Genomic DNA, 53,245 nt, shown 5'->3' on the forward strand with positions numbered 1-53,245 from the left:
AATAGAGTTCATGATCTTAAGGAAAGGTAGAAGGGAGACCAGCACAATTGAGGTTATGGATTTCAGGAAGGCAGATTTTGATAAGCTCAGAGAACTTGTAGGTAAGGTCCCATGGGAAGCAAGACTGAAGGGAAAAACAACTGAGGAGAGTTGGAAGTATTTCAAAGGGACGTTGTTAAGGGCCCAAAAGCAAACAATTCTGCTGTGTAGGAAAGATAGAAAATATGGCAAAAGACCAGCTTGGCTTAACAAGGAGATCTTGCATGATCTCAAAATAAAAAAGGAGTCATATAAAAAATGGAAACTAGGACAACTAACAAAGGATGAATATAGGCAAGCAACACGGGAATGCAGGGGCAAGATTAGAAAGGCAAAGGCACAAAATGAGATCAAACTAGCTACAGGCATAAAGGGAAACAAGAAGACTTTTTATAAATACATTAAAAGCAAGAGGAAGACCAAGGACAGGGTAGGCCCACTGCTTAGTGAGGAGGGAGAAGCAGTAACAGGAAACTTGGAAATGGCGGAGATGCTCAATGACTTCTTTGTTTCGGTCTTCACCGAGAAGTCTGGAGGTGTGCCTAAGGTAGTGAATACAAGCAGAGAGAGGGTAAGTTTAGAAGATAGGATACACAAAGAACAAGTTAAAAGTCACTTAGGAAAGTTAGATGTCAGCAAGTCACCAGGTCCTGATGAAATGCATCCCAGGATACTCAAGGAGCTGATAGAGGATGTATCTGAGCCTTTACCTATGATTTTTGAAAAATCATGGCAGACAGGGGAGATTCCAGAAGACTGGAAAAGGGCAAATCTTGTGCCCATCTATAAAAAGGGGAATAAGAACAACCCAGGAAACTACAGACCGGTCAGTTTAACGTCTTTCCCAGAGAAGATAATAGAGCAGGTAATTAAGGAAATCATATGCAAACACTTGGAAGGTAATAAAGTGATAGGGAATAGCCAGCATGGGTTTGTGAAGAACAAGTCATGCCAAACTAATCTAATAGCTTTCTTTGATAAGATAACAAGCCTTGTGGATAAGGGAGAAGCGGTGGATGTCATATACCTAGACTTTAGTAAGGCATTTGATACGGTCTCGCATGATATTCTTCTTGATAAACTAGGCAAATATAACTTAGATAGGGCCACGATAAGGTGGGTGCATAATTGGCTGGATAACCGTAGTCAGAGAGTTGTTGTTAACGGTTCTAAATCCTGCTGGAAAGGGATAACAAGTGGAGTTCCTCAAGGGTCTGTTTTGGGACCCGTACTGTTCAATATCTTCATCAATGATGTAGATATTGGGATAGAGAGTACGCTTATTAAGTTTGCAGATAATACCAAACTGGGTGGGGTTGCGACTTCTTTGGAGGATAGGGACATAATTCAAAATGACCTTAGCAAGTTAGAGAAATGGTCAGAGGTAAACAGGATGAGGTTTAATAAAGAGAAATGCAAAGTGCTCCACTTAGGAAGGAACAATCAGTTCCATACATACAAGATGGGAAGCGACTGTCTAGGAAGGAGCATGGCGGAAAGGGATCTAGGGGTCATAGTGGACCACAAGTTGAATATGAGTCAACAGTGTGACGCTGTTGCAAAAAAAGCAAATATGATTCTAGGTTGTATCAACAGGTGTGTTGTAAGCAAAACTCGTGAAGTCATTCTGCCGCTCTACTCTGCACTAGTTAGGCCTCAGCTGGAGTACTGTGTCCAGTTCTGGGCGCCACATTTCAAGAAAGATGTGGAGAAATTGGAAAGGGTACAGAGAAGAGCGACAAGAATGATTAACGGTCTAGAGAACATGACCTATGAAGCCAGGCTTCATGAACTGGGTTTGTTTAGTTTGGAAAAAAGAAGATTAAGGGGGGACATGATAGCGGTTTTCAAATATCTAAAAGGGTGTCACAAGGAGGAAGGAGAAAATTTGTTCCTCTTGGTTTCTGAGGACAGGACAAGGAGTAATGGGCTTAAAGTGCAGCAGGGGAGGTTTAGATTGGACATTAGGAAAAAATTCCTAACTGTCAGGGTGGTCAAATATTGGAATAAATTGCCAAGGGAGGTGGTGGAATCTCCCTCTCTGGAGATATTTAAGAACAGGTTAGATAGACATCTGTCAGGGATGGTGTAGACGGAGCGTGGTCCTGCCTTGAGGGTGGGGGGCTGGACTCGATGACCTCTTGAGGTCCTTTCCAGTCCTATTATTCTATGATTCTATGAACAGTTTACCTAGGGCAGGGTCGGGAAGCTATGCCTAGAGAGAGGTAGCTGCGGGGAGGGGGCGGGAAGAGATAGATCTAAATGTAGAGAGAGAGACCTCACCACTTGTACTGAGCGGGGTTCCCAGATGGTGAGGGGAGCCGGGGGCCAGAGGGCAGGAGACCAGCAGAGCAGAGCCCCCAGCACGATCAGACAGGAGATGGTCTCAATGGAACTGATGCAGTTTAAATCCAGGTATCAGAACAGTTGTTCTTGGGGCAAGGGTAGGAGTTTGTATAGGGACAGGACAATGGTTCGAAGAGACACTGGATTTGTTTAAGGGTTAACGGAGGTGAGACAATAGACTGAGCACCCCTGGCTAGGGGGGATGTTCCTTGAAGGAATTCACAATGCAAAGAAGCAGTTTCAGGATTTGGATGTCAATAGGATCGTTACTAGAATTGGTCTGATAATGACTAATTGGGGTGTGAGCAGGCCTGGGTTCATTAGCATCTGGAGCCGAGATTTCCCATCAGGCCGTGCGTCTCTGCTTTCGGTATCCCATAGTTCAGTGCGGTTCCTGCTTTGGAAGAGCTGGTCCCCATGCTGTATGCCAATGGGGATGTCTCTCTGTTCTAGCGTCAATGCACATGAGGCCGGGGCGTCTCCTTAATTCTACTCCCCTTGTCTGGAGGGGTTAGCTGGGTCTCCCCCGGCCTTTTCATGGCTTTGCCTTTGATTCAAGCCGAGGCCTGGGGGAAGGGGGATGGTTTTCCATGAGTGTCACTCTCCGGCTCCCCAAGAGCACAGGGCTGACAGGTAACACTGGTCCGTTCTGACAGATCCCTCTCAGCCCCATCCTGCCCTCTGGGCCAGCCCCTTGCAAACCCCGATTCCCCCGGGTGAACACTGAGCCCCTGCGAGTCTCCTGCCTTTCTCCTTCCGTTCCCAGCTGCCCGCTAGTCTGGTGCGTGGGCACCACTCCCCCTCCCCATGTTTGTGTCCCTTCTGCCTTGGCCATCGTCCCCAGCCAGCTGGGCTCTTCTCCCCCCGTTAGCCTGACTGGCTTCCTCTTTCCTGCCCCCCTGGACGGCCCTTTCATAGCACTGACCACGGTGCCTTGCGGTGAAATCCACTTTCTGTGTCTGCTCCTGGCCTCTCTGGCTACAGCCGTGGGCATGAGCGGTGGGTGAAGTTAGAGGTGGGGGAGGCAAGCCCCCAGCCCCGCCCTTTCGCTCAGGACCCAGACCCATGTGAGCCCCCCACCCAGTACTTTAGGGCGGGTGGGTGGCGGGTGGTCGCAGCCTCCCCGGGCCAGGAGCATGGGGAGGGCAGGCGCTTTGGGGCAGTAACACTCTGCCCCCGGTACGGCTACAGTAGATGCTCTGGGGGTGGAGTCTGGGCGGGGCCAGGCTGGCAGTTTGGGAAGGGAAAGCCTCCTCCTGCCTCGCATACCCCCTGCCCCATGGCCAGGGGCCAGCCTTAGCCAGGTGCAGCTGCTAGCCATGGGGGGTGTCACATTACCGAATTGGAGGGAAGCAGCCAGATCGCTGCTGCACCCCTAGGTGGGGGTGTTGGCCCCATAAATTGGTATGGGGGGAGCCATGTGGGGTATTGAATGGGAGCTTATTGTTTGTTAATCTTATGTACACTATTTATGTGAGTATATAATGTCTATGTGTGTAGGTAGGAATCTGTAATCTGTGTGGAAGCTGAATATTTCTGTTAATGTGTTAAGCATGGCTATGGACAGGCTGAGTAGCAAAGCCCTGTGGAACAATGACTCTCAATAGGCTATGGACACACCCAAAGAATGGGATTTGTCACCTGAGGGCAGCCAGCAGGAAACATAGAGATTGGCCTCTGACCAGGTGACTTGCTGCATACAAGAAGAGGCCAGGAAGGAGGTATAAAGAGGCCATGTGGTCGAGGCCATTTTGTTCTCAGCTCAGCACTTCATCCCAGAGGCAGCATTGCAGGGATTGAAGAGCCCGGAAGACCTGTGAACCCATCCTGATCGTAGGATGTGCAACAAGAACTTTTAAACCAGCAGCTGCAACATCTCTGCTAGCGCCTGCATCGAGGACTGGGAGATTCGGTGCATGTAACGTACTGTACTTTAATAACCTCACTCTCAGGCTTTTCTTTCTTGTAATAATAAACCTTTAGATATAGATGCTAAAGGATTGGCCCAGCGTGATTTGTGGTAAGGTCCAGAGGGTAAATTGACCAGGGATCTGTGGCTGGTTTCTTGGAACCGGACAGAACTTGTTCGGGGTAGGTGGGATTGGGTGCTAGGACCCCCCACCTGTGTATAGGCCCGGGGCCATCTGGGGCACGGATATTGCTGGGGTGTCGGAGGGGTTTTGCTTGGGAGGCTTCAGGCAGGCTGCTGAAGCGCTCTGTGGGACTGGTTTGTGGCCTGTTTGGAGAGGTCGCCAGTCAGGGGGACTGTAAAGAGCCCCGGATTTGAGCAATTCGCCCTGAGCGGATGTCCTAAGCTGTGCCCAGACACGGCCCGGTCCGTCACAGGGGGGCAGGTCCCAGGCTGAACCGGATGGAGCCTTGAAGCTCTGCGGGCTCAGGCTCCCGGCGCTGGAGGTCCCTGATGCTTCCACAACAGCTCACTCCGTCCCCGCTGTGGGGATCCCGGGTCCGTGTGGAGATGGGAGCAGGAGGAGAGGGGTGGGCCGGACGAGAGAGGAAAGGCTGGTTGTCACAGATCGCTGGGGGACGGGAGGGAGGGGGATTGATTCCTGCCCCATAGCCCATAGGCCAGCCCCAGGCTGGCTGGTTTTAGGGACTGGGCGGGAGGCAGGAACGGGCCAGGCGCTGGAGTTCTCTCAGGCTGTCAGCAGAGGGTGCTGGCTTCTCCCCACCAGCCCCGCAGTCAGGTACAGTCTGAGCGAACCCCCCTTCGCCCATTCAATGAGGGGGCGCCCCGGTGGAAGGGGGAGCGACATGCAGGCTCCTCAGGCCCCGTAGCCCTCAGGGGGACAAATGGCTCGGTCCCAGCTCCTCCTCTGGGTCCCTGCAGCGCCCAAAGGGGACCCCACGTTATCCGAATGGAGGCTCCCCCGGTGTGGCTCGGGGAAACAGAGCAGGCTGGGTTTTTCCACATCCCGCCCCCTCAGTGAAGTGGGTGACCAGCCGGGAGGTGGCAGAGCTGAGGACTAGCCAGAGCCCCCAGGTAATGCCTCAGGCTGCCTTGGGGCCCCCCAACGCACGGGGTGACTGCCCTGACCCATCATAAGCACGGGTGGCTTTGCCCTGGAGTCTGGCCGGCATCCAGGGTAGGGGAGCTGGTATGAGGACCCGGATCCCTTCGCTGTGTGAATCTGCCGGGTTAGGGTTTTATTCATCTCTCCTCACGCTGTTCCAAACCCCTCGTCATTTTTGTTGCCCTCTTCTGAATCTTTTCCAGTTCCAGTGTATCATTGGTGAGATGCGGCAACCACATCTACACCCCGTATTCGAGACGTGGCAGCACCGTGGATTTACCCAGAGGCAATACGGTATTTTCCTATGGGTCCCTTCCTTAATGATTCCCAAGGTTGTTTGCTTTTTTGCCCGCTGCCGCACATGGAGGCGGGCTACGTCTACACTGGCATGATTTTCCGGAAATGCTTTTAATGGAAAAGTTTTTCGTTAAAAGCATTTTCGGAAAAGCACATCTAGATTGGCAGGATGCTTTTCCGCAAAATCACTTTTTGCGGAAAAGCGTCCGTGGCCAATCTAGACGTGGTTTTCTGCAAAAAAGCCCCGATCGCCATTTTCGCAATCGGGGCTTTTTTGCGGAAAACAAATCTCAGCTGTCTACACTGGCCCTTTTGCGCAAAAGTCTTTCGGAACAAGACTTTTGCCCGAACGGGAGCAGCATAGTATTTCCGCAAAAGCACTGATGATTTTACAGGAGATCGTCAGTGCTTTTCCGGAAATTCAAGCGGCCAGTGTAGACAGCTGGCAAGTTTTTCCGCAAAATCCTCTGATTTTGTGGAAAAACTTGCCAGTCTAGACACAGCCTGGATGTTTTCAGAGCACTCTCCACACGGACTGCAAGATCTCTCTCTTGAGTGGGAACAGCCAAATTAGACCCCCATCACGTTATAGGGATAGCTGGGATGATGGTTTCCAATGTGCACTACTTCACACTTGTCGGCTTTGAATTTCATCTGTCATTGTGCTGCCCAGTCACTGAGTTTCAGGAGATCCTTTGGACGCTCCTCACAGTCTGCTTTGTTCTTAACTAGTATCTTGAGCAGCTTTGTAGCATCTGCAAATTTGGCCACCTCATAATTTACCCCTTTCTCCAGATCGTTTATCAATAAGTTGAATAGGACTCGGGGAGCCCTGGGGGACACCACTGGATACCTCGCTCCACTCTGAAAACTGACCATTTATTTCTCCCCTTTGTTTCCTGTCTTTTAACCGGATACCAGTCCAGGAGAGGATCTGCCCTCCTATCCCATGACAGTTTCCTTTGCTTAAGAGCCTTTGGTGAGGGACCTTGTGTGACGTAGTGGGGGTACCTGGCTGGTTTCTATGCTGCTGGCTCTGGGGTAACCCCCACTGGCTGCCGTGGGTACCACGACCCAGCAAAACAGGATGAGTCACTATGCAACCAGTGGCCAGACACCCCCCATGGAGAGGAACAAAGGAAGGTGGAATGCTGCCCTGGCTGGGGGGCAGGGCTGGAAGAGGGTTAGTTAGTTGCGGTCTGAGAGCATGGAGGAGACAGCCTAGGGGAAGGGGCTGGAGTTTAGGGGCCCAGTCTCCCCCATCTCAAGGGGGCCTGAGGCATCCTAGCCCAGCTCTGTGACCAGATTACATCTGTGCTGTGCTGTATCCTGGAGAGGCAATAAACTTCCTCTATTCCACCAGCTGGTGCAGTCTGTTTGTGCCATTTCAGGGTGCAGGAGACAGGGGACCCCCAACGCACCGTCACACCTTGTCAAAGGCTTTCTGGAAATCTAAGTAGAAGTTGACTCTTCAGCAGCAAATGTTGCTTTCCTGTGTGAGAAATCTATTCTTTATTATAGCGTCAACCAGTTTGCTTGGCACTGGGGTGGGTTATCGCTAATCACTTCTGCAGCCCCTTTTCTACAACGGGCATCACATCTTCTGGGACAGAACCTGATGTAAATGGAACGTGACAGACCACAGTTAGTAGTAACGCAGTTTCATCTCTGAGCTCCTTCTGAATTCTTTGGTGCTACCATCTGCTCCTGTTCAGTTTCTCAATTTGTTCCAATCCCTTGCAAAAGCACCTCAATCTGGGACATTCCTGCCCTGCTAGCGACGGTCCCGATGTTTTTCTGGGGGTCCCGTGTGTGCCGCTCACCCCGATGCGACAGATTCCATTCTGGTGTCTCGGGTGTTGCTATTGTAAATGAAATAAAAACACAGCCGCTCCGTGGCACTGCAGGCTGTATTCTTCACTGTGATATGGTAATTATCGCCCAATTCGGACGCATTTCATGCAAGCCGGGTCATGTGACATGTCGTTGGAAAAGTTCAGACTTGCTGCTGCTGATTGTCCCGGTGGGAGGCGTGTGTCGTTGCTGTATCTAAAGGCAGGGCCGTGTCTCTGCATTTCACTCCTGCTGACGAGCCCCTGCTAGCCTTTCCAGGGCAACAGGGAAGAAGCCAGACCGAGGCAATGGCCCATCAGCAAAGACACTGCACGTGGAAGAACTTAACTTCCAGCGAACGTTGAGGGCAGCCTGTAAGCAGCAGCTGCCGAGACACCGCAGGACATGTGACCAAACCACTAATCTGGCCTCCATCTTGGCAGGTCAGTAGTTTTCCACACGCTGGTCTGGGACCCAAGTTTTGCATCCAAGGCTTCCCGCCATATGGGAAAACCGAGCGCAGTGGCCCAGGAGACGGTGCAGTGGAGCGGGGCTGCCTACGTGGGTCCTCCCGTTCATAGGATGCTGGAGATGCTGAAACCCCAGAGGGAGAGGGTGAAGTCTCAGCTATTGTTGAAGAAAAGGGGGAATGTCTCCTTACTTCTGCAGTAGCCGTGGGAAACTGAGGCCAGCTTTCGCCCTGTAGCTGAAGACAGTCTCTCATGTGTGTGCCTGTGAGTGTGTGTGTGTGTATTGCATCGGAGAGGAAACTGTCTGTGTTGCTGGCTGCCGGCAGGTTGCACGAAACCAGAGGAGGACCTCATCAGGGTGCACAGGGAAATGTGCAGAGGGAACACACTGGGGTGCAGGAGGGTACAACGGTCTGAGTCGGAGGACGTAGTGCCTGTGTCTACCTGTGAATGAAAGTTCAGTGCTGGCCAGGGGACAGACCCCGCTCTGAGAGAAGAGGGGTGGGCGGGGAACCCAGAGAGGAAGCAGGGGGAGCGTTACTGGGCCACAGGACCATCTCCTCTCCGTTACACGGGGCCAGGTGCTGCCTTTGGATCGCTGCTGCTGAAAGGGTGCCCGGGCGGAGGACCGCCCCCCCGCGCTCTGCCACCGAGGCCTGACTTTGGTGCCTTGTCTCCCCCCACGACCCCTCCTACACTGCCCCCTTTCCTGAGGGCCACCCTGAGGCCTCAGGGCGGGTCCTGAGCGGAGGAGGCAGAGAGGTCAGAATAGCGAGGTGGGGTGGGAGGGAGCAGAGCTTGGGGGGAAACAGGGGGCAGTGAGGGTGGGGCCCTGGGGAGGAGGCTGAGCAGGGGTGGAGCCTTGAGGTGGAGCAGGGGGCAGTGTGGGTGGGGCCCTGGGGAGGAGGATGAGTGGGGGTGGAGCAGGGGGCAGTGTGAGGGGGCCTCTCCAAATGCAGGAGTCCCGCGCTGCTGGTGGATTCCTCTATTTTCACTACATCGACAGTCTCCTGCTCCGGCCACGGGTGGATTTCTTCTTGTACCAGGGACTTCCGTACCGTTCCAGGACATGCTGTATGGCTGCAGCCTCAGTGGTCTGGGAGCGCTGCCGGAATACGTCTGCCACCTCTTGCAGCCTATTTCTCAGTGTTTCTTTCTCCCGGGTGGTGCCTGCGATGACGAAGCCGGCTTTGTAAATCTCAGCTGCCTCGGGCAGGGACTCCCGCGTGTAGAGGAGAAAGTCCCCCCAGTGAAGGTAGACGGCCTGCTGGCACTTCTTGCTGAGGGTGGACACCTCGCTCAGGAGGTTGAGGTAAATCTCCTCTTGGTACTCAGGTGTCTTTTCTCCGTACATTTCAGCAAGCGCCAGCTTTGCAAACACAAAGGCGGGATCTTTCTGCACAGCCATCTTGAAGGCCTCTGTAGCCGCTGCCAAGATTTCTTCTCTCCTGCCCGTGTCAGCCACTGCCAGCTGTTCCTTGTAGCAACGAGCCAGGTCATAGTGAGGGAGGTGATAAGTGGGGTCCAGAGAGATTGCTCGCTCTAGAATAGCAATTGCTTTTTCTGGGAACTCTCCTTGAAAGAACTTGGCTGCATTTCTCAGGACCTCGGGGTCCCGGCTATTCCGAACAACATCTTCGACCAGGGCTTCTGCCTGGGGTCTATCCCGCCTCTCAAGGATCTTGGCTAAATACATCTTAGCTTCATAGTTTTGCGGCTCTTCCTGGATAATGGCGCTCAACTTCTTTTTGGCATCTGACTTGTATTCAAAATCACGTGAGTGAGTGTACGAGGCGAAGGCTGCGATTGCCGACCCAGCAAGAAATTCCCCATTGGCTTCGTCTTCTGCCAATGCCCTTTGGAAACACTTTGAGGCCTCTTGGCCGTTGCGGAAGCCGGTTGCCAGGAGAGACCAGCCTTTGTGTGCGTGGACCTCAGGGATCAGAGCTGCGTATGGCGAGCGGCTGTTCAGGGAGCGGCAGATCTGGCTCACCTGGTCCAGGTAACGCTCCACCACGTCGTAATGGGCCAGGTGATAGTAGATCCAGGCGTAGTTCCCGTAAATGACCAGGGCCTGGCGGGGGACATTACCTGGGTGATCTCTGGCCAGGAACTCTTCAGCTTCCCGAAGGCTTTGCAGAGCGTCCTCATATCGCCCTTGCAGGTGGCAGAGATAAGCCTGCAGGGCCAGGTAGGCGGCCTGGTTCGGGTAGGGAGTGTGGCCAATCCTCAGAGCCACCGTATGGAGGATGTGAACGGCGTCCACCTTGTCCCTGATTTCAAAGTCCCAGGTGAAGTGGCACTGGAGGGCCTGCAGCTTCTCCTTCAGCGGCAGGGAGCTGCAGAGAGAGGGGGAACCAGACACCGTTGAATGAATGAATTTCCCCAGCACACTAAGGTCGTGGGGTGGGGACCAGGGAGGGACGAGGTCTCTGTCTGCTTAAGAGCCAATTGCAAAGTGCAGACCTGGCGCGGAGCTCGGAGGGCCGTGTCTGATGCCCCCCTCCGCCGGGCGTGGGGCCTTTGTGGATGGGCTTCCCCCAACCTTTGTGGAATCCACTTAGCACTTCCTGTGTCCCACAAAGCCCCCCTGCAAAGCGACCCGACTCCCTGCAGCCCAGGCAGTGTGTGGTGAGCTCCGCGCGGGTAGTCGGGAGAATTTCTCCTGGGGAAGGAACCGCTTACAAGGGTGACAGTGAATTGACTGGTTTCAATGCCCCTCCACCCCAGAGCTGGAGATGGGAACATTGCACGTTTTTTGGCTGTACCTCGGTTGGTTGTGCCATTCGCCGTTAGGGCTGAAGATATTTGACTTATTGCAATATCGGACGCACGTTCATCAAAGCCAAAATGTACATCAGGAAGAGGGGGGCAGGCAGAGGGGGGGCAGGCAGAGGGTGCCAGCTGGCGAGGGGGCAGGCAAAGGGGGGGCAGCCAGAAGATGCCGGCTGGCGGGGGTGAGTCAGAGGGTGCCAGCTGGTGGGGGGGGCAGGCAGAGGGTCCCAGCTGGCGGGGGGGGGCAGGCAGAGGGTCCCAGCTGGCGGGGGGGGGCAGGCAGAGGGTGCCAGCTGGCGGGGGGGGCAGGCAGAGGGTGCCAGCTGGCGGGGGGGGGCAGGCAGAGGGTCCCAGCTGGCGGGGGGCAGGCAGAGGGTCCCAGCTGGCGGGGGGGGGGCAGGCAGAGGGTCCCAGCTGGCGGGGGGGGGGGCAGGCAGAGGGTCCCAGCTGGCGGGGGGGGGGGGCAGGCAGAGGGTCCCAGCTGGCGGAGGGGGGGGGGCAGGCAGAGGGTCGCAGCTGGCGGGGGGGGGCAGGCAGAGGTTGCCAGCAGGCGGGGGGGGGGGCAGGCAGAGGGTCCCAGCTGGCGGGGGGGGCAGGCAGAGGGTCCCAGCAGGGCGAGCCCGCGGGCTGGGCCGGGGGAGGCGAAGGAGCCAGGGGGCCCGGATCCCCGGCCCAGGGCGCTGGGCGCTGGGGATGCTCCGCCCGGGGGTTCGGGGAAGCCTCCGCCGCCAGCGCCCGGCCCTACCTCGCTGTGCGCAGCCCGGGGCCAGGGCTCCTCTCCCAGCGCCGCATCCTGTCTGGGCTCCGGACTGCCCCTGCCCGGCCGCGGCGCCCTTTATACGCCCCCGCCCCTGCCCCTTCCCGGGGAGGGGGAGTCAGGAAAGGGAAAGTGAGCGGAAAGCGGGGAAAGGAAAGTGAAACTCCGCGTTCCGCTCGGCTGTCACCCTGCCTGGGCTGTCGGCTGCAGCCCCGGTGTGTGTGTGTGTGTGTGTGTGTGTGTGTGTGTGTGTGTGTGTGTGTGTGTGTATCTGTGCGCGCGCCTGTCTCTTCTATTTCCTAGTTGCAGCGATAGTCTCTTTAATGTTTTCTTAATAGGCTTCATGTTGTATACTCTGTCAAATTATTCTGAAGTAGAAATACATTTCGATTCTTGTGGTTTGAATATCGTGAAGATGGTTTAATTAGTATTGTAGAAATAGATTTAGACTTTCATGGTTATTATTTTGTTTTTCGTTCTAAAGTAAATATTGCCATATACTACAGTGAAAGAACATCATAACTTGTTTTTAAAAAGAATTCTGTTTGTAACCTTGGGTATGTCTACACTACAGCACTAATTCGAACTAACTTAGTTCGAATTAGTTAATTCGAACTAAGCTAATTCGAACTAACGCGTCTAGAACTAAAAACTAGTTCGAATTAGCTTTTTGCTAATTTGAACTAGCATGTCCACATTAAGTGGACTCTGAACAGGGCTTAAGGATGGCCAGAAGCAGTGCCGGCAGGGCATCAGAGGAGGACTTAGAGCATGGAGAAGCTGTCTCAGGCTAGCCGTGGGCTGCGATTAAAGGGTCCCAACCCCCACCCCAGACAGACAGTTCTCAGGGTGCCCCGCTTGCAAAGCAGTCCTGGCTTGGAGTGCCCGGAGTACCCACACTGGGCACATCACAGCACTCGGCCATCAGCCCGGCTGCACTTGCCGCAGGCTGCCATCTGGGGAGAGGGGGTAATCGGGGGGCTGCAGGAGAGCTTCCACCCCCAGAAGCCCGCAGAGCCAGCCCAGTCCTCCCCATCGGGGGCTCGTACCCCATTCCTCCCTCACCTCCTTCCACTTACCCTTCCCTAGCCCCCCTTCTTATTGATGTACAAAATAAAGATAACGTTTCTTCCAACATTGACTCTGTCTTTATTGAACAAAACTGGGGGAGACTGGGAAAAGGAGGTGGGAGAGGGGAAGAGAAAGGCTGGGAGAAGGGAGGGCAACTAACATGATCAGGGGTTGGGAACAGGTCCCAGATGAGGAGAGGCTACAGAGACTGGGACTGTTCAACTTAGAAAAGAGGAGACGGAGCGGGGACAGGATAGAGGTCTCTAAAAGCAGGGTTTGGGTGGAGAGGGTGCATTCAGAAAAGTTCTTCATGAGCTCCCATAAAGAAGGACTAGAGGACACCAAAGGAAAGGAATGGGTAGCAGGCTTGAAACTAGTAAGAGAAAGTTGTTGTTCTTCCCAAAGCAAATAGTTAACCTGCGGAACTCCTTGCTGCAAGAGGCTGTGAAGGCTAGAACTAGAACACAGTTTAAAGGGACGTGAGATCGAGTCATGGAGGTTGGGTCCGTGGTGTGGTATTAGCCAGGGGGTAGGAGTGGTGTCCCTGCCGTAAGTTTGTGGAAGGCTGGAGAGGGATGGCACGAGACAAATGGCTTGGTCACTGTCTTCCGTCCATCCCCTCCAGGGTCCCTAGGGTTGGCTGCTGTCAGCAGACAGGCTACTGGGCTAGATGGACCTTTGGTCTGACCCAGGACGGCCATTGTAAGCTCAGGGCTCAGGATCGGGGGTCTCAGTGGACCACCTTGATTTTCATGCACACCTGCTCCTGGGTGGCCAGGCTGGCAGCTCTCCTGCCCTAGACGGCCCCTTTCCTGTGCCTAGTGCGGAGGTCGTGGACGAGGTCCACGATGTCTGCACTAGCCCAGGAAGGTGCCCGCCTTGTGCGGTCCAGGGCAAGCACCTGGGAGCTGCCAGCCTGGTCCCGGGAAGAGGGGGAGGGCTGGGGGGCATCGGGTGGGTGGCTCTGTGCCGTGCCAGGTGCAGGGTCTGCCGGCTGGGTACTGGCAGGCTTGCACCTGGTACGGGCACCGTAGCCAGCCCGTGCCCCTTTAAGGGGTCCGGGGCCGGGAGGGGGGCAGAAGAGTTTCCCTGGTGTTGGCCAGAGTGACCACCAGGGAAAGCTGGGGAGGGCTAGCCTCCCACTAGTTCGAATTAAGGGGCTACACACCCCTTAATTCGAACTAGCTAGTTCGAACTAGGCTTAATCCTCGTAAAATGAGGTTTTCCTAGTTCCAACTAAGCACTCCGCTAATTCGATTCAAATTCGAACTAGTGGAGCGCTAGTGTAGCGCCTATGAATGTTAGTTCGAACTAACGTCCGTTAGTTCGAACTAACATTGTAGTGTAGACATACCCCCTGTTAGGTGTAAAAGTAAGGAATGTGGGAGAGAGAAGGGTGACGGCCACCATTACACCAAAGATGCTAAAAGGGAGACACCAAAAATGAGCAGCCCATCACAAGAGGGCAAATTGGCATCCCAGAAGACTGAGGCACTGAGGAAAAGGGGAAGCATTGCTCAACCGGAACAAGATTTTCATAATCAAAACCAGCGTAGCAAAGTGGAACAAAGGAAAGAAGAAGCCAAAACAAAACAAACAAACAACCCCCCCCAAAAAACCAACCCGACCCAACCCAGAAATAACAAACATCCATCAGAAAACCAGCCAAACCACTGACCCTAATACAAAAGCGCCATTACAGAAGCAGGCCTGTTTCCGCCGGGTTCGTCCTGTCACTGTCAGACCCGAATGTCAGTCCCGGCCAAACCCAGCCTGGCGCCTCCCTCGCGCTTCGCCGACTTGGCCACCTGGCTAATGTGAGTGACACACTCGTAACTCTCCAGCTCCCCGCGCCGCCAGCGTGTGGCTGGGAGCCAGAGTCCTTTCAACTGCTTCTAGTCACAGGGCTCGCGGGTAGCCTGACAGCCGCCCGGCAGGCGCAAGCCCTTTAAAGAGAAGCCATTGCAGGGGCTCACAGCTCTGGGGTCCACTGGCCCGTTGCCTGGAGCTGCCAGCCCTGCCATGTGAAATCTAACCCTCCACCCCAGACAGCTCTGGGAGGAGACTCGCCCCCACACCCTCCCCTCTGCTCCAGGTCCCTTCCATTGGCCAGAAGTCAGGGGGTAGGGACCCCAGGCCAAGTATACTCCAGGTAGGGTAGCTCTCCAACCTGCCCCTTCCACCTAAGGCCCCGCCCCTTCCACCAAGGCCCCACCCCTTCCACCAAGGCCCTGCCCTTCTGCTGAGGCCACGCCCCTTCTGCTGAAGCCCCACCCCTTCCACCTGAGACCCCACCCCTTCCAGCTCGGCCCACGGCTAATTCCGAAACTTGTGAAGTGGCTCCCTTCAAAAATGATTGCCCACCCCTGCCCTATGAAGCTCCCATGTGCTTCTGATCAGCACGGCACACGGTGCATGCATGGTGCCAGAGCCGGCCCCGGGTGCATGGTAAGTGCCAGCCCCGGCAGCGCCAGCCCTGGGCCTGCAGCGCATGGGGGGGGGCCCAACCCCGAGCACGCGGCTATGGGGGGGGTCTGCCCCCGGGCGCGCAAGTGTCCCCGCCCTCTGGCGCCCGGCAGGCGAACGTCCACGCCCCCTGGCACCCAGCAGCCTCTACTGGTTGGGGAGCACTGCTTTACCCTCTGAGCTAAAAGCCAGCTGCCTCCTACCTCGTCCTGTAGAGGTCTCTTGATCTTAGCTCTTGCTGTGGTCTAGGTGCCACTGCATGGTGACCACATCAGGTGTGTGGGTTACACTTGCACTGAGCGGGGTTCCCAGATGCTGATGGGAGCCGGGGGGCCAGAGAGCAGGAGACCAGCAGAGCAGAGCCCCCCGCACGATCAGACAGGAGATGAAGAAGTCTCAATGGAACTGAATCCAGGTATCAGAACAGTTGTTCTTGGGGCAAGGGTCGCAGTTTGTATAGGGACAGGACAATAGTTGGAGCAGACACTGAATTTCTTTATGGGCTAACAGAGGTGAGACAATAGACTGATCACCCCTGGCTATGGGGGATGTTCCTTGAACGAGCTCACAAAGCAACTAGACAGTTTCAGGATTTGGACGTCAATAGGATCGTTACTAGAACTGGTCAGACAATGACTAATTGGGGTGTGAGCAGGCCTGGGTTCATTAGCATCTGGAGCCGAGATTTCCCATCAGGCCGTGCGTCTCTGCTTTCGGTATCCCATAGTTCAGTGCGGTTCCTGCTTTGGAAGAGCTGGTCCCCATGCTGTATGCCAATGGGGATGTCTCTCTGTTCTAGCGTCAATGCACATGAGGCCGGGGCGTCTCCTTAATTCTACTCCCCTTGTCTGGAGGGGTTAGCTGGGTCTCCCCCGGCCTTTTCATGGCTTTCCCTCTGATTCAAGCAGAGACCTGGGGGAGGGGGATGGTTTTCCCTGAGTGTCACTCCCTGGTTCCCCAAGAGCACAGAGCTGGTAGGTAACACTGGTCCGTTCTGACAGATCCCTCTCAGCCCCATCCTGCCCTCTGGGCCAGCCTCTTGTGTGACGGCGCGTTGGGGTTTCCCCTCTCCTGCACGCTCACAGTGGCACGAACAGACTCCTCCAGCCAGCAGGATTGAGGGAGTGTATTGCTTCTCCAGGGTACAGCACAGGGCAGATGCAATCTGGTTACAGGAACTGGGGCTTGGAGACCTCAGGCCCCCCCGTTTGAGATGGGGGGTGGCTGGACCCTGCAATCCCAGCCCCCTCCCTAGTTCCTTCTCCCCTGCTTCCCAGACAGAAACTAAACTCTCTTCCAGCCCTGCCCCCAGCCAGGGGTTGGACCCCGCTTTGTCTCTCTCCCTGGGAGGCAACTCGTCGGACAGGTAGGGAGATCCTTGCCTAGTGACTCATCCGCTGTCCTGCTGGGCCGTGCTACAAACGGCAGCCAGTGGGGGTCACCCACAGCCCACTGCCCAAGCCCATCCACCAGCAAGGCACCACCACACCACACCGGGTCACAGAGCAGACAGCACGCCCCCACTACGCCACATCTTGCAAACCCCGATTCCCCCAGGTGAGCACTGAGCCCCTGCGAGTCACCTGCCTTTCTCTTTCCGGTCCCAGCTGCCCGCTAGTCTGGTGCGTGGGCACCAGCCCCTCCCCATGCTTGTGTCCCTTCTGCCTCGGCCATCGTCCCCAGCCAGCTGGGCTCTTCTCTCCCCGTTAGCCTGACTGGCTTCCTCTTTCCTGCCCCCCCGGACGTCCCTTTCATAGCACTGACCTTGCAGCAAAATCCACTTTCGGTGTCTGCTCCTGGCCTCTCTGGCTACAGCCGTGGGCATGAGCGGTGGGTGAAGTTAGAGTTGGGGGAGGCAAGCCCCCAGCCCCGCCCTTTCGCTCAGGACCCAGACCCATGTGAGCCCCCCACCCAGTACTTTAGGGCGGGTGGGCAGCGGGTAGTTGCAGCTTCCCTGGGCCAGGAGCATGGGGAGGGCAGGCGCTTTGGGGCAGTAACGCTCCGCCCTGGTACGGTGACAGTAGATGCTCTGGGGGTGGAGTCTGGGCGGGGCCAGGCTGGCGGTTTGGGAAGGCAAAGCCTCCTCCTGCCTCGCATACCCCCCGCCCCATGGCCAGGGGCCAGCCTTAGCCAGGTGCAGCTGCTAGCCATGGGGGGGCAGGTCCCAGGCTGAACCGGATGGAGCCTTGAAGCTCTGCGGGCTCAGGCTCCCGGCGCTGGAGGGCCCTGACGCTTCCACAACAGCTCACTCCGTCCTGGCTGTGGGGATCCCGGGTCCGTGTGGAGATGGGAGCAGGAGGAGAGGGGTGGGCCGGACGAGAGAGGAAAGGCTGGTTGTCACAGATCGCTGGGGGACGGGAGGGAGGGGGATTGATTCCTGCCCCATAGCCCAAAGGCCAGCCCCAGGCTGGCTGGTTTTAGGGACTGGGCGGGAGGCAGGAACGGGCCAGGCGCTGGAGTTCTCTCAGGCTGTCAGCAGAGGGTGCTGGCTTCTCCCCACCAGCCCCGCAGTCAGGTACAGCCCGTGCGAACCCCCCTTCGCCCATTCAATGAGGGGGCGCCCCGGTGGAAGGGGGAGCGACATGCAGGCTCCTCAGGCCCCGTAACCCTCAGGGGGACAAATGGCTCCGTCCCGGCTCCTCCTCTGGGTCCATATGTAACCCACACACCTAGTGTGGTTGCTGAGCAATGCAAGTGGTACCTAGACCACAGCAACAGCTAAGATTAAGAGACCTCTACAGCACGGGCTGGGAGCCAGCTGGCTTTTAGCTCAGAGGGTAGAGGCGCCTACACTCAGCTTCAGAGAACCCAGGTTCAAATCCGCCTGGTGGTGGTTACACAAGCAGCACTCGAAGGGGACCTGACGTTATCCGAATGGAGGCTCCGCTGGTATGTGCAGCTGGAATAGCGCTGGCCCGTATCCAGACGGGTACAGGCACTGGGCCCCAGCTGACAGCTACAGCCACACAGAGTCTATGAAGGGGAGAGGGCCAAAGGGAAAGAAGGACCCGGCTCGCAGAGCCAGCGGGGAGATGCCAACGCTGGACGTCGACAGGGTGGACAGGCCAGTGAGGGTGGCTGGGCCTCAGTGGGGCAGAGCTAAGGGGAGAGGAGCTGGAAGCTGGGGCAGCACAGACCAAGCACACCAAGGGGGCACCAGGGCCAAGCTACAGCAAAGAGCTGAGGGGCTACAGCTGTTCCACGCAACACTCGGGGGCTCCCAGCAAACCAGGGAAGAGATCACTTGGGAAAACTTCCTTCCTAAAACCTCAGGGGCACCTCAAGCTCCTTTCCCCCAAAGACCTTGAAAAAAGAAAAGAGAAAACAAGCTGCCATCTGTGGAAGCTGACTCCTTAGGCAGACAGACTTCCCAGGACACAAAAATGAACCAATACCGATTACTTAGACAAGAGAAAACAAGCTTTTATTATCAAAACAAAACTGCAGTTGCGAGCATAGTTGAGGCGGCAAGATGGTAAGAGCCACCAAATTGATACACTCAGACAAAATTCCCTGGGTTTGGAAGCTTCATTGCAAAAGAGGAAAAAACAGTGTTAAACAAAGAAAAAGAAAAAAACATGGTTAATAGCACAGACCTCAGTTCCAAATTCCCAAACCAGAATACAATAAAACCTGACGGACTAGCTAAACTTTTCCTTACGTACACATGTAAGAAGTCCTTCTTGGGGACAGAAGTGTCTTTCTGTCTCCCTTAGTACCTGGAGAAACTGTTCTGACTCAGACAAAGGAGGGAAAAGATAAAAATTCCTTTGTTCCAGTTTGAAATCCCTCCTGCATTACTATCGGCTGACCATAGACCTGGCTAGGTATGCCCCTTAGCCATGAGGCTGCTGGTCAATTCTCCTGGTTATGACAGGCGCTAAGGACTCTTATACACTTCTAATCAGTAGCTCTGTTGGGGTGCGTCTACACAGCACCTGAAACCCGAAACTCAGAATAAGAAACGCAAATTATGTAGCTTGTTTTGAAAGTATTTCGAAATTGCTTATGTGTGTGGGTCTGTGTTCATGTGTTCGTGTGTGAGTGTGAGTATGAGTGTGATTGTGAGTGTGTGCACAGGGAGATGTGTTGCAGTCCTACTCTAGCTCCTCGTCTCCCCCCATGGCTCCTCCTGCACTGCCCTCTCCCCCAAGGACCACAGTACTCGAAACTAGAAATAAGATATGCAAATTGCGTAGCTTATTTCGAATCTATTTGGAAATAGTCTGTGTGTGTGTGTCTCTGTGTGTGTGCATGTGTCAGTCTGTGTATGTGTGTGTGTGTGTGAATGAGTATGAGTGTGTGTCTATCTGGGAATGTGAGTGGGGGTGTGTGTACTGCATCAGTGAGGGAACTGTCCGCGTTACTGGCTGCAGGCAGGGTGCACAAAGCCAGAGGCAGATCTCACCGGGGTGCACAGGGAGATGTGTTGCAGAGGGAACACACTGGGGTGGGGGAGGGTCCCAAGGCTGCTACTGCTGGAAGGGTGCCCGGGCGGTGGACCCTCCGCGCTCTGCCACCGAGGCCTGACTGGCTCCTTCTCTGACCCCACAGCCTCCCCTGCACTGCCCCTCCCCCAAGGACCACCCTGAGGCCTGAGTGACAGGGAGGGGGGAAGTAGGCAGACAGGTCAGAATGGCAGGGCGGGGAGGGAGGGAGCAGAGCTTGGGTCGGAGCAGGGGGCAGTGTGGGTGGGGCCCTGGGGAGGAGGATGAGCGGGGGTGGGGCCTTGGGGTGGGGCAGGGGGCAGTGTGGGTGGGGCCCTGGGGAGGAGGATGAGCAGGGTGGGGCCTTGGAGAGGAGCAGGGGGCAGTGTGAGGGGGCCTCTCCAAATGCAGGAGTCCCGCGCTGCTGGTGGATTCCCCCATTTTCACTGCCTCTCCAGTCTCCAGCTCCGGCCACGAGTGGAGTAATTCCTGTAGTTGGGACTTGTGTTCCGTTGCAGGACATGCTGTATGGCTGCAGCCTCGGTGGTCTGGGAGCGCTGCTGGAATTCGTCTGCCACCTCTTGCAGCCTTCTTCTCAGTGTTTCTTTCTCCCAGATGCTGCCTGCGATGGCAAAACCGGCTTTGTACTTCTCAGCTGCCTCGGGCAGGGACTTCCGTGTGTAGAAGAGGAAGTCCCCAAAGCCAAGGTAGACAGCCTGCTGGCACCTCTTGCTGAGGCTGGACACCTCGCTCAGGAGGTTGAGGTAAATCTCCTCTTGGTACTCAGGTGTCTTTTCTCCGTACATTTCAGCTAGCGCCAGCTTTGCAAACACAGAGGCGGGATCTTTCTGCACAGCCATCTTGAAGGCCTCCGTACCCGCTGCTACGATTTCTTCTCTCCTGTCCGTCTCGGCCGCCGCCAGTTGTTGCTTGTAGCAACGACCCAGGTCATAGTGAGGGAGGTGATAAGTGGGGTCCAGAGAGATTGCTCGCTCTAGAATAGCAATTGCTTTTTCTGGAAACTCAGCTTGAAAGAACTTGGCTGCATTTCTCAGGACCTCGGGGTCCCGGCTATTCCGAACAACATCTTCGACCAGGGCTTCTCCCTGGGGTCTATCCCACGTCTCAAGGATCTTGGCTAAATACATCTTAGCTTCATAGTTTTGCGGCTCTTCCTGGATAATGGCGCTGAACTTCTTTTTGGCTTCTAACTTATATTGAAAATCACGTGAGTGGGTCCAGGAGGCGAAGGCTGCGATTGCCGACCCAGCAAGAAATTCCCCATTGGCTTCGTCTTCTGCCAATGCCCGTTGGAAACACTCTGTGGCCTGTTGGCCGTGGCGGAAGCCGGTTGCCAGGAGAGACCAGCCTTTGTGTGCGTGGACCTCAGGGATCAGAGCTGCGTATGGCGAGCGGCTGTTCAGGGAGCGGCAGATCTGGCTCACCTGGTCCAGGTAACGCTCCACCACGTCGTAATGGGCCAGGTGATAGTAGATCCAGGCGTAGTTCCCGTAAATGACCAGGGCCTGGCGGGGGACGTTACCTGGGTGATCTCTGGCCAGGAACTCTTCAGCTTCCCTAAGGCTTTGCAGAGCGTCCTCATATCGCCCTTGCAGGTGGCAGAGATAAGCCTGCAGGGCCAGGTAGGCGGCCTGGTTTGGGTAGGGAGTGTGGGCAATCCTCAGAGCCACCGTATGGAGGATGTGAGCGGCGTCCACCTTGTCCCTGATTTCAAAGTCCCAGGTGAAGTGGCACTGGAGGGTCTGCAGCTTCTCCTTCAGCGGCAGGGAGCTGCAGAGAGAGGGGGAACCAGACACCGTTGAATGAATGAATTTCCCCAGCACACTAAGGTCGTGGGGTGGGGACCAGGGAGGGACGAGGTCTCTGTCTGCTTAAGAGCCAATTGCAAAGTGCAGACCTGGCGTGGAGCTGGGAGGGCCGTGTCTGATGCCCCCTCCGCCGGGCGTGGGGCCTTTGTGGATGGGCTTCCCCCAACCTCTGTGGAATCCACTTAGCACTTCCTGTGTCCCACAAAGCCCGCCTGCAAAGCGACCCGACTCCCTGCAGCCCAGGCAGTGTGTGATGAGCTCCGCGCGGGTAGTCGGGAGAATTTCTCCTGGGGAAGGAACCGTTTACAAGGGTGACAGTGAAGTGACTGGTTTCAATGCCCCTCCACCCCAGAGCTGGAGATGGGAACATTGCACGTTTTTTGGCTGTACCTCGGTTGGTTGTGCCATTCGCCGTTAGGGCTGAAGCTAGAATATCTGACACTCTGTAATATCAGATGCATGTTCATCAAAGCCAAAATGTACCCCAGGAACAGGGTTCCTTCTAAGATTTTCCAGCCAGGAGCACAGTGCGTTTTGGCTTGTGCACCAATATTGAGGTCATGGGCGCTGGTTTGGACGTTTGCCACCGTGGCACCCAAGTTTTTCACACAGAGACGTTCCCGGCCAGCAGTGCAGAAACTCCACCCTGCCTCCCACCATGTGGCAGGTCCTGTTCCCGGCCCCAGCCGCCAGAACAGCCCCCAGCCCCTTCCCGCCCTCGTGGAGGCCCCCGCCACCAGTCATGGCAGGTCCCAGCCCCCCTACCTCAGCGGATCCCTCACCACACCGTCTCAGCTGTCCCCTCCTGCCGGAGCACCCAGCTGCTGTACAAGTGGAGGAGGCGGGGGAAGAATGTTTTGTGCGCGGTGGCGCAGGGGCCCACCTTAGCGGGAGCTGTGACCTGGAGGTTCATTTTGGCTTGTGTGTCAAGCGAGGAGGCTTTAAACTGGGCTTGGTGGGGGCGGGTGACCAGAGCCCCCAGGTACGTCATAAACACGGAGAGCTGGAGGCCAGGTCACAAGCTGGTGGGAGCAGGGGCTGTAATAGCAGGGACCACGGAGACAAGACAGAAGCGGGGGGCAAAATCGAATCAGCGTCTTAGTTGCGTGTATCGTGGGGAAGACGCGGGAAGGATGTGGAAGGCTGCTAAACAAACCCAGCTGCGGCCTCGCTGGCATGGCGGTGAGGTCCATACAAGGCTATTAGCCAGGGGATAAAATGGTGTCCTTGGCCTCTGTCTGTCAGAGGCTGGAGAGGGATGGCAGGAGACAAATCACTTGATCATTGTCTTCGGTCCACCCTCTCTGGGGCACCTGGTGCTGGCCACTGTCGGCAGACAGGATACTGGGCTAGAAGGACCTTCGGTCTGACCCAGTACGGCCGTTCTTACATTCTTATGGCATCATCCCGGCTTGGATAATAGGCGCGACGGGTCACGTGGGTACAGAAGAGTCCAGGTTGCCCAAGGATAGGCAGGGGAAAGGGAGGAACTAATGATACGGCCAAGAACGACCTTGAGCAGGTCACAGCAGGTTATGTAGCGCTGGGTAGAAGGATCAAGGAATCTGAAGCGCAAGTGATGTTCTTGTCCATCCTCCTTATTGAAGGAAAAGATCCATGTAGGGATCGTCGAATTGAGGAAGTCAATGCGTGGTTGCGTAGGTGGTGACGCAGAGAGGGCTTTGGTTTCTTCGATCACGGGACTCTGTTCCGGGCATGAGGATTGTTAGAAAGAGATGGGATCCACCCAACCAAGAGAGGAAGGAGCATCTTCGCGGGCAGGATTGCAAACCTAGTGAGGAGGGCTTTAAAGTAGGTTTGTCAGGGGACGGTGACCAAAACTCTGAGGTAAGTGAGGAAGTCAGATACCGGGAAGAAAGACAAGGAGGAACGAGGAACAAGGGAGGAGCCCGGATTGGGATGGAGAAGATAGGTCAATCAACTGGTTATCGAAGGTGTCTGTACACCCATGCAAGAAGCCTGGGAAACAAACAGGAAGAATTAGAAACCTTGGCCAAGTCAAAAAATGAATAATGGAGGCTTGGTGGGATGACTCGCATGACTGGAGCACTGCCATGGAAGGGTATAAACTGTTCAGGAAGAACAGGCCGGGAGAAGAGGAGGAGGAGTTGCTCTGTATGTAAGGGTGTGTCTAGACTACTGAGTTTTGTCGACAAAAGTGGACTTTTGTCGACAAAACTATACCTGCGTCTACACTACTGCTGAGTTCTGTCGACATAACGTCGACAGAACTCAGCAGTTTTGTCGACGCTGGTAAACCTCATTTTACGAGGCATAACGCCTTCTGTCGACAGAGTTCTGTCAACAGAAGGTGTTATTGCCTGTAGGGTTGCGTCTAGACTACAGGGTTTTGTCGACAAAGCAGCTTGCTTTGTCGACAGAACTGAATGTGTCTAGACGCTCTATGTCGACAGAAGTTTTGTCGACAGTATCTGTCGACAAAAATTCTGTCGACAAAACCCTGTAGTCTAGATGTACCCTAAGAGAGCAGTAGGATTGCTCGGAGCTCCAGTATTTAGAGGGAGAAAAGCCTGTTGAGAGTCTATGGGTTAAGTTTAGAGGTGGAAGCAACAGGGGTGATGTTGTGGTCGGTGTCTGCTATAGACCGGATCAGGTTGAGGAGGTAGATGAGGCTTTCTTCAGACAACTGAGAGAAGCTTCCATATCACAGGCCCTGGTTCTCATGGGGGACTTCAATCCCCCTGACATCTGTTGGGAGGCCAATACAGCAGGACGCAGACAATCCAGGAAGTTTTTGGAGAATGTTGGGGATAACTTCTTGGTACAAGTGCTGAAGGATCCGACCAGGGGCCGTGCGCAGCTTGATCTTCTGCTCACAAACAGGGAGGAACTAGCAGGGGAAGTAGAGGTGGGTGACAACCGGGGAAGCAGTGATCATGAGATGGTAGATTCAAGATCCTGACCAAAGGAAGAAAGTGGAGTAGCAAAATACATACCCTGGACTTCAGAAAAACAGACTTTGATTCCCTCAGAGACCTGATGGGCAAGATCCCATGGGATGCTAACATGAAGGGGAAAGGAATCCAGGAGAGCTGGCAGTATTTTAAAGAAACCTTATTGAAGGCACAGGAAGAAACCATCCCGATGTGCATCAAGAAAAGCAAATATGATAGGCGACTAGATTGGCTCACCGGGGAAATCCTTGGTGAACATAAACACAAAAAGGAAGCTTACAAGAAGTGGAAACTTGGGCAGATGACTAGGGAGGAGTATAAATATGTTGCTCGAGAATGCAGGGGAGTTCTCAGGAAGGTGAAAGCGCAACTGGAATTGCAGCTAGCAAGGGATGTGAAGGATAATAAGAAAGGTTTCTACAGGCCTGTTAGCAATAAGAAGGTGATCAGAGAGGGCGTGGGGCCCTTACTGGATGAGAGAGGTAACCTAGTGACAGATGATGTAGGAAAAACTGAAGTACTCGATGCTTTCTTTGCCTGTCTTCATGGACAAGGTCAGCTCCCAGACAAATGCACTAGGCAACGCAGTATGGGAAGGAGGTGGGCAGCCCTTGGTGGGGAAAGAACAAGTTAGGAACTATTTAGAAAAGCTAAACATACACAAATCCATGGGCCCGGATTTAATGCATCCGAGGTTACTGAGGGAGCTGGCAAATGTCATTGCGGAGCCTTTGGCCATTATCTGAAAATTCGTGGAGATCGGGAGAGATCCCGGATGATTGGAAATAGGCAAATGCAGTGCCCATCTTTAAAAAAGGGAAGAAGGACAATCCGGGAACTACAGACCAGTCAGCCTTACCTCAGTCCATGGAAAAACCATGGAGGGGATCCTCAAGGAATCCATCTGGAAGCACTTGGAAGAGGGGAAAGTGATCAGGGATAGTCAGCATGGATTCACCGAGGGCAAGTCGTCCCTGACCAATCTGATTAGCTTCTATGAGGAGGTAACTGTGGATATGGGAGAGTCGGTGGATGTGATATACGTTGACTTTAGCAAAGCTTTTGATACGCTCTCCCACAATATTCCTGCCAGTAAGTTAAGGGAATATGGATTGGATACATGGACGATAAGATGGATAGAAAGCTGGCTAGACTGTTGGGTCCAGATCAACAATTCCATGACAGGTTGGCAGTCAGTTTCTAGCAGCGTACCCCAAGGATATGTTTTAGGACCGGTTTTGTTCAACGTCTTTATTAATGACCAGGACAAGGGGATGGGTTGTACCAGTGCTTTTTTGCTTAAAAGAAAAAAAGGTGCCGGTACTCCAGGGGAAAAGTTGTTGAGCTCTGACTGGAGGTGTGGGTACTGCGTCTGGAGGTGTCGGTACTGCGTACTGGGCAGTACTGTCACCAAAAAGCACTGGATTGCACCTTCAGCAAGTTTGCAGATGATACTAAGCTAGGGGGAGAGGAAAATACGCTGGAGGGCAGGGAGAGGGTCCAGAGTGACCCGGCCAAAAGAAATCTGATGAGGTTCCACAAGGACAAGTGTAGAGTCCTGCACTTGGGACGGAAGAATCCCACGTGTTGATACAGGCTGGGGACCAACTGGCTAAGTAGCAGTTCTGCAGAAAAGGACCTGGGGGTTACAGTGGATGAGAAGCTGGAGCTGAGTCAACAGGGCGCCCTGGTACCCAAGAAGGCGAATGGCATATTAGGGTGCATTAGGAGGAGCATTGCCAGCAGATCCGGAGATGTCATTATTCCCCTTTATTCGGCTCTGGGGAGGCCACATCTACATAACATAAGAACATAAGAACGGCCAGACTGGGTCAGACCAAAGGTCCATTAGCCCAGTATCCTGTCTGCCGACAGTGGCCAGCACCAGGTGCCCCAGAGAGGGTGGATAGAAGACAATGATCAAGCGATTTGTCTCCTGCCATCCCTCTCCAGCCTCTGACAAACAGAGGCCAAGGACACCATTTTATCCCCTGGCTAAAAGCCTTTTATGGACCTAACCTCCATGAAATTATCTAGCTTCTCTTTAAACTCTATTATAGTCCTAGCCTTCACAGCCTCCTCTGGCAAGGAGTTCCACAGGTTGACTACACACTGTGTGAAGAAGAACTTTCTTTTATTAGTTTTAAACCTGCTACCCATTAATTTCATTTGGTGTCCTCTAGTTCTTCTATTTAGGGAACTAATAAATAACTTTTCTTTATCAGCCCTCTCCACACCACTCCTGATTTTATATCCCTCTATCCTATCCCCCCTCAGTCTCCTCTTTTCTATACTGAAAAGTCCCAGTCTCTTTAGCCTCTCCTCATATGGGACCCGTTCCAAACCCCTCATCATTTTAGTTGCTCTTTTCTGAACCCTTTCCAAGGCCAAAATATCTTTTTTGAGGTGAGGAGACCACATCTGTACACAGTATTCCAGATGTGGGCGTACCATAGTTTTATACAGGGCCAGTATATGGAGCATTGTGTCCAGTTCTGGGCCCCCCTCTATAGAAAGGATGTGGACGCATTCGAGAGGGTCCAGTGGAAGGCGACCAAAATGATCTTGGGGCTGGAGCGCAGGACCTACGAGGTGAAACTGAGGGATTTGGCTTTGTTTACTCTGCAGAAGCGAAGAGCGAGGGGGGATTTGGGAGCAGCCTTCAGCTTCCTGAAGGGAGATTCCAGAGAGGATGGAGAGAGGCTGTTCTCAGTAGCAACAGATGGCAGAAGGAGGAGCAATGGTCTCAAGCTACAGTGGAAGAGATCTAGGTTGGATATTAGGAAAAACGATTTCCCTAGGCGGGTGGGGAAGCGCTGGGCTGGGTTCCCTAGGGCGGGGGTGGAATCTCCATCCCTAGAGGTGTTTAAGTCTCAGCTTGACAGCGACCTGGCTGCGTTGATTTCGTTGGGATTGGTCCTGCCTAGAGCAGGGGGCTGGATAGATGGGCTCCTGAGGTCTCTCCAAGCCCTCGGATTCTATGAGGAGTCCAACCCCGCACCCTTGTGCCTGGCAACACACAGACACCCCAACCCAGCACCCCTGTGCCTGGCTACACACAGACACCCCACCCCCGCACCCTTGTGCCTGGCTACACACAGACACCCCAACCCAGCACCCCTGTGCCTGGCTACACACACAGACACCCCAACACCGCAACCTTGTGCCTGGCAACACACAGACACCCCAACCCCGCACCCCTGTGCCTGGCTACACACACAGACACCCCAACCCCGCACCCCTGTGCCTGGCTACACACAGACACCCCACCCCCGCACCCTTGTGCCTGGCTACACACAGACACCCCAACCCAGCACCCCTGTGCCTCGCTACACACAGACACCCCAACCCCGCACCCTTGTGCCTGGCTACACACAGACACCCCAACCCAGCACCCCTGTGCCTGGCTACACACAGACACCCCAACCCAGCACCCCTGTGCCTGGCTACACACACAGACACCCCAACCCCGCACCCTTGTGCCTGGCAACACACAGACACCCCAACCCCGCACCCCTGTGCCTGGCTACACACAGACACCCCAACCCAGCACCCCTGTGCCTGGCTACACACAGACACCCCAACCCCGCACACTTGTGTCTGGCTACACACAGACACCCCAACCCAGCACCCCTGTGCCTGGCTACACACAGACACCCCAACCCAGCACCCCTGTGCCTGGCTACACACAGACACCCCAACCCCGCACCCTTGTGTCTGGCTACACACAGACACCCCACCCCCGCACCCTTGTGCCTGGCTACACACAGACACCCCACCCCCGCACCCTTGTGCCTGGCTACACACAGACACCCCACCCCCGCACCCCTGTGCCTGGCTACACACAGACACCCCAACCCCGCACCCCTGTGCCTGGCTACACACAGACACCCCACCCCCGCACCCCTGTGCCTGGCTACACACAGACACCCCAACCCCGCACCCCTGTACCTGGCTACACACAGACACCCCACCCCCGCACACTTGTCCCTGGCTACACACACACAGACACCCCACTCTCGCACCCTTGTGCCTGGCTACACACAGACACCCCAACCCCGCACCCCTGTGCCTGGCTACACACAGACACCCCACCCCGCACCCCTGTGCCTGGCTACACACAGACACCCCACCCCCGCACCCTGTGCCTGGCTACACACAGACACCCCACCCCCGCATCCCTGTGCCTGGCTACACACAGACACCCCAACCCCGCACCCTTGTGCCTGGATACACACACACAGACACCCCACCCCCGCACCCTTGTGCCTGGCTACACACAGACACCCCACCCCCGCACACTTGTGCCTGGCTACACACACACAGACACCCCACCCCTGCACCCTTGTGCCTGGCTACACACAGACACCCCACCCCCGCACCCCTGTGCCTGGCTACACACAGACACCCCAACCCCGCGCACTTGTGCCTGGCTACACACACACAGACACCCCACCCTCGCACCCTTGTGCCTGGCTACACACACAGACACCCCACCCATGCACCCTTGTGGCTGGCTACACACACAGACACCCCAACCCCACACCCTTTTGCCTGGCTACACACACAGACTCCCCATCCCCGCACCTCTGTGCCTGGCTACACACACAGACACCCCACCCCGCACCTCTGTGCCTGGCTACACACACAGACACCCCACCCCCGCACCCTTGTGCCTGGCTACACACAGACACCCCACCCCCGCACCCTTGTGCCTGGCTACACACAGACACCCCACCCCCACATCCTTGTGGCTGGCTACACACACAGACACCCCACCCCCGCATCCTTGTGCCTGGCTACACACACAGACACCCCACCCCCGCACCCTTGTGGTTGGCTACACACAGACACCCCTCCCTGCACACTTGTAGCTGGCTACACACAGACACCCCACCCCGCACTCTTGTGCCTGGCTACACACAGACACCCCAACCCCGCACCCTTGTGCCTGGCTACACACACAGACACCCCAACCCCGCACCCTTGTGCCTGGCTACACACACACAGACACCCCACCCTGCACCCCTGTGCCTGGCTACACACACAGACACCCCAACCCCGCACCCTTGTGCCTGGCTACACACACACAGACACCCCACCCTGCACCCCTGTGCCTGGCTACACACACAGACACCCCACCCCGCACCTCTGTGCCTGGCTACACACAGACACCCCTCCCCCGCACCCTTGTGCCTGGCTACACACACAGACACCCCACCCCCGCACCCTTGTGGTTGGCTACACACAGACACCCCTCCCTGCACACTTGTAGCTGGCTACACACAGACACCCCACCCCGCACTCTTGTGCCTGGCTACACACAGACACCCCAACCCCGCACCCTTGTGCCTGACTACACACACAGACACCCCAACCCCGCACCCTTGTGCCTGGCTACACACACACAGACACCCCACCCTGCACCCCTGTGCCTGGCTACACACACAGACACCCCAACCCCGCACCCTTGTGCCTGGCTACACACACACAGACACCCCACCCTGCACCCCTGTGCCTGGCTACACACACAGACACCCCACCCCGCACCTCTGTGCCTGGCTACACACAGACACCCCTCCCCCGCACCCTTGTGCCTGGCTACACACACAGACACCCCACCCCGCACCTCTGTGCCTGGCTACACACAGACACCCCACCCCCGCACACTTGTGCCTGGCTACACACAGACACCCCACCCCCGCACCCTTGTGGCTGGCTACACACAGACACCCCAACTCTGCACCCTTGTGCCCAGTTACAAAGCCTCTTCTCCCCGCCCAGCCCTTTTCTGTCCCCCCACAGGGCCTAGCTGGGCACACAACTCCCCCCCCCCACCCCCCACTTTCCTCTCTGTTCGGTCCCCGCGCTCAGCCGAGGAGTCCGGGCGCCCGGGCCGGGGCTGGCGCCTCCCCAGGTGTGTCCGCTCCGCCGCCCCCCCCCATCGCCGGCCGGGCCCGGCTCGCTCCGCTGCTCCCTCGGAAGCTTGGCCCCGCCCCCCGGGCAGCTGGGGGCTCTGAGCGCGGGGGCGGCTGGTTCCAGCTCCGGGCCGGGCGTTACAGGAGTCCCGGGCTCCCGCCGCCTCCTCCCCTCCCCTGCCCCGCCCCGGGCCACAGCGCTGCGGGGCCGGAGAGATCCCGGGTCCCCCCCAGCCAGGGTGCAGGGCAGCGGGGGGGCGGTGACAGGCTGGGGAGATCCCCGCCCCAGACACGTCTGTGTGCAAAACATCGGGGGGGGGGGCTGCCCTGGGGGCTGAGGGGGGAAGGCAGGAATGACAGCTGGGGGGGGTAGCCAGAGGGTACGGGGTGGGGTAGGGGGCCTTTAGCCATCAGGGGTCGGCCGGGGGGGTACGGGGCCTTTAGCCATCAGGGGTCAGCTGGGGGGGGGGTAAGCAGAGGGTGCCAGCTGGGTGAGCCCGGCTAGGGCCGGGAGAGGCAAAGGACCCAGAGATGCACCGCCCCCAGCGCCCCTACCTCATTGTGCACAGCTCGGTGCCAGGGCTCCTCTCTTGGCACTGCAACCTGTCTGTGGTCTGGACTGTCTACTGCCACCCCACGCCCCTTCCCGGGGCGGGAGTGTCAGGAAATGGAGAGTGAGCGGGGTGGGGGTGGAAAGGAAAGTGCAACTCGGCGTCCCGTCCACTGTCCCCATGCCTGGGGTGTCAGCTGCAGCCCGGGCGCTGATACAGGACCTGGTGTGTGTGTGTGTGTGTGTCTGTGTGTGTGTTGTATCATGCAAGCAAGGTCCTAACAAACTTCAACAGGACTTTATTTACCAAAAGGGGAGCCTCTTTACAAAGCTGCTGCATTGCTCAGTAGCTCTCACGCAGCCCCTGCCAATCTTCTCCCCACCCCTTCCTGTTTCCTGTGCTTCCAGACTCCCAACAGCCAGTGTTCCCAGTTCTAATCATTACAAACAGCATCTAAAACAGCACATTCCCTCCTCTCTTAAGAAGCGCTCTCAATTATAAAATAAACACTGTTATTCTAAGCACAGGAACAATATGGAACAAGCCGCTATACTGTTGGCAGAAATATTACACTGTCAATACGACATAACATAGTCTTTAGTCCAGACAGGTGGTCACCTGTGTCTGACAGACCGTCTCTCAAACTCCATTTCTAGTGTAATGTCTTGTTGTGTTGGTACTATAGTGAAGTCATCCAACACGGGCCGGGTGTTGGCCTTATCTCCTCTTGGTGCATAGGCAGGTGCAAGATAAGAAGCATTCCATACACGCCCATGTCACATTACTGAGTTGGAGGGAAGCAGCCAGATCGCTGCTGCACCCCTAGGTGGGGGTGTTGGCCCCAGAAATTGGTGTGGGGGGAGCCATGTGGGGTACTGAATGGGAGCTTATTGTTTGTTGATCTTATGTACGCTATTTATGTGAGTGTATAATGTCTGTGTGTGTAGGTAGGAATCTGTAATCTGTGTGGAAGCTGAATATTTCTGTGAATGTGGTTGAGCATGGCTATGGACAGGCTGAGTAGTGAAGCCCTGTGGAACAATGGCCCTTGATGGCCCAAAGACACACCTAAAGCAGGAGGGCGGAGACCCAAGAGCTGCCAGCAGAGAGGCTGAGGACCAGGTGACTTGCTGCATACAAGAAGAGGCCAGGAAGGGTATAAAGAGGCCATGTGGTCGATGCCATTTTGTTCTCAGCTCAGCACTTCATCCCAGAGGCAGCACTGCAGGGATCGAAGAGCCCGGAAGACCTGTGAACCCATCCTGATCGCAGGATGTGCAATAAGAACTTTTAAACCAGCAGCTGCAACATCTCTGCTAGAGCCTGCATCGAGGACTGGGAGATTCGGTGCATGTAACGTACTGTACTTTAATAACCTTACTCTCAGGCTTTTCTTTCTTGTAATAATAAACCTTTAGATATAGATTCTAAAGGATTGGCCCAGCGTGATTTGTGGGTAAGGTCCAGAGGGTAAATTGACCAGGGATCTGTGGCTGGTTTCTTGGAACCGGACAAAACTTGTTTGGGGTAGGTGGGATTGGGTGCTAGGACCCCCCACCTGTGTATAGGCCCGGGGCCATCTGGGGCATGGATATTGCTGGGGTGTCGGAGGGGTTTTGCTCGGGAGGCTTCAGGCAGGCTGCTGAAGCGCTCTCTGGGACTGGTGTGTGGCCTGTGTGGAGAGGTCTCCAGTCGGGGGCTGTAAGTAGCCCCGGATTCGAGCAGTTCGCCCTGAGCGGACGCCCTCAGCTGTGCCCAGACACGGCCCGGTCCGTCACAGTGGCATAGTCGGCAGGATCCACAGATCTTGGTCAATTGAGCTTTGGGATCAGGATCCCACACTGTCTAAATTTGATTTTTGGTGTTGAGAGTTTGGTTGATTAAAGAGCCGCTGCAATGAACCCGGAATTATATGAGAGTCTGAGCAAAAGTGCTCTGAAGGATTTGTGCTTGGGGAGAGGCATTGCCTTTAGGAAAAGGGCCTCTAAACTAGATCTGGTAGTGCTGTTATTAACCAGAGATGTGGATGAAAAGGAGCAGAAGCAAGCCAAGGAGGCTGCTGAAAGAAGGCGGAAGGCAGATGAAGAAATTGCTAAGAGAAAGCAGGAGATGGATCTGGAACTTGAGATGAGAAAAGCAGAACATGCAGAGAGAAGAGCAGAGCATGCAAAGAAGATGGCCCTAGCCAAGGAGGAAAATGCTAGACTTGACCTCCAGCTTAAGAGACTAAAAGAACAAGAGAGACTGTATCCTCCTGAAGGTTCAATGTATAACTCTGTGGGTATGCGGTGTGCTTATATGATGGCAGACGTATTTTACCCAGCTGATGTGATGACCCAACCCCAAAGCATGTGTGAATGCAAACCTTTTGTGTTACCTGTAGCTAACAGGGAGGTTTGGGAAGGGGGTGCATGTGGGTATGGAAAGTTTCCTGGAGCTGGTCAGTCTCCCTGTAACCAAGGGGAAAGTGTCTCTACATGTGAGCCTGTGGGTGAGGGCCCGTCTGATGCCTCAGAGGGGAGGCTGGAATCAGAACCAGGGCAAGAAGAGCCCAAAAGTCAGGGAAATGTTTCTCTCGGGCAGCCTGGAGTGGCTGGCCAGAGTGAAGTTTTAGTTGAGGAGCTGGTGGCTGGTGAGGTTTGTGGAATTGAACCTGCACAAGCTGAAGTTGATTTGTGTGAAGAAGCACAGTGTGTGCAAGCTGGCAATTTGGCTGGTGGAAGTAGCAGTGGGGCAGTGAAGGAAGCTGTCTCAGTGGCTAGCTGTATGCCTGAGATTAGCCAGGGGTGTTGGGACAAGGGAGAAGCTGTCTCTGGTTGTCTGGCTGTGTGTGGGGAAGAGTTTCTTCCTGTGTCTGAGGAAGGTGCCCCACAGCCTGTGAAGGCTGAGAGCAGTGTTGTTGTCCCAGAGTTGGGTCTGGATATGGCAAAGGCTCAGGAAGGGGGTGGCCCAAGGTTTGTGTCTGCTGGGGAGAGGGATGAGGTGACTCAGGTAGAGTCAGTCAGTGTTTTACCAGAGACCAGACAGTGGTGACCCTGATATAGTGCCTGATGCTGCTGTGTTGCTGGCAGAGGGGGGAGCGACTCTGTGGGAGCAGGGAGACCCCTTAGCCCAGGCACAAGGAGAGAATGAGGGTGTGTTAACTCTGGTGCCTAATGATGGTGTGGATGTTTACAGCCATCTAGAGAGCTGCACAGGGAGTGAAGATGCCTCTAACCCTGTCTCTTGTGAGTCTGTCTGTATGCCTGAGAGGGGATTGTCAGTGAATCCACCTGAGGGGCCAGAGATGACTCAGGGAATAAGGGAATTGCAGGAGGAATTGGTTGGGGCTCAGCAGGGCAATGCTGCTGTGGAGCCAGGGAAGGGTGAACTGCTGCTTAAGGAAGCTCATAGGGAGGAGAGTCCTGGCAGTGCGTGTAGCAAGCAGTTTGCTGTGACTGAGGGAGGTGACAGGACCTTGCTGGGAGAAGGCATTCAGGAGAAAGCTCTGCCTGTAAAAGGCAGCAGCTTGTTGTGTGAGGCACTTGTTTTGGTGCCTGACAGACAGAACTTGTCTGTTAACAGTGACTCCACTGACTTGGGTTTAGGGGAACCCAGTGTGGATGGTGGTGGAGAAGTCTCAGAGGGACTGAGGGTTGTTCCAGATGAGGCAGGAACAGTCAGAGAATTGGAACAGGATTCTTCCCAGGTGAATGAGGAGAGTGGGAACTTAGTGTCTCAGATTCAGGAGAAGGGCTGTGTAGCCAAGTATGCAGAGCAGAACAGCTGTGTGGTCACTCTCCCTAGGATGCAGGAGATGGCAGTTACGCTCCCCTCTCTGGACACGGTGGACACTCATAATCAATCAGGGTACGTCTACACTACAGCGCTAGTTCGAACTAACTTAGTTCGAATTAGTTAATTCGAACTAAGCTAGTTCGAACTAACGCGTCTAGAACTAAAAACTAGTTCGAACTAGCGTTTTGCTAGTTCGAACTAGTAAGTCCACATTGAGTGGACTCTGAACAGGGCTTAAGGATGGCCGGAAGCAGTGCCGGCAGGGCATAAAAGGAGGACTTAGAGCGTGGAGATGCTGTCTCAGGCTAGCCGAGGGCTGCGCTTAAAGGGTCCCGACCCCCACCCCGGACACACAGTTCTAAGGGGTGCCCCGCTTGCAAAGAAGTTCTGGCTTGGAGTGCCCTGAGTGCCCACACTGGGCACATCACACCACTCGGCCATCAGCCCGGCTGCACTTGCCGCAGGCTGCCATCTAGGGAGAGGGGGCAATTGGGGGGCTGCAGGAGAGCTTCCACCCCCAGAAGCCTGCAGAGCCAGCCCAGTCCTCCCCATCGGGGGCTCGTACCCCATTCCTCCCTCACCTCCTTCCACTTACCCTTCCCTAGCCCCTCTTCTTATTGATGTACAAAATAAAGATAACGTTTCTTCCAACATTGACTCTGTCTTTATTGAAAAAAACTGGGGGACACTGGGAAAAGGAGGTGGGAGAGGGGAAGAGAAAGGCTGGGAGAAGGGAGGGCAACTAACATGATCAGGGGTTGGGAACAGGTCCCAGATGAAGAAAGGCTACAGAGACTGGGACTGTTCAGCTTAGAAAAGAGGAGACGGAGGGGGGACAGGATAGAGGTCTCTAAAAGCAGGGGTTGGGTGGAGAGGGTGCATTCAGAAAAGTTCTTCCTGAGTTCCCATAAAGAAGGACTAGAGGACACCAAAGGAAAGGAATGGGTAGCAGGCTTGAAACTAGTAAGAGAAAGTTGTTGTTCTTGACAAAGCAAATAGTTAACCTGTGGAACTCCTTGCTGCAGGAGGCTGTGAAGGCTAGAACTAGAACAGAGTTTAAAGGGAAGTGAGATAAAGTGATGGAGGTTGGGTCCATGGAGTGCTATTAGCCAGGGGTTAGGAGTGGTGTCCCTGCCCAAAGTTTGTGGAAGGCTGGAGAGGGATGGCACGAGACAAATGGCTTGGTCACTGTCTTCGGTCCATCCCCTCCAGGGTCCCTAGGGTTGGCCGCTGTTGGCAGACAGGCTACTGGGCTAGATGGACCTTTGGTCTGACCCAGTACGGCCATTGTAAGCTCAGGGCTCAGTGTCGGGGGTCTCAGTGGACCCCCTTGATTTTCATGCACACCTGGTCCTGGGTGGCCAGGCTGGCAGCTCTCCTGCCCTAGACAGCCACTTTCCTGTGCCTAGTGCGGAGATCGTGGACGAGGTCCACGATGTCCGCACTAGCCCAGGAAGGTGCCCGCCTCTTGCGGTCCAGGGCAAGCTCCCGGGAGCCGCCAGCCTGGTCCCGACAAGAGGGGGTGGGCTGGGGGGCATCGGGTGGGTGGCTCTGTGCCGTGCCAGGTGCAGGGTCTGCTAGCTGGGTGCTGGCAGGCTTGCACCTGGCACGGGCACCGTAGCCAGCCCGTGCCCCTTTAAGGGGTCCGGGGCCGGGAGGGGGGCATAGAGTTTCCCTGGTGTTGGCCAGAGTGGCCACCAGGGAAACCTGGGGAGGGCTAGCCTCCCACTAGTTCGAACTAAAGGGCTACACAGCCCTTAGTTCGAACTAGCTAGTTCGAACTAGGCGTTAGTCCTCGTAAAATGAGGTTTACCTAGTTCGAACTAAGCGCTCCGCTAGTTCGATTCAAATTCGAACTAGCGGAGCGCTAGTGTAGCGCCTAGGAAAGTTAGTTCGAACTAACGTCCGTTAGTTCGAACTAACTTTGTAGTGTAGACATACCCTCAGGGAGTTTGATATCTGGTTCCATGTGGAAACAGAGGTTAGAGAGGGACAGAGGAGAGACTTGGGAGTCTACAGCTCACTGCTGTTACCCCACTGAGTGGGGGAAGGGGGAGAATTCCAGGGCCATTGTGAGCCAGGGAGTCACGCCCAGCCAGCCCTTTGTCTTGGTCAGGCCAGAGGTTTCAGGCCTGGAGCCCAGAGGACAAGGGGGAGGGGCAGGACTTGCTTTGGCCAAGAAGATTTGCAGTTTAAACCTGAAGGGCCATGTGACGGACCGGGCCGTGTCTGGGCACAACTAAGGGCGTCCGCTCAGGGCGAATTGCTCAAATCCGGGGTTCCTTACAGCCCCCGACTGGCGACCTCTCCACACAGGCCACAAACCAGTCTCACAGAGCGCTTCAGCAGCCTGCCTGAAGCCTCCCGAGCAAAACCCCTCCGACACCCCACAGTGACGGACCGGGCCGTGTCTGGGCACAGCTGCGGGCATCCGCTCAGGGCGAATTGCTCAAATCCGGGGCTCCTTACAGCCCCCGACTGGCGACCTCTCCACACAGGCCACAAACCAGTCTCACAGAGCGCTTCAGCTGCCTGCCTGAAGCCTCCCGAGCAAAACCCCTCCGACACCCCAGCAATATCCGTGCCCCAGATGGCCCCGGGCCTCATACACAGGTGGGGGGTCCTAGCACCCAATCCCACCTACCCCGAACAAGTTCTGTCCGGTTCCAAGAAACCAGCCACAGATCCCTGGTCAATTTACCCTCTGGATCTTACCCACAAATCACGCTGGGCCAATCCTTTAGAATCTATATCTAAAGGTTTATTATTACAAGAAAGAAAAGCATGAGAGTAAGGTTATTAAAGTACAGTACGTTACATGCACCGAATCTCCCAGTTCTCGATGCAGGCTCTAGCAGAGGTGTTGCAGCTGCTGGTTTAAAAGTTCTTATTGCACATCCTAGGATCAGGATGGGTTCACAGGTCTTCCGGGCTCTTCAATCCCTGCAGTGCTGCCTCTGGGATGAAGTGCTGAGCTGAGAACAAAATGGCATCGACCACATGGCCTCTTTATACTCCTTCCTGGCCTCTTCTAGTATGTAGCAGGTCACCTGGTCCTCAGCCTCTCTCTGTCTTCCCTGCTGGCTGCTCTCAGGACAGCCCCCATTCTTTGGGTGTGTCTTTGGCCCATTGAGAACCATTGTTCCACAGGTAATTAGCATGTCCACAGGCTCCACAGGCTCGGCCCTGCCCAATGCTTAACCACATGCAGGGAAATCTTCAGTTTCTACACAGATTACAGATCTACACACACAGACATTATATACTCACATAAACAGTGTACACAGGATCAGAAAACAACAAGCTCCCATTCAATACCCCACATGGCTCCCCCCACACCAATTTCTGGGGCCAACACCCCCACCTAGGGGTGCAGCAGCGATCTGGCTGCTTTCCTCCAGTTCAGCAACGTGACAGGCCAAAACTGCAATGGTGTGGGGCCAGAGAAGGGGCCTGACGGAGAATTTCAGTATACACCTGGGATAGGATTGTTCTTGTTACTGATGTTAATTCTTGTAACCAATGTATTATTGTTGCAGAGAATTGTAACGGTATACAGTGTGCATGAGCTTATGAAAATACCATGTAATCTGTCTGGAGATGTACCAAACGACAGACGGTATGTAAGGGGACATTGTGTTGTTGCTATTTCGTGGTTAACACTTGTAACTGGTCTTGGAACTTCTTACAGGACAAAAAGGGTTCCCGCCAGAAGTTCCTGTGTAAGGAGGGAAACTGAGGCACGCCACCATTTTGTTGGGGGAGGCCTGTGATGCCCTCAGTGATGTTACTGGCATCACTTCCTGCATCAATTTTGCGTTGGGGGTGTCACATTACTGAGTTGGAGGGAAGCAGCCAGATCGCTGCTGCACCCCTAGGTGGGGGTGTTGGCCCCAGAAATTGGTGTGGGGGGAGCCATGTGGGGTATTGAATGGGAGATTATTGTTTGTTGATCTTATGTACGCTATTTATGTGAGTGTATAATGTCTGTGTGTGTAGGTAGGAATCTGTAATCTGTGTGGAAGCTGAATATTTCTGTGAATGTGGTTGAGCATTGCTATGGACAGGCTGAGTAGTGAAGCCCTGTGGAACAATGGCCCTTGATGGCCCAAAGACACACCTAAAGCAGGAGGGCGGAGACCCAAGAGCTGCCAGCAGAGAGGCTGAGGACCAGGTGACCTGCTACATACTAGAAGAGGCCAGGAAGGGTATAAAGAGGCCATGTGGTCGATGCCATTTTGTTCTCAGCTCAGCACTTCATCCCAGAGGCAGCACTGCAGGGATCGAAGAGCCCGGAAGACCTGTGAACCCATCCTGATCGTAGGATGTGCAATAAGAACTTTTAAACCAGCAGCTGCAACATCTCTGCTAGAGCCTGCATCGAGTACTGGGAGATTCGGTGCATGTAACGTACTATTCTTTAACAACCTTACTCTCAGGCTTTTCTTTCTTGTAATAGTAACCCTTTAGATATAGATTCTAAAGGATTGGCCCAGCGTGATTTGTGGGTAAGGTCCAGAGGGTAAATTGACCAGGGATCTGTGGCTGGTTTCTTGGAACCGAACAGAACTTGTTCGGGGTAGGTGGGATTGGGTGCTAGGACCCCCCACCTGTGTATAGGCCTGGGGCCGTCTGGGGCACGGATATTGCTGGGGTGTCGGAGGGGTTTTGCTCGGGAGGCTTCAGGCAGGCTGCTGAAGCGCTCTGTGGGACTGGTTTTTGGCCTGTGTGGAGAGGTCGCCAGTCGGGGGCTGTAAGGAGCCCCAGATTTGAGCAATTCGCCCTGAGCGGACGCACTCAGCTGTGCCCAGACACGGCCCGGTCCGTCACAGCCCATCAGAAGTTCGATAGGTGCAAGGTCCCCTCTTCTCAATGATTTTAAGAGGAGACGTTAATTTATGGTCCCCGCTGTGTAAAATGCCAGGTTTCTTTACTCTAAAGAAGGAACCACACTCAAACTTCGGTTCCTTAGCACCCTGCCGTTTGTCTGTGAAAGTCTTATACTTGCTTGCTTCTGTTCAACCGGTTTTCTCGCATCGTCCTCTTTTGGTGCATCAGGTCTGGACTTTAAGGGTACGTCTAATCTACATGGCTCCGTCGACGGAGCTATGTAGATTTGTTGTTTTGGCAAAGGCAAATGAAGCCGCGATTTAAATGATCGCGGCTTCATTTACATTTACATGGCTGCCGCGCTGAGCCGACAAACAGCTGATCAGCTGTTTGTCCGCTCAGCGCGCTAGTCTGGACGCTCCCCTCCCGACATCAAAGCCCTTTGTCGGCAGCCCCGGTAAACCTCGTCCCACGAGGAATAACGGGGCTGCCGACAAAGGGCTTTGATGTCGGCAGGGGAGCGTCCAGACTAGCGCTCTGAGCGGACAAACAGCTGATCAGATGTTTGTCGGCTCAGCGCGGCAGCCATGTAAATGGAAATGAAGCCGTGATCATTTAAATCGCGGCTTCATTTGCCTTTGCCTATGTGTCTAATCTACATGCCTCTGACGACAGAGGCATGTAGTCTAGACACAGCCTAACAGTACAGCAATGTTCAGTTTAGTATTCCCATCTGTTTTCCATGCAGTAACTCTGCGGGTGATCTGTGTGTTGCGGCATGTCGTGTAGCCCTGTATGCTTGCAAGAAATCAGTAGTGAAGGTTATCCATGAGCGCCCTTCCAGTTTAGCCGTTTCCAAACTCTCTTTTAAGCTTCTGTTAAACCTTTCGATTTCCCCATTGGCTTGAGGGTAATACAGCGATGATCTTCTATGTAAAATGTTCCCCTCTGCTAGAAAAGTTTCAAATTCCAGGCAAGTAAATTGACTACCATTATCCGAAACCAGTTCTTTGGGGTTACCGTCCCTGCTAACAACAGTAGAGAGGAACTTACTTACTGTAGCAGAAGAGATTCGTAATGTAAACGCTACTTCAGGCCATTTACTGAAATAGTCTATGAAAGTGATGGCATAACGTCAGTCAATTGGTGCAGTATCTAACGGTCCTACAATGTCAGTTGTAACTTTTTCCCATGCAGAATCAGGAAGAGGAACAGGCTGTAATGGTGGGGTACATGTTACTGCTGTCTTATCATGCATTTGGCAAGTGACACAGAATTTTATGATTGCTTCAGTTTGGGAGTCCATCAGTTTGCAGATCCCGTAGTCGTTGTTTGGTTTTGACAATTCCTTGGTGAGCATCATGTGTCAGGTGTATGAGTTTTGACTGTAATTCTCCTGGCACAAACAGCCAGTGTGTACCTCGTAGCACACCGCCATCAATCAAAGAAAGTTCATCCCGAATTCTAAGATAAGGCAGCAAAACTGAGTCAAGGTTTTTAGGGTTACTGGGCCATCTCTTTGTCAGACATTCCCATAGCTTGTGTTGAATTGGACATGCCAAACAAGCAGCTTGGAATTGCTCTCTTGTTACTGCAGTAAGAGTGCTTGCAATAAGGGCAACTACTTGATCCTCATCCTCCAGTGAACCATCTGGTGAAGGCAAAGGCAGGCGAGAAAGGCAATCAGCTATCACATTTTGGTTTCCAGGCTTCTATTCCAGTTCCTAATTGAAAGAGAGTAGTCTTGCAGACCATCTAGCAATACGATTTCCTGCTCTTCCCAGTCCTTTTGTGGTTAGCAATGTTGTCAAAGGGCTGTGGTCTGTGCGCAACTTGAATGTGCAGCCCCACAGGTAAGCTCTCCATTTTTCAGTAGCCCAGACACAAACAAGTGCGTCTTTTTCAACTGTAGAATATTTTCTCTCAACATCACTCTGGGTATGTGTGACGTAGTGGGGGTACTTGCTGGGCTGTGGTGACCCCTGCTGTCTGGAGCAAGACCCAGCAGGGAAAACCTCACTAGGCAGAGGTAATGCCAAACTTGTTGAACCAGTGGCCAGACACCCCCCATGGAGAGGAACAAAGGAAGGTGGAATGCTGCCCTGGCTGGGGGGCAGGGCTGGAAGGGGGTTAGTTAGTTCCTGTCTGGAAGGCAGGGAATAAGGAGCTGGGGAGGGGGCTGGGACTCCCCTATCTCAAGGGGGGGCACTGAGGCCTCTTAGCCCCAGTTCCTGTAACCAGATTACATCTGTGCTGCGCTGTGCTGGAGGAGCAATAAACCACCCTCAATTCCACTGGCTGGTGCAGTCTGTTTGTGCCATTTCGGGGTGCAGGAGACGGGGAACCCCCAACGCGCCGTCACAGTATGTCTACACTACAGCGCTAATTCGAACTAACTTAGTTCGAATTAGTTAATTCGAACTCTGCTAATTCAAACTAACGCGTCTAGAACTAAAAACTAGTTCGAATTAGCGTTTTGCTAATTCGAACTAGCAAGTCCACATTGAGTGGACCCTGAACAGGGCTTAAGGATGGCCGGAAGCAGTGCCGGCAGGGCATCAGAGGAGGACTTAGAGCGTGGAGATGCTGTCTCAGGCTAGCCGAGGGCTGCGCTTAAAGGGTCCCGACCCCCACCCCGGACACACAGTTCTAAGGGGTGCCCCGCTTGCAAAGCAGTCCTGGCTTGGAGTGCCCGGAGTACCCACACTGGGCACATCACAGCACTCGGCCATCAGCCCGGCTGCACTTGCCGCAGGCTGCCATCTGGGGAGAGGGGGCAATCGGGGGGCTGCAGGAGAGCTTCCACCCCCAGAAGCCCGCAGAGCCAGCCCAGTCCTCCCCATCGGGGGCTCGTACCCCATTCCTCCCTCACCTCCTTCCACTTACCCTTCCCTAGCCCCCCTTCTTATTGATGTACAAAATAAAGATAACGTTTCTTCCAACATTGACTCTGTCTTTATTGAACAAAACTGGGGGAGACTGGGAAAAGGAGGTGGGAGAGGGGAAGAGAAAGGCTGGGAGAGGGGAGGGCAACTAACATGATCAGGGGTTGGGAACAGGTCCCAGATGAAGAGAGGCTACAGAGACTGGGACTGTTCAGCTTAGAAAAGAGGAGACGGAGCGGGGACAGGATAGAGGTCTCTAAAAGCAGGGGTTGGGTGGAGAGGGTGCACACAGAAAAGTTCTTCATGAGTTCCCATAAAGAAGGACTAGAGGACACCAAAGGAAAGGAATGGGTAGCAGGCTTGAAACTAGTAAGAGAAAGTTGTTGTTCTTTCCAAAGCAAAGAGTTAACCTGTGGAACTCCTTGCTGCAGGAGGCTGTGAAGGCTACAACTAGAACAGAGTTTAAAGGGAAGTGAGATCAAGTCATGGAGGTTGGGTCCATGGAGTAGTCTTAGCCAGGGGGTAGGAGTGGTGTCCCTGCCGTAAGTTTGTGGAAGGCTGGAGAGGGATGGCACGAGACAAATGGCTTGGTCACTGTCTTCGGTCCATCCCCTCCAGGATCCCTAGGGTTGGCCACTGTCGGCAGACAGGCTACTGGGCTAGATGGACCTTTGGTCTGACCCAGGACGGCCATTGTAAGCTCAGGGCTCAGGGTCGGGGGTCTCAGTGGACCCCCTTGATTTTCATGCACACCTGCTCCTGGGTGGCCAGGCTGGCAGCTCTCCTGCCCTAGACGGCCACTTTCCTGTGCCTAGTGCGGAGATCGTGGACGAGGTCCACGATGTCCACACTAGCCCAGGAAGGTGCCTGCCTCTTGCGGTCCAGGGCAAGCTCCCGGGAGCCGCCAGCCTGGCCCCGGGAAGGGACGTGCAGGGGGGTAGGAAAGAGGAAGCCAGTCAGGCTAACGGGGGGAGAAGAGCCCAGCTGGCTGGGGACGATGGCCGAGGCAGAAGGGACACAAGCATGGGGAGGGGGTGGTGCCCACGCACCAGACTAGCAGGCAGCTGGGACCGGAAAGAGAAAGGCAGGTGACTCCCAGGGGCTCAGTGCTCACTCGGGGGAAATGGGGTTCGCAAGGGGCTGGTCCAGAGGGCAGGATGGGGCTGGGCGAGGGATGTATCAGAACTGACCAGGGGGCGGCTGGCTACTGAGCTGAGACCAGGGCCCGTACAGTGACTGTGGAGACAGGATGGGCCTGGCGACGAGGCGGTGGCATGTCGGCGCGAGGAAGTGCTGAGCTGATCAGAAGCACACGGGAGCTTCATCAGGCAGGGGTGGGCAACCATTTTTGAAGGGGGCCACTTCGTAAGTTTCAGAAGTGGCCGTGGGTGGAGCCAGAAGGGGCGGGGCATTGGCAGAAGGGGTGGAGTTCAGAGTTACCCTACTAGGAGCTTTGCTTGGCCTGGGGACGCTGCCCCTGACTTCTGGCCAATGGAAGGGACCTGGAGCAGAGGGGAGGGTGCCGGGAGTGAGTCTCCTCCCAGAGCTGTCTGGGGTGGAGGCTTAGATTTCACATGGCAGGGCTGGCAGCTCCAGGCCCCGCTGCTCAGATGTTGCCTCCCGGGCAGTTCCCAGGAAACGGGCCAGTGGGACCGAGAGCTGTGAGCCCCTGCAATGGCTTCTCTTTAAAGGGCTTGCGCCTGCCGGGCGGCTGTCAGGCTACCCGTGAGCCCTGTAACTAGAAGCAGTTGCAAGGACTCTGGCTCCCAGCCACACGCTGGCGGCGCGGGGAGCTGGAGAGTTACGAGTGTGTCACTCACATTAGCCGGGTGGCCAAGTCGGCGAAGCGCGAGGGAGGCGCCAGGCTGGGTTTGGCCGGGACTGACATTCGGGTCTGACAGTGACAGGACGAACCCGGCGGAAACAGGCCTGCTTCTGTAATGGCGCTTTTGTATTAGGGTCAGTGGGTTTGGCTGGTTTTCTGACGGATGTTTGTTATTTCTGGGTTGGCTTGTTTTTTTTCTTATTTCTTTGTTCTGCCTTGCTACGCTGGTTTCGATTATGAATATCTCGTTCCAGTTGATAAGGACTTGCCCTTTTTCTCAGTGTCTCAGCGTTCTGGGATGCCAGTTTGCCCTCTTTTGATGGGCATATTTCATACCTCCCTTTTAGGATCTTTGGTTTGATGGTGGCCTTTGCCCTTATCTCTCCCACATTCCCAACTTTTACACCTTAACAAAGTTACAAACAGAATTAAAAAAAATAAGTTATTACATTATTTCACTACAGTGTATGACAATATTTATTTTAGATATAAACAAATAATAACCATAAAAGTCTTAATCTAATTCTACACTCAAACCATCTTCACAATATTAAAAACCAAGAGAATCTAAATTTATTTCTACTTCAAAACCATATTAAGAAAACATATTAAGAGAATAGCGCTAAAAATAGTAAATAGGAGAGACACACATGCACAGAGAGAGACACACATGAACACACACACATGAACACACAAGGATACATGCACAAAGGACCACACACACACAGGCACACACGGACACACACACACACATAAATACACACTGGGATACAAACACACACACATGAATAAACAAAAGACAGGACTATGTAGCACTTTAAAGACTAACAAGATGTTTTATTAAGTGATGAGCTTTCGTGGGCCAGACCCACGTTCTCAGATCAATTTGTGGAAGAAAATTGTCACAACCATAGATACCAAAGGGATACAATCAAAAAAAGTGAACACATAAAATTGACAAATCAAATTTTAGAACAGAGTGGGGGTGAGGGGGGAAGGTTAGGAGGGAGAAGGAGGAGGGAGAAAACTTGTTCATCTTGGCCTCTGAGGACAGGACAAGAAGCAAGGGGCTTAAACTGCAGCAAGGGAGGTTTAGGTTGGACATGAGGAAAAACTTCCTGCCTGTCAGGGTGGTTAAACACTGGAATAAATTGCCCAGGGAGGTTGTGGAATCCCCATCTATGATATGTGTTCACTTTTTTTGATTGTATCCTTTGGTATATATGGTTGTGACTAGTTTCTTCCACTATTTGATCTGAGGACGTGGGTCTGGCCCACGAAAGCTCATCACCTAATAAACCATCTTGTTAGTCTTGAAAGTGCTGCCTAGTTTTGTCTTTTGTTTCAGCCAGACCGGACTAACAGGCTGCCTGTCTATCACTACTCACACGAATAGGCACAGAGACACACCCCGGACCTGTGTCAGCCCCGGGGCTGCAGCCGACAGCCCAGGCAGGGTGACAGCCGAGCGGAACGCGGAGTTTCACTTTCCATTCCCCCCCCCCCCGCTCGCTTTCCCTTTCCTGACACCCCCTCCCCAGGGAAGGGGCGGGGGCGGGGGCGTATAAAGGGCGCCGCGGCCGGGCAGGGGCAGTCCGGAGCCCAGACAGGATGCGGCGCTGGGAGAGGAGCCCTGGCCCCGGGCTGCGCACAGCGAGGTAGGGCCGGGCGCTGGCGGCGGAGGCTTCCCCGAACCCCCGGGCGGAGCATCCCCAGCGCCCAGCGCCCTGGGCCGGGGATCCGGGCCCCCTGGCTCCTTCGCCTCCCCCGGCCCAGCCCGCGGGCTCGCCCTGCTGGGACCCTCTGCCTGCCCCCCCCCGCCAGCTGGGACCCTCTGCCTGCCCCCCCCCCCGCCAGCTGGCACCCTCTGCCTGCCCCCCCCACCAGCTGGGACCCTCTGCCTGCCCCCCCCCGCCAGCTGGCACCCTCTGCCTGCCCCCCCCGCCAGCTGGCACCCTCTGCCTGCCCCCCCCCGCCAGCTGGCACCCTCTGACTCACCCCCGCCAGCTGGCACCCTCTGCCTGCCCCCCTTCTGCCTGCCCCCCCACCAGCTGGCACCCTCTGCCTGCCCCCCCTCTTCCTGCCCCCCCACAAGCTGGCACCCTCTGCCTGCCCCCCCTCTGCCTGCCTCCCCACAAGCTGGCACCCTCTGCCTTCTCCCCCCCCACCGCCAACTGGCACCCTCTGGTTCCCCCCCCGCCAGCTGGCACCCTCTAGCTCCCCCCCTGCCAGCTGGCATGCTCTGGCTGCCCCCCTGCCAGCTGGCACCCTCTGCCTGCCCCCCCCACCAGCTGGCACCCTCTGCCTTCTCCCCCCCCCCGCCAGCTGGCACCCTCTGGCTGCCCCCCCGCCACCAGTTCGCACCCTCTGGCTCCCCCCCCCCGCCAGCTGGCATCCTCTGGCTCACTCCCCCTCCCTGCCAGCTGGCACCCTCTGCCTACTCCCCGCTGCCAGCTGGCACCCTCTGGCTCCCCCCCCCCCCGCCAGCTGACATTCCTGCCCTTCCCCCTTCAGCCCCCAGGGCAGCTCCCCCCCCCCCCGATGTTTTACACACAAACGTGTCTGGGACGGGGATCTCCCCAGCCTGTCACCGCCCCCCTCCCCGCTGCCCTGCACCCTGGCTGGGGGGGGACCCGGGGTCTCTCCCACCCCACAGAGCTGCTGGCTGGGGCAGGGCAGGGGAGGAGGCGGCGGGAGCCCGGGACTCCTGTAACGCCCGGCCCGGAGCTGGGACCAGCTGCCCCCGCGCTCAGAGCCCCCAGCAGCCCAGGGGGGGATGGGTCGGGAGGGGGCCCAGCCAGGCTTCCGAGGGGAGCAGCTGAGTGAGTCCGAGCCCCCCCCCCCCCAGCCAGGCCGGGCCGGTGATATGGGGGGGGGCGGCGGAGCGGACACACCTGGGGAGGCGCCAGCCCCAGTCCGTGCGCCCAGACTCCTCGGCTGAGCGCGGGGACCGAGCGGAGAGGTGTCACGTTACTGGAATTGGAGGGAAGCAGCCAGATCATGGCTGCACCCATAGGTGGGGGTGCTGGCCCCAACAATGGTATAAAAGGGGGCCATGTGGGGTGTTGAACAGGAGCTCACTGTCTGCTGATCCTGCGAACGCTGGTCACGAGAGTGTAGAATGTCAGTGTGTGGAGTTAGGAACCTGTACGCTGCGTGGATACTGAATATTTCTCTGCATGTGGTTGACCCTCCTGGCCACCCTCCCTGCTCCTGCAGCAGCCAGAGCCCCATGCCCCTGAAATCCCCCTGAGCCCCGACGGCTGGACTCCTCCTTTCCCCTGCCTGTCCTGAGGCAACCTGGCCCCTTCTGTACCCCGTGACCGGTGGCGCCTATCGCCCAAATGGGGTGATGGCAGTGAGGCCGCTGCTGGGTTTGTTTAGCAGCATTTCCCGTCCTTCCTGCGTCTTCCCGCCCGCCCGGTGCTAGGAGACACCCAGCTGAGACGCTGATTCGATTTTGCCCCCCACTTCTGTCTTGTGTCCCTGGTCCCTGCTATTGCAGCAACACTTGTACAGCAGCTGGGTGCTCCGGCAGGCGGGACCGGCTGACGTGTGGTGAGGGTGTTGCTGGTGCAGGGGGCCGGGACCTGCCGCAGTTGCATGGCAGGCGGGATGCCTACTCCGGTGGCGGGGGCTTCCACATGGGCGGGAGGGGGGCAGGGTCTGTTCTTGTGGCTGGGGCTGGGAACGGGTCCTGCCGCACGGCGCGAGTCGGGGCGGAATTCCTGCTCCGGCAGCTGGGAACGTCTCCGTGTTAATACCTTGGGTGCTACGGTGGCACACGTCCAAACCTGCGCTCCTGGTGTACATTTTGGCTTTGATGAACGTGCGTCCGATATTGCAATAAGTCAGATATTCTAGCTGCAGCCCTCACGGCGAATGGCACAACCAACCGAGGTACAGCCAAAAAACGTGCAATGTTCCCATCTACCGCTCTGGGGTGGAGGGGCATTGAAACCAGTCACTTCACTGTCACCCTTGTAAGCGGTTCCTTCCCCAGGAGAAATTCTCCCGACCACCCGCGCGGAGCTCACCACACACTGCCTGGGCTGCAGGGAGTCGGGTCGCTTTGCAGGGGGGCTTTGTGGGACACAGGAAGTGCTAAGTGGATTCCACAGAGGTTGGGGGAAGCCCATCCACAAAGGCCTCACGCCCGGCGGAGGGGGCATCAGACACGGCCCTCCGAGCTCCGCGCCAGGTCTGCACTTTGCAATTGGCTCTTAAGCAGACAGAGACCTCGTCCCTCCCTGGTCCCCACCCCACGACCTTAGTGTGCTGGGGAAATTCATTCATTCAACGGTGTCTGGTTCCCCCTCTCTCTGCAGCTCCCTGCCGCTGAAGGAGAAGCTGCAGGCCCTCCAGTGCCACTTCACCTGGGACTTTGAAATCAGGGGCAAGGTGGACGCCGTTCACATCCTCCATACGGTGGCTCTGAGGATTGCCCACACTCCCTACCCGAACCAGGCCGCCTACCTGGCCCTGCAGGCTTATCTCTGCCACCTGCAAGGGCGATATGAGGACGCTCTGCAAAGCCTTCGGGAAGCTGAAGAGTTCCTGGCCAGAGATCACCCAGGTAACGTCCCCCGCCAGGCCCTGGTCATTTACGGGAACTACGCCTGGATCTACTATCACCTGGCCCATTACGACGTGGTGGAGCGTTACCTGGACAAGGTGAACCAGATCTGCTGCTCCCTGAACAGCCGCTCGCCATACGCAGCTCTGATCCCTGAGGTCCACGCACACAAAGGCTGGTCTCTCCTGGCGGCCGGCTTCCGCCACGGCCAAGAGGCCACGGAGTGTTTCCAAAGGGCATTGGAAGAAGACGAAGCCAATGGGGAATTTCTTGCTGGGTCGGCAATCGCAGCCTTCGCCTCGTACACTCACTCACGTGATTTTGAATACAAGTCAGACGCCAAAAAGAAGTTGAGCGCCATTATCCAGGAAGAGCCGCAAAACTATGAAGCTAAGATGTATTTAGCCAATATCCTTCAGAGGTGGGATAGACCCCAGGCAGAAGCCCTGGTCGAAGATGTTGTTCGGAATAGCCGGGACCCCGAGGTCCTGAGAAATGCAGCCAAGTTCTTTCAAGCTGAGTTTCCAGAAAAAGCAATTGCTATTCTAGAGCGAGCAATCTCTCTGGACCCCACTTATCACCTCCCTCACTATGACCTGGGTCGTTGCTACAAGCAACAGCTGGCAGTGGCCGACACGGGTAGGAGAGAAGAAATCTTGGCAGCGGCTACGGAGGCCTTCAAGATGGCTGTGCAGAGAGATCCTGCCTTTGTGTTTGCAAAGCTGGCGCTAGCTGAAATGTTCGGAGAAAAGACACCTGAGTACCAAGAGGAGATTTACCTCAACCTCCTGAGCGAGGTGTCCAGCCTCAGCAAGAGGTGCCAGCAGGCCGTCTACCTTCACTGGGGGGACTTTCTCCTCTACACGCGGGAGTCCCTGCCCGAGGCAGCTGAGATTTACAAAGCCGGTTTTGCCATCGCAAGCAGCGCCTGGGAGAAAAAAACACTGAGAAATAGGCTGCAAGAGGTGGCAGACGAATTCCGGCAGCGCTCCCAGACCACTGAGGCTGCAGCCATACAGCATGTCCTGGAACGGTACGGAAGTCCCTGGTACAAGAAGAAATCCACCCGTGGCCGGAGCAGGAGACTGTCGATGTAGTGAAAATAGAGGAATCCACCAGCAGCGCGGGACTCCTGCATTTGGAGAGGCCCCCTCACACTGCCCCCTGCTCCACCTCAAGGCTCCACCCCTGCTCATTCTCCTCCCCAGGGCCCCACCCACACTGTCCCCTGCTCCACCTCAAGGCTCCACCCCTGCTCAGCCTCCTCCCCAGGGCCCCACCCTCACTGCCCCCTGTTCCCCCCCAAGCTCTGCTCCCTCCCTCCCCACCTCGCTATTCTGACCTCTCTGCCTCCTCCGCTCAGGACCCGCCCTGAGGCCTCAGGGTGGCCCTCAGGAAAGGGGGCAGTGTAGGAGGGGTCGTGGGGGGAGACAAGGCACCACAGTCGGGCCTCGGTGGCAGAGCGCGGGGGGGGGGGTCCTCCGCCCGGGCACCCTTTCAGCAGCAGCGATCCAAAGGCAGCACCTGGCCCCGTGTAACGGAGAGGAGATGTTCCTGTGGCCCAGTAATGCTCCCCCTGCTTCCCCTCTGGGTTCCCCGCCCACCCCTCTTCTCTCAGAGCGGGGTCTGTCCCCTGGCCAGCACTGAACTTTCATTCACAGGTAGACACAGGCACTACGTCCTCCGACTCAGACCGTTGTACCCTCCTGCACCCCAGTGTGTTCCCTCTGCACATTTCCCTGTGCACCCTGATGAGGTCCACCTCTGGTTTCGTGCAACCTGCCGGCAGCCAGCAACACAGACAGTTTCCTCTCCGATTCAATACACACACACACACTCACAAGCACACACATGAGAGACTGTCTTCAGCTACAGGGCAAAAGCTGGCCTCAGTTTCCCACGGCTACTGCGGAAGTAAGGAGACATTCCCCCTTTTCTTCAACAATAGCTGAGACTTCACCCTCTCCCTCTGGGGTTTCAGCATCTCCAGCCTCCTATGAACGGGAGGACTCATGTAGGCAGCCCCGCTCCACTGCACCGTCTCCTGGGCCGCTGCGCTCGGTTTTCCCATATGGCGGGAAGCCTTGGATGCAAAACTTGGGTCCCAGACCAGCGTGTGGAAAACTACTGACCTGCCAAGATGGAGGCCAGATTAGTGGTTTGGTCACATGTCCTGCGGTGTCTCGGCAGCTGCTGCTTACAGGCTGCCCTCAACGTTCGCTGGAAGTTAAGTTCTTCCACGTGCAGTGTCTTTGCTGATGGGCCATTGCCTCGGTCTGGCTTCTTCCCTGTTGCCCTGGAAAGGCTAGCAGGGGCTTGTCAGCAGGAGTGAAATGCAGAGACACGGCCCTGCCTTTAGATACAGCAACGACACACGCCTCCCACCGGGGCAATCAGCAGCAGCAAGTCTGAACTTTTCCAACGACATGTCACATGACCCGGCTTGCATGAAATGCGCCCGAATTGGGCGATAATTACGATATCACAGTGAAGAATACAGCCTGCAGTGCCACGGAGCGGCTGTGTTTTTATTTCATTTACAATAGCAACACCCGAGACACCAGAATGGAATCTGTCGCATCGGGGTGAGCGGCTCACACGGGACCCCCAGAAAAACATCGGGACCGTCGCTAGCAGGGCAGGAATGTCCCAGATTGAGGTGCCTTTGCAAGGGGTTGGAACAAATTGAGAAACTGAACAGGAGCAGATGGTAGCACCAAAGAATTCAGAAGGAGCTCAGAGATGAAACTGCGTTACTGCTAACTGTGGTCTGTCACGTTCCATTTACATCAGGTTCTGTCCCAGAAGATGTGATGCCCGTTGTAGAAAAGGGGCTGCAGAAGTGATTAGCGATAACCCACCCCAGTGCCAAGCAAACTGGTTGACGCTATAATAAAGAATAGATTTCTCACACAGGAAAGCAACATTTGCTGCTGAAGAGTCAACTTCTACTTAGATTTCCAGAAAGCCTTTGACAAGGTGTGACGGTGCGTTGGGGGTCCCCCGTCTCCTGCACCCCGTAATGGCACAAACAGACTGCACCAGCCGGTGGAATAGAGGAAGTTTATTGCCTCTCCAGGATACAGCACAGCACAGATGTAATCTGGTCACAGAGCTGGGCTAGGATGCCTCAGGCCCCCTTGAGATGGGGGAGACTGGGCCCCTAAACTCCAGCCCCTTCCCCTAGGCTCTCCTCCATGCTCTCAGACCGCAACTAACTAACCCTCTTCCAGCCCTGCCCCCCAGCCAGGGCAGCATCCACCTTCCTTTGTTCCTCTCCATGGGAGGTGTCTGGCCACTGGTTGCATAGTGACTCATCCTGTTTTGCTGGGTCGTGGTACCCACGGCAACCAGTGGGGGTTACCCCAGAGCCAGCAGCATAGAAACCAGCCAGGTACCCCCACTACGTCACACAAGGTCCCTCACCAAAGGCTCTTAAGCAAAGGAAACTGTCATGGGATAGGAGGGCAGATCCTCTCCTGGACTGGTATCCGGTTAAAAGACAGGAAACAAAGGGGAGAAATAAATGGTCAGTTTTCAGAGTGGAGCGAGGTATCCAGTGGTGTCCCCCAGGGCTTCCCGAGTCCTATTCAACTTATTGATAAATGATCTGGAGAAAGGGGTAAATTATGAGGTGGCCAAATTTGCAGATGATACAAAGCTGCTCAAGATACTAGTTAAGAACAAAGCAGACTGTGAGGAGCGTCCAAAGGATCTCCTGAAACTCAGTGACTGGGCAGCACAATGACAGATGAAATTCAAAGCCGACAAGTGTGAAGTAGTGCGCATTGGAAACCATCATCCCAGCTATCCCTATAACGTGATGGGGGTCTAATTTGGCTGTTCCCACTCAAGAGAGAGATCTTGCAGTCCGTGTGGAGAGTGCTCTGAAAACATCCAGGCTGTGTCTAGACTGGCAAGTTTTTCCACAAAATCAGAGGATTTTGCGGAAAAACTTGCCAGCTGTCTACACTGGCCGCTTGAATTTCCGGAAAAGCACTGACGATCTAATGTAAAATCATCAGTGCTTTTGCGGAAATACTATGCTGCTCCCGTTCGGGCAAAAGTCTTGTTCCGAAAGATTTTTGCGCAAAAGGGCCAGTGTAGACAGCATAGTATTGTTTTGCGCAAAAAAGCCCCGATTGCGAAAATGGCGATCGGGGCTTTTTTGCAGAAAACTACGTCTAGATTGGCCACGGACGCTTTTCCGCAAAAAGTGATTTTGCAGAAAAGCATCCTGCCAATCTAGATGCGCTTTTCCGAAAATACTTTTAACGGAAAACTTTTCCATTAAAAGCATTTCCGGAAAATCATGCCAGTGTAGATGTAGCCCGCCTCCATGTGCGGCAGCGGGCAAAAAAGCAAACAACCTTGGGAATCATTAAGGAAGGGACCCATAGGAAAATACCGTATTGCCTCTGGGTAAATCCACGGTGCTGCCACGTCTCGAATACGGGGTGTAGATGTGGTTGCCGCATCTCACCAATGATACACTGGAACTGGAAAAGATTCAGAAGAGGGCAACAAAAATGACGAGGGGTTTGGAACAGCTGCCGCGTGAGGAGAGATGAATTAAACCCTAACCCGGCAGATTCACACAGC

General features: G+C 55.3%; 3 protein-coding genes across 3 annotated transcripts; 1 reads left to right on the plus strand and 2 right to left on the minus strand.

Annotated features, from left to right (window-relative positions):
- Positions 1–5,982: 5,982 nt before the first annotated feature.
- Positions 5,983–11,699, minus strand: LOC142827966 (interferon-induced protein with tetratricopeptide repeats 5-like). The gene is made up of 2 exons (XM_075924739.1): positions 11,541–11,699; positions 5,983–10,359 (listed from the first exon to the last, which is right to left on the minus strand). Exons 1-2 carry the CDS (start codon positions 11,585–11,587, stop codon positions 9,015–9,017), a joined length of 1,392 nt encoding a protein of 463 aa, XP_075780854.1. The 5' UTR covers positions 11,588–11,699; the 3' UTR covers positions 5,983–9,014.
- Positions 11,700–18,470: 6,771 nt separating this feature from the next.
- LOC142827968 (interferon-induced protein with tetratricopeptide repeats 5-like) lies at positions 18,471–30,912 on the minus strand. Its single transcript, XM_075924751.1, has 2 exons — positions 30,755–30,912; positions 18,471–21,307 (listed from the first exon to the last, which is right to left on the minus strand). The coding sequence occupies exons 1-2, from the start codon at positions 30,757–30,759 to the stop codon at positions 19,960–19,962; spliced, it is 1,353 nt and encodes a 450-aa protein (XP_075780866.1). The 5' UTR covers positions 30,760–30,912; the 3' UTR covers positions 18,471–19,959.
- Positions 30,913–45,585: 14,673 nt separating this feature from the next.
- LOC112545026 (interferon-induced protein with tetratricopeptide repeats 5-like) lies at positions 45,586–52,771 on the plus strand. The gene is made up of 2 exons (XM_075924759.1): positions 45,586–45,725; positions 48,396–52,771. The coding sequence occupies exons 1-2, from the start codon at positions 45,679–45,681 to the stop codon at positions 49,738–49,740; spliced, it is 1,392 nt and encodes a 463-aa protein (XP_075780874.1). The 5' UTR covers positions 45,586–45,678; the 3' UTR covers positions 49,741–52,771.
- Positions 52,772–53,245: the final 474 nt, after the last annotated feature.

This window comes from Pelodiscus sinensis, chromosome 1 (genome assembly GCF_049634645.1).
Source record: "Pelodiscus sinensis isolate JC-2024 chromosome 1, ASM4963464v1, whole genome shotgun sequence".
NCBI lineage: Eukaryota > Metazoa > Chordata > Testudines > Trionychidae > Pelodiscus > Pelodiscus sinensis.

Bases quoted from the DNA above. Each gene is read 5' to 3' on its own strand.
- LOC112545026 (XM_075924759.1), top strand. From the start codon at position 45,679: ATGCGGCGCTGGGAGAGGAGCCCTGGCCCCGGGCTGCGCACAGCGAG. The intron at 45,726-48,395 runs GTAGGGCCGGGC...CTCTCTCTGCAG, and splicing joins CCCGGGCTGCGCACAGCGAG to CTCCCTGCCGCTGAAGGAGA.
- LOC142827966 (XM_075924739.1), bottom strand. From the start codon at position 11,587: ATGCGGCGCTGGGAGAGGAGCCCTGGCCCCGGGCTGCGCACAGCGAG. The intron at 10,360-11,540 runs GTAGGGCCGGGC...CTCTCTCTGCAG, and splicing joins CCCGGGCTGCGCACAGCGAG to CTCCCTGCCGCTGAAGGAGA.